Here is a 72,089-nt window from a genome sequence, read left to right on the forward strand (position 1 = left end):
CTATATTCCCTGTGTTGTACTATATATTCTTGTAGCTTATTTATTTTATACATAGTAGTTTTTACCTCTTAGTCTCCTACACTTACCTTGCCCCTGCCCGCTTCCCTCTCTCCACTGGTAACCACTAGTTTGTTCTCTATATCTGTGTATCTGTTTCTTTTCTGTTATATTCACTAGTTTGTTTTATTTTTTAGATTCCACATGTAAGTGATAATCATACAGTGTTTTTCTTTCTCTGTCTGACTTATTTCACTTAGCATAATGCCGTCCAAGTCCATCCATGTTGCTGCAAATGGCAAAATTTCATTCTTTTTTATGGCTGAGTAGTATATACACACCACATCTTCTTTATTCATTCATTTGTTGATGGACACTTAAGTGGCTTCCATGTCTTGGCAATTATAAATAATGCTGCTATAAACGTTAGGGTGCATGTATCCTTTTGAATTAGTGTTTTCTTTCTTTCTTTCTTTCTTTTCTTTTGGATAGATACCCAGGAGTGGAATTGCTGGATCATATAGTAGTGCTATTTTCAATTTTTTATAATGAAATTGTGTTTCAGGATGCTGTGAGCAATAAATAAGTCAATTAGTTTATTAAGGAATACAAAAGTTTACACATAACAAAATACCCTGAGATAGAACAGTTCTAGGGTTACTTAATTCAGCAGCTCAGTGACATTGATAAAAACCTAGGTTCTTTCTTCTTTCCGCCTTGTAATCTTTAGCACATCAGCTTAACTCCACCAGCAGTTGCAAAAGAATGCCAATTTCCAGGATCAAGGAAGACATGACAAGCTCCAGCAGAGAGAGTGCCTTTTCTTCCCGTATGTCTCTTTTTTTTTTTTTTTTTTGTACGGTACACGGGCCTCTCACCATTGTGGCCTCTCCCGTTGCGGAGCGCAGGCTCAGCGTCCATGGCTCACAGGCCTAGTCGCTCCGCGGCATGTGGGATCTTCCCAGACCGGGGCACGAACCCATGTCCCCTGCATCGGCAGGCGGACTCTCAACCACTGCGCCACCAGGGAAGCCCCCGTATGTCTCTTTTTAAGAGCACAGAAAGTCAAACTAGGGGTCTTCCAACAGGTCTTCTCTCATATATCATTGGACATACCTGAACCATATGCCCAATTCTAAATAGATTATTGGAACACATGGAAGTATCACGCCCAGCTGAGTCACTTGATACACTTCTGAACAAAATCAATAAGAGAGCTCAGCTCTAAAAGGGGGAGAAACAACAGGCTGCTCAGGGGCCAACTAACACTGTCTGCAACAGAATGGAAGCAATATCAATTGCTGAGGTACTTTACTCCTTTCTGTATTTTATTCCGTTGGCAAATTAAATCACACAGCTATCAGTTGATTTGTAAATTTTTTTTCCATTGTTTCTGACTATTACTTAGAACAAACTTGGGTCTGTACTGGGCCATTTTTAAATTCTGAAAGAATGTGCTAGATTTTTCACCTAAGGTAAATTTATTTCCTTCATCTTATTATTCATACTAACATAAGTTTTTAATATTTTCTCCACCTTCGAGTGGTGTTTTAATCAACTCTTTAATTGCTCTGTGCTTTATATCTCTCAAAAGTGGAAAGGCTAGATATAACTATTATTGATTCTATTTTACAGGATTCAAAAATATATGAATTTCTTAAGAAGAACATCACACATAAATGAAACCAGTAAAGATTGGGACTACAGATGGTCAGCTATAAAATAAAATGTAATATATGTATTTTTAAAGATTATACATTTGCTTCTACCTACCTAGCTATTCTATCTTCATCTTGGAACAAAAATACTAGTAAGAGATTATTTTTGATTTTCCTATACTTTAAAAAATTACCTCTGGTAATTCTTTTTTTTTTAATTTTTATTTTATATTGGACTATAGTTGATTTACAGTGTTGTGTTAGTTTCAGGTGTACAGCAAAGTGATTCAATTATACATATACATATATCTATTCTTTTTCAAATTCTTTTCCCATTTATGTTATTGCAGAATATTGAGCAGAGTTCCCTGTACTATATCCAGGGCTAAGGATAAGACCTAAATATATTTCCCTCTTAATGGTGGGGTATTTGAAACTATTACTCAAAGCAAAGAAGGAAGAAAGGAAGAGGGAGAGGAAGGAAGGAACAAAGAAGAGAAGGACTGATTAACTCATGGTAAATGCCATGTTGTACAACAGCAATTGATGATTATTATTATGATTAGTTTAGATAGGGTAGCAGAGGGAATAGCAGTAAAATAGAAGTGTTTTTGTTCCTTTTCAGTCGTGCCATCTAGGTTGCTCTCTACTCAGAATACTCCTGACATTGGTCCTATTTGAATCTTCCAGGTGGAATATTTTTTGTTTTCCAAGGCTCATACAGCCATCTACCCTCACTAAGTTTTTAAAGCACAGTATTTATTTTCCTTGGGTGGAAATGATTTTCAAATAAATTCCCAGAAGTATATGTAGTTTAACAACACAAAACCTACTGGAATAGATAACCAAAAATTATTTGATGAAGAAGATGACATAGAATTTATTGAGCACCTACTTCGATTCAGACACTGTATCTAGCACATTCTAATTTATGGTCTTATTTAAATTTTTATAGAAATGATCTTACCAATAAGGAAGCTGATTTAAGCAAGTCAGATCACTCAAATAAGGTAGTATATGGAACACCCTTAGGGTAAGGCCTATCTAACACATGCTCAGTAAATTCCATTATTGCCAATATATCTTTGCCCGGAGTCACACTACTGGTGTGAGATGAAGCCTTATTTCAAATCTAGGGCTCTTAGCCTGTGAAACATTTTTATAATTCCCATATTCTATAATGCAATTTTTTTTCTGAAATGTGCACCTCAATAGCAATTATTTCCTCTCCCTTTGGCATTCTACTCACCAAGTAGACTCACAATGACTACAAACTGAAGTCAAAGTAAAATATCTGCATAACAGCTCTTCAGTGTTAGTGTGACAAAGCCTGCAAACCCTGCTGGACTATATCAAAATGTGCTGAGACCAGTGGTTTCTCCAGCAGTAAAAGGAGTCAGTGTTCTCTAAGGGTTATACTGTTTCTTCCTGTACTTTTGTGTATCGGAGACTTCCCTGTAAATACCAAGTGAATATAAGACAACCTCAAAGTAATATTTAAACCACTAAACTGTTTCTACTGTTTAGCCAAAATCTTAGAAAATGATTGGCTGTTTACTTAAGCTGGTTTTGGATCATTATCTGTTCTGTTGAAGTGACTTTAATGGAAATACACAAGGACTCTGTCTCATTAATTTTCTAGGGCTCATCACTGATGCAATATTATTTCTTTAGAAACAAAACTTAACAATAACAACTGCAATTATAATAAAAATCCTATCCTAGCTTTTATGTTTGTTAAATCTCTAGGACACCAAGTCGCACCATCAGCTAGTATCTATACACTTGAAAGCTTATGACCTAAGAGTTAAAAAAAGAAAGTAGTAGAATCCATGCTCTCAAAGAGATTGTAATTTATCAGGAAAGCAATTCAATCCAACCAATATGCAAATGCTATAGACACAGTCATTGCTAATGTCATGATGCAGACTTGCGAAATTTTGGACTTTTGAGGATTGCAGTGTCCTGTGTATCATATTGACGAAGAAGGTATGGTTTCTCTAACGAGAGATGCACCTATACTTTTGGAAAGGGCAGTCATGAATAAAAGGAGAACAAAGTTAGAGCACGGATATGCCTGAAATGTAATTCCTATGAAGAGCTTAGCAGTTTTGTGGGCTTTTCTCTTGAATTTTGGGGACAGTCAAGTGAAGTGAATTTCTTTCCTTCTATGTTTTATTACCCATTATTTACCACTAACTCTTTGGAAAATCTAATAGATCAGCCTTCAGATGGGTGATGTTGAGGACAAAGGGATGGAGCAATACAGGGAAATGTGGTTTGGCCCACATTCACCTCTCTGTTGTTGCCTCTGTGTACAAAAGCAGCCAGCAACCTGTCTATGAGACCATCTAGAAGTAGCGGTTTTAGCTATTGTCCAGAATTAAGTGATTTGAGACCCAGGTGGCAACTGGGGGCCAAAGAAGAAGCATATGACATTGAGGTACAAGAGGGCAGCCTAGTAACAGAAAAGACCCACCTTCCCTTTGCCCAACATATGCTTGAGTGGCATTTCTCAAAATATGGTCACCAGGCTTCCCATGTCATGATAACCTGAGGATACTTTCTAATGAAGAATCCTAAACTTTGGAGCATATTTGTTGAATCAGAATCTCTGGTGATGGCACTAGGAATACACACTTGAACTCACAAATTGATTTTTATGCACACTAAAATTTGAGAAACACCAGGTTAGAGGATAGTGACCCTTGAGGGAGAGAGAAGGTGTTGCTCCTGGTTTTACTGCTTTAACATGTGTTGGCAGGGTGCTGCGTAGACACTTGACTGGGTCACATTTCCATATGATCAACACAGTGACAATCTTTGGTTTGGTTTCTGGCTGCATTAAAAAAATTCTCAGTGTTATCATGCTTCTTTGCTCCCCAGCCTTAGGTTTAACTAAAGCAGACCATCTTTAATTTTAGCACCATAGTTTAATCTGTACTTCCCTCTGTTTTTTAGAAGCACATATATAATTTTTTAAAACACATCTGCTTCATAGTATCTAATCACATCTTTTGCGTACACTGACTATGATTCCATCTTTAAAATTTTTCTCACACTCAAAAATATATGTGCATGTATGTAGGGTGTTGCCTTTCAGCCTTTATTCAGTTTAACTGAGTTGTTTAGTAATGAGCATTGCTCTAGGAATAGTTGACTGGTTATAATCTAGGACTTTAATGATCCTGCCCTGCCATCTGACATCAAATGGGACTTGGGAGTAATGCCGTTCAGGAGCTGGAAGTGATATCTGTGACAACACACAGTCAGATACGACTGACATCTATGGCAGGGTTGCTGTCATACCTGATCATCCACAGCTGACGTCACAGGTTCATAGAATTTTAGAACTCTAATGGGATCTAAGAGTTCATACAGCAGACAGAAATATTGTCACTTGATTAATTACGACTAGAACCCAATTATGCAGGTTTTTAATTTGATTTCAGTATTTTTAAAACCGGTCAGTGCATTTGAGGACAGTGTGCTTCATAAGTAGCAGTGTTATTGCAAAATTTAGGTTCAAATTCCTAGGAAAATATGGAGCTAACAATTTGATTTCCAGGTCCAGGATGATCTAAAACCTTAATCTTCTACAATATTTGTCAAAACTAAAAAGCTGTGATAATTCTTGAAAAGCAGTTAATATTCTGCAAGTGTGTCTGAAGAATAATCTGCGTGTGCAGTCATGTAAATTTTATCTTAAGTTGTTTTGAAAATGCATTAGCCTTTTCATCAAAAGTATTACTAGATTAGTAAAATGACTCCGTACATGTTAAGCATGCCTCTCAGAAGTCTAATCTCAAATAGAGTAACTGAGACTTATCTCATGTGATCCTATTTTATTTATGAGAAGTGGGTTCAGACAATAAATCATTAATTCATTTGAAAAAACCTTGAGTACCTACTATGTGTAAAATGTGGTACCAAACATTATGGTGGATCTAGTGATTTTTTTTTTTTAATAAAAGACATGGTTCTGTAGGGGAAACTAGCCTCTCCATCATTAACAGAACTTGTTCTGAGTGCTAAAAATTCAATTGACAAAAATGTAAATGGCAACTTCTTACTCACTTCAAAGTACCTCATACCCTTTTTATAAATCTTCAGTGTCCATATCCTTTGAACAAAGAGTATTCCTCAACTTTAGAAACATATGTTGGGCAAAAGGAGGTTGGGCCGTTTTCTGTTACTAGGCTGCCCTCCTGTACCTCGATGTCATATGCTTCTTCTTTGGCCCCCAGTTGCCAGCTGGGTCTCAAATCACTTAATTCTGGAAAATAGCTAAAACTGCTACTTCTGGATAGTCCCATAGACAGGTCGCTGGCTGCTTGCATATACAGAGGCAACAACAGAGAGGTGAATGTGGGCCAAACCACATTTCCCTGTATGTATATATATACTCACAGACAGGTATGTATGTGTATATGCATGAATTTACAACTTTGACCAAAGCAGAGTATGTTAAATATCATAAAAGATAATATGTTATGAATGTAAGGGGAAAAGATTACTGCTTACTTGGGAGAATATGAATATTCTAGATTTTTAGCATAAGTTTTAGGGCACTGAAATTAGTTTCAAACTGTTAGAATTCAACTATATTAATGGTGTTGATAAGGATTAGGTCCAGAAAAGGCTGTGAATTATTTCACTGTTGCTTTTCTATCTACCTCAGGGACCCAGTGCTTTCATGTTGCTTCTTCATTTCACTTGCAAAACCTTTTCCTGCACATGTATTTTTGTGTCAGTTGCTGTGCTGGGTCATAGGGAGAGACAAGAGACTGATGATGACAGTGTGGTGGCAGGGTTGGATAGGGGTACCACAGGGCAACATGGGAACCAGAGGAGAGGCATCTAGAGAGGATTGGCCTCTTAGGAGCACACAGCAATAGATTTTTTTGTGCCATGGACTTCTTTGGCAATCTGGTGAACTGGTAACTCTGGCAATATATGAGCCCCTTCATAGAAGAATACATTTAGATTTGTATAATAAAATATGTGGGAATTTGAGGGAATCAAGAATAATAAAATACAATTGTCAAAATATTTTTAAAAACACATTTGTGCTGCTTTATTAAAACATTAAATAACAAGATCTAGCAGCAGACATGACAACTACTATAATTTTGAAGTATAATGTGCATAAATAATATTTAGAGATAGGCAACTGTGATGTGATATAAAAATATCTGTCAGTTCTTTGGTTGGAAAATTAAAGGTACCGCTGATGCAACTGCTGTTGTTGCCAAAATTTGTCACTAAAGAAATGTTAAATTTCAATGAGATTTTCATGAAAGTAGAGGTGAAAATTTTTGCTCATCCAAGTTAATAAATTTCCTGAATTTTCTCTACTCAGTAATGCTTTTGGGGGGCCATAGGCCCCAGGTTAACAACCCTGCATTGAAGCTCAGAGTTAATGCAGTTTAGGAAGAAAAAGGAGCAAACGTTCGTTATACAGATGCCATAGATATCTAAGAGAGTGACTCACCATCCCTGAACACTCTAAAGGACCTTACTTCTTACTGCCGCCTTTATATTTAACAGCCTTGTTTCCTTTCAGTCAGAGGTCTGCTCTGTGTTAGGCTAGGAGCAGTAATCCCTGTTAGCTACTTATGTGTTATCAGAACTGATACAAATATTTTCATTCTAAACATTCCTTGCCATTCTTATTGAACTCCTGTTTCTATTTGGAAATTTCACCTGTAACAAGCTTGGGGGTTAGGAATTCTCATCAGATGAGCTAGGGAAAATTTTATGTACCTTCTTGTATGATGAATTAATAAGTCCATCTTTGGTTATCTCATTCTATATTCTTGAATTTGTCTATCACTTTTCTTTTTAAAAATTACTTAAGTATTCCAATCTTGTTTAAAAAAACATTATTCATATATAATATGAAAAACGAAGCATAAAATAAAATTAGTTATGCTACCAAAAGGAAAACTCTTCTTCCCTATGTCCCTACCACATGGAATAGCCAGTATTTGTTAGTTTTTTTGTGTATCCTTTCACAGTAGATACACAGGTTTTTTTTGTTTGTTTGTTTTTTCAGATTCTATAAGTACACATTTTACAACATCTTTATTGAGATATAATTTCTATGCCATGAAATTCAACATGAAATTCACTATAAAATATACAATTCACTGGTTTTTGTATATTCACAAAGTTGTGCAACCATCACCACAATTTGTTTTGAACATTTTTGTCACTCCAGGAAAAAACCCTATATCAACAGTCACTCCCCATTCCTCCCCATCCCCTCCCCTAGGCAACCCCTAATTAAACTATTTTCTGTCTCTATAGATTTGCCTATCCTTGGCTTTTCATATAAATGCAGTCATGTAATACGTAGTCTTTTGTGACTGTCTTCCTTCACTTAGCATAATGTTTTCAAGGTTCATCCATGTTGTAGCATGTATCAGTACTTTATTCCTTTTTATTGTCCAATAATATTCCATGGTATGAATATAATTGATGTATGGATATTATTAATATCCATTTTGTGTACCCATTTATGGACATTTGGGTTGCTTCCATTTTTTGTTTTTTTTTTTACATCTTTATTGGAGTATAATTGCTTTACAATGGTATGTCAGTTTCTGCTTTATAACAAAGTGAATCAGTTATACATATACATATGTTCCCATATCTCTTCCCTCTTGTGTCTCCCTCCCTCCCACCTTCCCTATCCCACCCCTCTAGGTGGTCACAAAGCACTGAGCTGATCTCCCTGTGCTATGCGGCTGCTTCCCACTAGCTATCTATTTTATGTTTGAAAGTGTATATATGTCCATGCCACTCTCTCACTTTGTCACAGCTTACTCTTCCCCCTCCTCATATCCTCAAGTCCATTCTCTAGTAGGTCTGTGTCTTTATTCCTGTCTTACCCCTAGGCTCTTTATGACATTTTTTTTTCTTAAATTCCATATATATATGTCAGCATACAGTATTTGTCTTTCTCTTTCTGACTTACTTCACTCTGTATGACAGACTCTAGGTCCATCCACCTCATTACAAATAGCTCAATTTCGTTTCGTTTTATGGCTGAGTAATATTCCGTTGTATATATGTGCCACATCTTCTTTATCCATTCATCCTATGCTGGACACTTCGGTTGTTTCCATCTCCTGGCTATTGTAAATAGAGCTGCAATGAAAATTTTGGTACATAACTCTTTTTGAATTATGGTTTTCTCAGGGTATATGCCCAGTAGTGGGATTGCTGGGTCATATGGTAGTTCTATTTGCAGTTTTTTAAGGAACCTCCATACTGTTCTCCATAGTGGCTATATCAATTCACATTCCCACCAGCAGCGCAAGAGTGTTCCCTTTTCTCCACACCCTCTCCAGCATTTATTGTTTCTAGATTTTTTGATGATGGCCATTCTGACTGGTGTGAGATGATATCTCATTGTAGTTTTGATTTGCATTTCTCTAATGATTAATGATGTTGAGCATTCTTTCATGTGTTTGTTGGCAGTCTGTATATCTTCTTTGGAGAAATGTCTATTTAGGTCTTCTGCCCATTTTTGGATTGGGTTGTTTCTTCTTTTGTTATTGAGCTGCATGAGCTGCTTGTAAATTTTGAAGATTAATCATTTGTCAGTTGCTTCATTTGCAAATACTTTCTCCCATTCTGAGGGTTGTCTTTTGGTCTTGTTTATGGTTTCCTTTGTTCTGCAAAAGCTTTGACGTTTTATTAGGTCCCATATGTTTATTTTTGTTTTCATTTCCATTTCTCTAGGAGGTGGGTCAAAAAGGATCTTGCTGTGATTTATGTCATAGAGTGTTCTGCCTGTGTTTTCCTCTAAGAGTTTGATAGTGTCTGGCCTTACATTTAGGTCTTTAATCCATTTTGAGTTTATTTTTGTGTAAGCTGTTAGGGAGTGATCTAATCTCATACTTTTACATGTACCTGTCCAGTTTTCCCAGCACCACTTATTGAAGAGGCTGTCCTTTCTCCACTGTACATTTCTGCCTCCTTTATCAAAGCTAAGTTGACCATATGTGCATGGGTTTATCTCTGGGCTTTCTATCCTGTTCAATTGATCTATATTTCTGTCTTTGTGCCAGTAACATACTGTCTTGATTACTGTAGCTCTGTAGTATAGTCTGAGGTCAGGGAGCCTGATTCCTCCAGCTCCCTTTTTCGTTCTCAAGATTGCTTTGACTGTTCCAGGTCTTTTGTGTTTCCATACGAATTGTGAAATTTTTTGTTCTAGTTCTGTGAAAAATGCCAGTGGTAGTTTGATAGGGATTGCATTGAATCTGTAGATTGCTTTGGGTAGTAGAGTCATTATCACAATATTGATTCTTCCAATCCAAGAACGTGGTATATCTCTCCATCTATTTGTATCATCTTTAATTTCTTTCATCAGTGTCTTATAATTTTCTGCATACAGGTCTTTTGTCTCCTTAGGTAGGATTATTCCTAGATATTTTATTCTTTTTGTTGCAATGGTAAATGGGAGTGTTTTCTTGATTTCATTTTCAGATTTTTCATCATTAGTGTATAGGAATGCCAGAGATTTCTGTGCATTAATTTTGTATCCTGCTACTTTACCAAATTCATTGATTAGCTCTAGTAGTTTTCTGGTAGCATCTTTAGGATTCTCTGTGTATAGTATCATTTCATCTGCAAACAGTGACAGCTTTATTTCTTCTTTTCTGATTTGGATTCCTTTTATTTCCTTTTCTTCTCTGATTGCTGAGGCTAAAACTTCCAAAACTATGTTGAATAAGAGTGGTGAGAGTGGGCAACCTTGTCTTGTTCCTGATATTAGTGGAAATGCTTTCAGTTTTTCACCATTGAGGACGACGTTCGCTGTGGGTTTGTCATATATGGCCTTTATCATGTTGAGGAAAGTTCCATCTATGCCTACTTTCTGGAGGGTTTTTGTCATAAATGGGTGTTGAATTTTGTCAAAAGCTTTTCCTGCATCTATTGAGATGGCCATATGGTTTTTCTCCTTCAATTTGTTAATATGGTGTATCACACTGATTGATTTGCATATATTGAAGAATCCTTGCATTCCTGGAAGAAATCCCACTTGATCATGGTAGATGATCCTTTTAATGTGCTGTTGGATTCTGTTTGCTAGTATTTTGTTGAGGATTTTTCCCTCTATGTTCATCAGTGATATTGGCCTGTAGTTTTCTTTCTTTGTGACATCCTTGTCTGGTTTGGGTATCAGGGTGACGGTGGCCTTGTAGAATGAGTTTGGGAGTGTTCCTCCCTCTGCTATATTTTGGAAGAGTTTGAGAAGGATAGGTGTTAGCTCTTCTCTAAATGTTTGAAAGAATTCGCCTGTGAAGCCACCTGGTCCTGGGCTTTTGTTTGTTGGAAGATTTTTAATCACAGTTTCAATTTCAGTGCTTGTGGTTGGTCTGTTCATATTTTCTATTTCTTCCTGATTCAGTCTTGGCAGGTTGTGCATGTCCAAGAATTTGTCCATTTCTTCCAGGTTGTCCATTTTATTGGCATAGAGTTGCTTGTAGTAATCTCTCACGATCTTTTGTATTTCTGCAGTGTCAGTTGTTACTTCTCCTTTTTCATTTCTAATTCTATTAATTTGAGTCTTCTCCCTTTTTTTCTTGATGAGTCTGGCTAATGGTTTATCAATTTTGTTTATCTTCTCAAAGAACCAGCTTTTAGTTTTATTGATCTTTGCTATCATTTCCTTCATTTCTTTTTTATTTATTTCTGATCTGATGATCTTTATGATTTCTTTCCTTCTGCTAACTTTGGGTTTTTTATGTTCTTCTTTCTCTAATTGCTTTAGGTGCAAGGTTAGGTTGTTTATTCGAGATGTTTCCTGTTTCTTAAGGTAGGATTGTGTTGCTATAAACTTCCCTCTTAAAACTGCTTTTGCTGCATCCCATAGGTTTTGGGTCGTCGTGTCTCCATTGTCATTTGTTTCTAGGTATTTTTTGATTTCCTCTTTGATTTATTCCGTGATCACTTCGTTATTAAGTAGTGTATTGTTTAGCCTCCATGTGTTTGTATTTTTTACAGATCTTTTCCTGTAATTGATATCTAGTTTCATAGTGTTGTGGTCGGAAAAGATACTTGATACAATTTCAATTTTCTTAAATTTACCAAGGCTTGATTTGTGACCCAAGATATGATCTATCCTGGAGAATGTTCCATGAGCACTTCAGAAAAATGTGTATTCTGTTGTTTTTGGATGGAATGTCCTATAAATATCAATTAAGTCCATCTTGTTTAATGTATCATTTAAAACTTGTGTTACCTGATTTATTTTCATTTTGGATGATCTGTCCATGGGTGAAAGTGGGGTGTTAAAGTCCCCTACTATGAATGTGTTACTGTTGATTCCCCCTTTTATGGCTGTTAGTATTTGCGTTATGTATTGTGGTGCTCCTATGTTGGGTGCATAAATATTTACAATTGTTATATCTTCTTCTTGGATCGATCCCTTGATCATTATGTAGTGTTCTTCTTTGTCTCTTCTAATAGTCTTTATTTTTAAGTCTATTTTGTCTGATATGAGAATCGCTACTCCAGCTTTCTTTTGGTTTCCATTTGCGGGGAATATCTTTTTCCATCCCCTCACTTTCAAGTCTGTATGTGTCTCTAGGTCTGCAGTGGGTCTCGTAGACAGCATATATATGGGTCTTATTTTTGTATCCATTCAGCCTGTCTGTGTCTTTTGGTGGGAGCATTTAATCCATTTACATGTAAGGTAATTATTGATATGTATGTTCCTATTCCCATTTTCTTAATTGTTTTGGGTTTGTTATTATAGGTCTTTTCCTTCTCTTGTGTTTTTTGCCTAGAGAAGATCCTTTAGCATTTGTTGTAAAGCTGGTTTCATGCTGCTGAACACTCTCAGCTTTTGTTTGTCTGTAAATGTTTTAATTTCTCCATCAAATCTGAATGAGATCCTTGCTGGGTAGAGTAATCTTGGCTGTAGTTTTTTCCCCTTCATCACTTTAAATATGTCCTGCCACTCCCTTCTGGCTTGCAGAGTTTCTGCTGAAAGATCAGCTGTTAACTTTATGGGGATTCCCTTGTGTGTTATTTGTTGTTTTTCCCTTGCTGCTTTTAATATGTTTTCTTTGTATTTAATTTTTGACAGTTTGATGAATATGTGTCTTGGCGTGTTTCTCCTTGGATTTATCCTGTATGGGACGCTCTGTGCTTCCTGGACTTGATTAACTATTTCCTTTCCCATATTAGGGAAGTTTTCAACTATAATCTCTTCAAATATTTTCTCAGTCCCTTTCTTTTTCTCTTCTTCTTCTGGAACCCATATAATTCGAAGGTTGGTGTGTTTAATATTGTCCCAGAGGTCTCTGAGACTGTCCTCAGTTCTTCTCATTCTTTTTTCTTTATTCTGCTCTGCAGTAGTTATTTCCACTATTTTATCTTCCAGGTCACTTATCCGTTTTTCTGCCTCAGTTATTCTGCTATTGATCCCTTCTACAGTATTTTTAATTTCATTTATTGTGTTGTTCATCATTGTTTGTTTCTTCTTTAGTTCTTCTAGGTCCTTGTTAAATTTTTGTTGCATTTTCTGTATTCTATTTCCAAGATTTTGGATCATCTTTACTATCATTATTCTGAATTCTTTTTCAGGTAGACTGCCTATTTCCTCTTCATTTGTTAGGTCTGGTAGGTTTTTATCTTGCTCCTTCATCCGCTGTGTGTTTTTCTGTCTTCTCATTTTGCTTATCTAACGGTGTTTGGGGTCTCGTTTTTGCAGGCTGCAGGTTCTTAGTTGCCGTTGTTTTTGGTGTCTGTCCCCAGTGGCTAAGTTTGGTTCAGTGGGTTGTGTAAGCTTCCTGGTGGAGGGGACTAGTGCCTGTGTTCTGGTCAATGAAGCTGTATCTTCTCTTTCTGGTGGGCACGTCCACGTCTGGTGGTGTGTTTGGGGGTATCTGTGGACTTACTATGATTTTAGGCAGCCTGTCTGCTAATGGGTGGGGTTGTGTTCCTGTCTTGCTAGTTGTTTGGCATAGGGTGTCCAGCACTGTAGCTTGCTGGTCGTTGAGTGAAGCTCAACGGTGCTGGTGTTGAGATGGAGATCTTTGGGAGATTTTTGCCGTTTGATATTACGTGGAGCTGGGAGGTCTCTTGTGGACCAATGTCCTGAAGTTGGCTCTCCCACCTCAGAGGCACAGCACTGACTCCTGGCTGCAGCACCAAGAGCCTTTCATCCACACGGCTCAGAATAAAAGGGAGAAAAAGTAGAAAGAGAGAAAGGAAGGAAGGAAGGAAGGAGGGAGGGAGGGAAGGAAGGAGGGAGGGAAGGAAGGAAGGAAGGAAGGAAGGAAGGAAGGAAGGAAGGAAGGGAGAGAAAGAAAGAAAGAAAGAGAAAAAGGAAGGAAGGAAGGAAGAGAGAGAAAGAAAGAAAGAAAGAGAAAGAAAGAGAGAAAGAGAAAGAAAGAAAGAAAGGGGATAGAGGAAAATAAAATAAAGTAAGGTAAAATAAAATAAAGTTATTAAAATAAAAAATAATTATTAAGAAAAAAAATTTTTTTAAGTAAAAAAAGGACGGATAGAACCCTAGGACAAATGGCGAAAGCAAAGGTATACAGACAAAAATCTCACACAGAAGCATACACATACACACTCACAAAAAAGAGGAAAAGGGGAAAAAATGATAAATCTTGCTCTCAAAGTCCACCTCCTCAGTTTGGGATGATTCATTGTCTATTCAGCTATTTCACAGATGCAGGGTACAAGTTGATTGTGGAGATTCAATCCGCTGCTCCTGAGGCTGCTAGGAGAGATTTCCCTTTCTCTTCTTTATTCGCACAGCTCCTGGGGTTCAACTTTGGATTTGGCCCTGCCTCTGCATGTAGGTCACTGGAGGGCGTCTGTTCTTCGCTCAGACAGGACGGGGTTAAAGGAGCCGCTGATTCGGGGGCTCTGGCTCACTCAGGCCAGGGGGAGGGAGGGGTAAGGAGTGCGGGGCGAGCCTGCGGCGGCAGAGGCCGGCGTGACGTTGCACCAGTCTGAGGCGTGCCGTGTGTTCTCCCGGGGATGTTGTCCCTGGATCCCAGGACGCTGGCAGTGGCGGGCTGCACAGGCTCCCCAGCAGGGAGGTATGCAGAGTCACCTGTGCTCGCACACAGGCTTCTTGGTGGTGGCAGCAGCGGCCTTAACGTCTCATGCCCACCTCTGGGGTCCACGCTGTTAGCCGCAGCTCATGCCCGTCTCTGGAGCTCCTTTAAGCAACGCTCCTAATCCCCTCTCCTCGTGCACCAGGAAACAAAGAGGGAAGAAAAAGGCTCTTGCCTCTTCGGCAGCTCCAGACCTTTTCCTGGACTCCCTCCCGGCTAGCTGTGGTGCACTAACCCCTTCAGGCTGTGTTCACACCACCAACGCCAGTCTTCTCCCGGCGCTCCGACCGAAGCCCGAGCCTCAGATCCCAGCCCCGCTGCCCCGGCGGGTGAGCAGACAAGCCTGCCGGGCTGGTGAGTGCCAGTCGGCCCTGATCCTCTGTGTGGGAATCTCTCCGCTTTGCTCTCTACACCCTTGTTGCTGCACTCTCCTCCGTGGCTTTGAAGCTCCCCACCTCCGCCACCCGCAGTCTCCGCCTGCGAAGGGGCTTCTAGTATGTGGAAACCTTTCCCCCCTCACGGCTCCCTCCCACTGGTGCAGGTCCCGTCCCTATTCTTTTGTCTCTGTTTTCCCTTTTTTCTTTTGCCCTACCCACGTACGTGGGGAGTTCCTTGCCTTTTGGGAGGTCTGAGGTCTTCTGCCAGCATTCAGTAGGTGTTCTGTAGGAGTTGTTCCACTTGTAGATGTATTTCTCATGTATCTGTGGGGAGGAAGGTGATCTCCGCGTCTTACTCTTCTGCCATCTTCCCCCTCTCTCCCACAGTTTTTTTTTTTTTTTAAATTAAGTATAATGTAGGTCTTTTTTAAAGTTTTTACATTCTTTTTTAAAATATTTATTTAATTAATTTATTTTTTGCTGCGTCAAGTCTTAGTTGTGGCACTTGGGGTCTTCATTGCGACGCCGGGCTTCTCTCTAGCTGTGGCATGAGTGTTTTCTCTCTAGTTGTGGTACGCGGGCTCCAGGACCCGTGGGCTCTGTAGTTGTGGTGCCAGGGGTCAAGAGCACATGGGCATTGTAGTTTGCGGCATGCGGGCTCTCTTGTTGAGGCACGTGAGCTCAGTAGTTGTGGCACACAGGCTTAGTTGCCCTGTGACATGTGGGATCTTAGTTCCCCAACAAGGGATCGAAGCTGTGTCCCCTGCGTTGGAAGGCAGATTCTTTGCCATTGGACTACCAGGGAAGTTCCTAGATACATAGTTTGTGTAAAATATATGATCATAATATATAGTCTGACAATTTAATAGACTAATTGCATTGTTCATTCATTGCATCCTAAATTAGATGTCTTGACATTTGTTTATTTTTTCAGAGTAAAGCCTTATGAAATTTTTGATTGATGTTTGAATTTGGAAAGTTCTTACATGATCATTGTTTGGCATACTTGAACATTTTCATCAGGACAAAATTGAGCCTGAGGCAAGGAAAAGAACTTTTGAGGATCATGTGGATTTAGAGATGTGACTTTCAGTAGAGGGGGAAGGGGTGATGAAATAGTTTGGAAGACAAGTTATTAATTTTCAAGAAGATAAAACTAAGGGAGTGGGGGCAAAGCAGCTGCTTCTGTACTTCAGCCACTGCTCTGAAATTTTGCACAGCAAAATGTCAGTGGAAAAAGGACAGTAGGTTGTCATTGGTTAGACAGGTTAGTTTTTTTTTTTTTTTTTCCGGTACACGGGCCTCTCACTGTTGTGGCCTCTCCCGTTGCAGAGCACAGGCTCCAGATGCGCAGGCTTAGCGGCCATGGCTCACGGGCCCAGCCGCTCTGCGGCATGTGGTATCCTCCCGAACCAGGGCACGAACCCGTGTCCCCTGCATCGGCAGGCGGACTCTCAACCACTGCGCCACCAGGGAAGCCCGACAGGTTAGATTTTTAATACCTCATCAGCCACAATATATTATCTCCTAGGTGCTTAGGTGTCTTCCTGATTTCCTTCACATGTTGCAGTTCTGCTCCAGTCAAAAAGTACCTAGAAAACAAAGACAGTCACACACACATACAGAGTCACCTTTCCCCTACTTACATTTAGCTATACCTCTGTTACTGATGTCCTTCAGCGAGCTGTGAAGGTTAGTGAACAGCCCTGACTACTTCATTACTGCTCAACCTTTATTTCAAGTGAAGCTAAAAAGATAATTTTAGAAAGCAAGAATGCATACTTTCAAGAATAGGTAGATGACCAAGCTGAAGTAAAAAGGACTGTGAAAAATGTTTAGTGAGTAATGTTATGCTCCCATGCTTTTGGAATTTAAACCACAATCACTTAGTAGGTGGCATTTAGCCCAGCTGATACCAGAAGCCTTGAAAACATGGCTCTCACTCAGAAAGCCACATACATGGGGCCGTGTTATTGTAGATCCCATTGACAGCTCTAGGCTTGGCAGCCATGGGAAATTTACTTGTCTTTCTTGTCACTAAGTGATTTCAACATACATTCTTTGGAAAGTAGAGAATGACCATCTATTGTGGGTAGGTAATGTCTGTTGTGTTTTTTGTTTTTTAACCTTCTGCTGCATTGGTTTGAATTTGCCACTAAATTACTTATATTGAAAAAAAAGCTACATTTTGACTTAACCAATTATCTACTTAGAAGCTTAATACGCAAATGTGTGCTAGGAAAGAAAGAGAATAAATTTTAAAATGTAGGGTGAAGGACTTCCCTGGTGGCACAGTGAGAATCCGCCTGCCAACGCGGGGCACACTGGTTCAATCCTTGGTCCGGGAAGATCCCACATGCTGCAGAGCAACTAGACCCGTGTACCACAACTACTGAGCCTGCGCTCTAGAGCCTGCAAGCCAAAATTACTGAGCCCACGTGCCACAACTACTGAAGCCCACATGCCTAGAGCCCGTGCTCCACAACAAGAGAAGCCAACACAATGAGATGCCCGCGCACAGCAATGAAGACCCAAAACAGCCAAAAATAATAAATAAATAAATAAATTTTTAAAAATATATAGGGTGAAAATTATGAAATTGAGGAAGGAAGAAAATTAGGTAAAGTTCTAGCTTGATTTTAGCATTACTGTTATACTCGGTAGTAAGTGAACTTTGTTGCTAGGTATCAGAGGAATTGGAGGGGATGACTTAGCCCTGTTTACTTTCCTACTGTGTTCCTTTATTATGCATGCATCCACCGTCTTTGTAGATTCACCTGTCTGATAACTAACATTACACTGTGACCGTCTGGAGTGAGGATGTTCTTTGGCTTTTCCATCAATACTGCCTTTACCATGCCTGGCACTTCTTTTTAAAAGAAATATGAAGGTAAAACAAATTCCTAAAGTGTAGTAGTTTTTCTTTGTGAGTTTTACACTTAAAGAGGCCAAAATGACTGTATTTGAGAATCATTAACTACTCTTAATATGTGTTAAGAATCATAGGCTTATGAGGAGAATGAGAGTGTTAGCAGTGGGGACTTGATCCTTCAAGTTTACCTCTGAGTACTCTGAAGTATTCCATCAAAATGCTCTTACTTTGGGATTAGTTATATTTGCTAAAAGACAAACATGTTCTCAATAAATATGATAAATATGTTTTAAAATTAGAGATTCTATGTTATTTGCATTTTATGGCCAGGAAGCAGTGATGCTCCAGTGCTGTGTGATCAATAATGAAATAATGTAGAAAAGGAACAATATAGCACTGCTCTGTTGCTGTCTTTTCTTTCTCTCTCTCTCTCCCTTTCCCTTCTTATCCTTACAAAGGTAACCACAGCCATGGGAACAAAAACATACATTTGACAATGACTAGGAATAGAAGGAATAAATATAACGGAATTTAGACTTCCGTTCCAGACTTTTCTTACTGTACAACCTTAGGCAATTCATATAATCTCTCTTAGCCTTACCATCCTCATTTGTAAAATGGAGATACTAAGCAATTCTGTTTTGATTACTTACGAGATTGTTGTGAGATTCAAACAGTGGGATATTTATAAGGGCTCAAAAAGCTGGAAATCACTAAATAAATATTGCTTTAAAATGGTTTCATGAATTTTGTTAGTCCCTTTTGTAAGAGATGTTTTTGATTTGTTTTGTTTTGTTTTTTAAATTTATTTATCTTTGTAGACATCAGTTTCTTATTAGTTATCCATTTTATACATATTAGTGTATATATGTCAATCCCAATCTCCCAATTCATCACCCCACCACCACCCCCGCCAGAGATTTTTTTAAATGAATAAATATTATCAATGATGTCAGATTCCTGTTGTATATAAGAACCATGGTGGGGATATTTTAGAAACTCTTCCAGAAATAGCATGTATTCATTCTAAGTATCTAAATTACTCTTGAGGAATGATTCATATGGAGTAAGAACTCAAATTAACAGACTTCAGTGTCTATAAAATGTAGTATCCTAGGAAACCCTATATTTACCATACTACGGAATTCAAAGTAAGAAAATTCTTAAACTCAGTTATGGTTTGAATTATATAGGCAGAATATTGAAATTTAGTTTTTGAGTCCTTTAAAAATTTGTTTATAAAGTTTATATAAAATTTTTTATAGAATGCTATTGAAATATAGACAATTAAACTTCTCAGAAACCCAAGAAGGTAGGATAGAAGGGCAATGGAGCAGAAACATTGAAGGTATTTCTGAATATGAGAGACATGTTAAAACAATGGCAAGAAAATTTAAGCTGAGGAAAGAAAAGAAAATGATAATACTAATAAGCACTACTACTACTAGTTCTTACTTTATGCTAAGCACTAAGTACTTGACATATATTAGTGCCTTTTTCTGCTCACAACTCTATGAGGTAGGTATCATTATTATTACCCTTTTTTATGGATGAAGAAACCGAGGCATTAAGAGGTTAAGTTGTCTGATGCCACACAAGTAGAAAGAGGTGAAGCTGGCATTCAAACTCAGGCAGCTTGGCTCCAAACCCCATTTGTTATGTGCCTCTTGATAAGAAGGGAGGACATTTGAATTAATTTACACCCCTAGCACTAGCTTTTGACAATCTACTTTAATCTTTTTCCAGTTGATAGCCAATAAATGCTATTTTATTGTTGCATTTATTAATATTTCCTTTATTGCTAGGGATTCTTAATACATTTCATATATTCATTATCCTTTTATATTTTGTCTTTTGTGGGCAGCATACTCACATTTCCACATATTTTTCTAAGGAAGCATTTAACTACTACTTTTTTTCAAATTTTTTTTTAGAGTCTTGTGTACAGGAGGGATAGTATTCCTTTTCTATATATTGTATTGCAAGTTTTTCCCCATATTTTGTTTATCTACATTTTATGACATTTTTTCTATAGAAAAGTTTTAAGCTTGTAGGTTAGCTATATGTATCAATATTTCCCTTATGATTTCTAGCCTTCATGTCATGCTTAGAATGACTTTCTCCATCTCAACACTGTATTGCTGTATCATTTATATCACTTAAAAGTATTTTTACAACTTTACTTTGTAATTATTCACATTTCTGGTATACTTAGAAACTTCACTGGTATAAAGAAAGGAGAAAAGGTCATTTCCTATATATATGTTTCTATACAACTTGTTCTTGACCTAGTACCATTTACTAAATAATCTATCTCTTTGCCACTAATTTAAAACGTTGCTTTGTGTGTGTGTGTGTGTGTGTGTGTGTGTTCGTTTCTGCTTTATAACAAAGTGAATCAGTTATACATATACATATGTTCCCATATCTCTTCCCTCTTGTGTCTCCCTCCCTCCCACCTTCCCTATCCCACTCCTCCAGGTGGTCACAAAGCACCGAGCTGATCTCCCTGTGCCATGCAGCTGCTTCCCACTAGCTATCTCTTTTACATTTGGTAGTGTATATATGTCCATGCCACTCTCTCACTTTGTCACAGCTTACCCTTCCCCCTCCTCATATCCTCAAGTCCATTCTCTAATAGGTCTGTGTCTTTATTCCTGTCTTACCGCTAGGTTCTTCATGACATTTTTTATCTTATATTCCATATATATGTGTTAGCATATGGTATTTGTCTTTCTCTTTCTGACTTACTTCACTCTCTATGACAGACTCTAGGTCCATCCACCTCATTACAAATAGCTCAATTTCGTTTTGTTTTATGGCTAATATTCCGTTGTATATATGTGCCACATCTTCTTTATCCATTCATCCTATGCTGGACACTTCGGTTGTTTCCATCTCCTGGCTATTGTAAATAGAGCTGCAGTGAACATTTTGGTACATGACTCTTTTTGAATTATGGTTTTCTCAGGGTATATGCCCAGTAGTGGGATTGCTGGGTCATATGGTAATTCTATTTGCAGTTTTTTAAGGAACCTCCATACTGTTCTCCATAGTGGCTGTACCAATTCACATTCCCACCAGCAGTGCAAGAGGGTTCCCTTTTCTCCACACCCTCTCCAGCATTTATTGTTTCTAGATTTTTTGATGATGGCCATTCTGACTGGTGTGAGATGATATCTCATTGTAGTTTTGATTTGCATTTCTCTAATGATTAATGATGTTGAGCATTCTTTCATGTGTTCGTTGGCAGTCTGTATATCTTCTTTGGAGAAATGTCTAGTTAGGTCTTCTGCCCATTTTTGGATTGGGTTGTTTGTTCTTTTGTTATTGAGCTGCATGAGCTGCTTGTAAATTTTGGAGATTAATCCTTTGTCAGTTGCTTCATTTGCAAATATTTTCTCCCATTCTGAGGGTTGTTTTTTGGTCTTGTTTATGGTTTCCTTGGCTGTGCAAAAGCTTTGAAGTTTCATTAGGTCCCATTTGTTTATTTTTGTTTTCATTTCCATTTCTCTAGGAGGTGGGTCAAAAAGGATCTTGCTGTGATTTATGTCATAGAGTGTTCTGCCTGTGTTTTCCTCTAAGAGTTTGATAGTTTCTGGCCTTACATTTAGGTCTTTAATCCATTTTGAGCTTATTTTTGTGTATGGTGTTAGGGAGTGATCTAACGTCATACTTTTACATGTACCTCTCCAGTTTTCCCAGCACCACTTATTGAAGAGGCTGTCCTTTCTCCATTGTACATTCCTGCCTCCTTTATCAAAGATAAGGTGACCATATGTGCATGGGTTTATCTCTGGGCTTTCTATCCTGTTCCATTGATCTATATTTCTGTTTTTGTGCCAGTACCATACTGTCTTGATTACTGTAGCTTTGTAGTATAGTCTGAAGTCAGGGAGCCTGATTCCTCCAGCTCCCTTTTTCGTTCTCAAGGTTGCTTTGGCTATTCGGGGTCTTTTGTGTTTCCGTACAAATTGTGAAATTTTTTGTTCTAGTTCTGTGAAAAATGCCAGTGGTAGTTTGATAGGGATTGCATTGAATCTGTAGATTGCTTTGGGTAGTAGAGTCATTTTCACAATGTTGATTCTTCCAATCCAAGAACATGGTATATCTCTCCATCTATTTGTATCATCTTTAATTTCTTTCATCAGTGTCTTATAATTTTCTGCATACAGGTCTTTTGTCTCCTTAGGTAGGTTTATTCCTAGATATTTTATTCTTTTTGTTGCAATGGTAAATGGTAGTGTTTTCTTGATTTCACTTTCAGATTTTTCATCATTAGTGTATAGGAATGCCAGAGATTTCTGTGCATTAATTTTGTATCCTGCTACTTTACCAAATTCATTGATTAGCTTTAGTAGTTTTCTGGTAGCATCTTTAGGATTCTCTGTGTATAGTATCATGTCATCTGCAAACAGTGACAGCTTTCCTTCTTCTTTTCCGATTTGGATTCCTTTTATTTCCTTTTCTTCTCTGATTGCTGTGGCTAAAACTTCCAAAACTATGTTGAATAAGAGTGGTGAGAGTGGGCAACCTTGTCGAGTTCCTCATCTTAGTGGAAATGCTTTCAGTTTTTCACCATTGAGGACGACGTTGGCTGTGGGTTTGTCATATATGACCTTTATTATGTTGAGGAAAGTTCCCTCTATGCTTACTTTCTGGAGAGTTTTTAAAATAAACGGGTGTTGAATTTTGTTAAAAAGCTTTCTCTGCATCTATTGAGTAAAACATTGCTTTTATCATAGAATGCAGTCTCACATATATTTAGGCATTTTAGCCTAGTAATTTCCATTGATCTACCTATTCTTATGCCTGAACTGCAGTGTTTTAATCACTACAACTGAGTATTGATTTTCTTCATGAAATGCTATCTCCACTTGACATCCATGGCGTTGCACACTCCTCGTTCTTTCTCCACTCTGGCTTCTGCTTTGCTGTCTCTGGTGTAAGTTACGCTTACTCTGCCTGCCCCTTAAATCCTGATGTTTCTTAGAACTCAGTCAATCACTTTCTTTTCTATCTGCACATTTTTCATGGGCACTCTTGTCTATTCCCAAATCTTCAACATTATCAAAAATGCATTGACAACTCTGAAATGCAAGTCTCTGGCTCAAAATTCTTTGCTGAGCATTAGACATATTCCCCAAGTGTCTGTCTACATGGATGTTTCACAATCATCTTAAATTCAAAATGTCAAGTATTCATTATCTCTTTTATGTCATTCACCCCAAACTTTCTTTTGTTGCCATATCCCTGATGCTATCTCATGACCAGTACTGCCGTCTACCCACTAGGCCCTAGTCACGCCCTCTTCATCACTGTTTTTTAGTTAATAAGCTTGTTATGCCAATAAGTACCACGTCCTCACTTTTACCTTTTGATAATGTCCCAATCCTTACTGTCAAGCCCTGTTTTGAGTTGCCATCATCTTTTTCATGGATCATTTCAGTAGCCTTGACCCTTTTCAGTATATCTTCCACATTGCTTCCAATCAGATCTTCCTAAAATGCAAATCTGATCATTTCACTTCATCTGCATAAACTCCTCACTGTTTTTCTCTATATTAAGATAGTCCAATTTCTAAATAGCCTTTAGAATGTCCTTCATGGTCTGGCCCTTGCATACTGCATCTCTTGCCAATGTTCCCCTTCTATTAATAATCTGGGAATACTGAACTTCTTTCTGATCTTCAAACATGTCCTGTTCTCTGTTGCCCAGGTCTCTGCATCCACCTCTCCTTCTGCTTGGAATACCCCTGGTCTTCTTCTCTTCCTAACTGCTGCTGTTGTTCCATCTGTCCTCAGCTGAGACCTAACTCCTCCAGGAAGCCCTCCTCAAACTCTCCAGTATATGCTTAGTACCAGCGGATGTGCTTCCATGACAGTCTGCGCTGCTCCATTTTAACACAATGTTTTGGAAATGCCAGGCTATTTTGTATAATAAACCAAATTGTAAAACACATAAAAGGAGGAATTTTATCTGATATATTCACCACTGTGTCCCTAGTACCCAGGAGAGTGCCTGGGCATTCAGTGTTCCCAAATATGTGTGGAAGAAAGAAACGAAAGAGAGAGGGAGGAGAGGGCGGGAGAAATATAATATTCACACAATGTCTTTCTCTTTCTCTCATGTACACACAATAAATACACAGGCATAATTCTACACAAACATATAAATATCGCCCACAAATTTCATACACAAAATATTGAAAGCAAATGCCACAAAGTGTTACTGGTTACTTGTGGTATTGTAAACAGATTTATTTTCTTCTTTAAAAGTTTCTATATTTTCTAATACAAAAAATAAGAAAATCTATCATTAGAAAAAGTTTTCCAAATAAGATGTACAATTATCTTGATTTTAACTCCTAAAGTGCATTAATGTTCTTGAGTAAAAGTATCTTGGTTTGCGTAGTACTCATTCATAGGATTGCTGTAACAAAATGCCACAAATTGGGTGAGGTAAATCTACAGATATTTATTCTCTTATGATTTTGGAGTCTAGAAGTCCAAAATCCAGGTGTTGGCAGGGCCATGCTCCCTCTGATTATTCAAAATCTTCCCTTCTTCTTCCTAGCTTCTCATGGTGGACAGCCATCCTTGATGTTCTTTAGCTTTTGCAATTACAGCACTCCAATCTCTGCTTCCATTGTCACGTGGCATTGTCCTCCTGTGTGTCTCTCTTGCCACTTCTTAAAAGGACACCAGTCACTTGGCTGCAGAATGACCTCATCTTAATTTAACTAATTATATGTTCAATGATTGTGATTCCAAATAAGGTCACATCACGAGGTACTGGAAGTTAGAACTTCAACATATCTTTTGGGGGAACACAGTTCAACTCATAACATATTATACATGCTTTTTTGTCTACTATTATATATGTAATGATGAATAATGAGGTTATCCACGTTCTACTTTTAAATTCCCAAGGAAACAGGCTGACTTATTACGATACATATGTAGTGGTTCATCAGTCACTAAGATGTAGAGTAGTATGTTCTTCCTATTACCATGTTCTTCTATTCTGTTACTGAGGAAAGAGTATTTCTTCCTTTTTCTATTTATTATATTTGCATAAGTTACAAATTGAGTTTTGTTGCCAGTAGCAGATCTGGCCATAGTGTTTTGTTTTTTCCATGGGGAAAAAGGGGGCAGCTAAGAAAGCCCCTGCTTTAAAGAGTGTTTTGCTCAAGCCTCACCACCAATTTCTACAATAGCTCATTGGTCAGAATGGTGTCACCTAGCCACCACTGTCTGCAAGGGAACTTGATTAATGAAGGAGGTTTAGCTGCGCACATCGCCAACTTCAACAGAATCAGAGTTCTGTTCCTAAGGAGGGATGGGAAAAGATATGGGGAAGAAGCTAGCTGTCTCTGCCATTACTCCCTTCACTCCCTCCACAAACTTGTTGACAGAGGATGGATGGATGGAAAAGGGATTTGGAAGGGAAGACATTCAACCTGTCTCTTTCCTTCCCCCCAGTCAACCCATCAAACACAGAAACTTATAAGCACTTGGTTAATCCCAGTGCTGGAGGTTTGTGTGATAGTTTGAGGAACAGAGTTATCTAATTAGGTCAGGTTTACTTTTGCAGATACTATAATTTAAATACGTGACAGTAAAGCTTAGGCACTGAAACAAGAACTTTAAACTTTAAGCGGAGTCTACACAAATGGTTTTCAAATGCTGATCTAGGTCTTTGGTTCAGGGACACTTTTATAGTCTATGGAAAAATAAGAATAATAAGAGTAATCTGGTGAGTTTTTCATTAGGTTACATTGATTCAGTTTAAAGAGCTGTCATTCATTCTGAAATTTTGTCCTTCTTACCCTTTCTGAGGAGAATTAAATGTCCTTTCTTACATAAAATGTTGGTAATAATAATAAATTGCAACTTTTTTCTTTTGCTGTTTGTTTGCTTACTCAGGGAAAAAAAAGTTCTGTGTTTTTTTTTAATTTTATATTTAAAATTTCCTGCCTCATGAAATCCAGAAATCTGAGAACCATAGGCAATTATTTACCTTGGTATATATTTGTTATATATTTTATATAAATGTCTGTAAGCATTTATATTTTAGTATTTATATTATCCTTTGTATGGACATATATACACTACCAAATGTAAAATAGATAGCCAGTGGGAAGCAGCCACATAGCACAGGGAGATCAGCTCAATGCTTTGTGACCTCCTAGAGGGGTGGGATGGGGAGTGTGGGAGGGAGATGCAAGAGGGAGGGGATATGGGGACATATATATACGTATAGCTGATTCACTTTGTTGTACAGCAGAAACTAACACACCATTGTAAAGCAATTATACTCCAATAAAGATGTTAAAAATATATACCCTTTGTCTTTAGATGAAAAGGTTTGAACACATAACCGTGGCTTTCTTGCATTCCATCTTTATCTTGTTGTCAGCTTAGATGCCTTCTAACGAGCATGGGGTTAAAGAATTGATGATGTGGTGAAGATTAAAACACATAGGGCAACCTGTTTTGGCTGGATAAAAGACTAACCACTTTATGTATATTACCATTTCTTCCTTATTGCCCCTCATGGTGGTGCATATAGTCCTTTCATCCCACAGTTAAAAGATCTGATATTCACAGACTTGCCAATGATTCACAGAAGATAAAGAAAAAGTCAGAATTCAAACACAGTTCTTTCTCCTTTAACAGACGAAGCTTTGAATCTATTGAGAGAAAACATTCTACTCCTTTAACTCCTATTAAAGGTGAAGATATTCCTTTATTCAACATAACCCTGACTTTGTAATTCCAGAAAAACTATTCCTGTGCCTAGTAATGAGAATATTTTCCCCTGCAGGGGTAGTCTTCTACAGAGGCCAAGCTATCCCACATATTTTTTTTCTAAATTGCTTGCTTATGAAGACTACAATGAATATATAACTAATATTTACTGTTGAGTTGTGGTTGCCTTTTTAAAATAAAGAAGTATACTAGCTTCACTGAAATTTTTAGAACGTGAACAGACATTTAGATCTTTCAATTCTCAAGCAGTCAAAATAACTAAAAGAATATAGACTTCTGATGAAAAAAAGAACTGGTTCTGGTTTAGTTTGGAACAGCAACAGGGAGGGTTGAGGATTTGGGCAGCTAGAGGCTTCATGACCCACCTAAAAAGGAAGGTGCTAGTAGTCCAAGAAGATTATTGTCCAGATGATTATTTTTCCCCAGATCCTTAGATTTTCAAGAGAAGTTTGGAATGTCACATTTCATGTGCAAGTTCTCCATTTTCAAAGGCTGGCTAATAGCTGAAATTTAAATATCTTATTGGTCAACACTAGATGGACCAGACACAAATCTCGGGGGAGAGTCAGTCCATGAGCTAATAGGTTGCAATGTCGGTCGGATTCAGGGGTTTTTTTCACATGCATGTGTAATCAGTATGATTATACACAAAATGATTAACCAATCACATCCTAAGCTATTATTCCAAAGGAAAAGGATGAAAGACAGCTTTGCAAGTGTGAAATTTCAGTTTGACTAAAACCAAATGAAACTCTTTCCCAGGAAAGAATTTTAAAACTAGTCTCAATGAGAAAGCATACAGATAAAGCAGACAAGATCCTTCAGTGAGAGAAACTGAGTTATAACTCCACTGTTTTCAGACTTTAAGAAGACTTAATAAACATGATAAAAATATCACTTTAGAATTAGTTGGAACCTGGGGCAGGAAAAGGGCATTCAGAACCCACTAGAATAACTAGAATATGCAGAGGCAATAGGAAGTGCTAGACACAGATGATTCCCATGTGACAAACACAGACTGTTTACTTAGCAAAATGGTTAAGGCTCATGAAGAGTTTCTTATTGAGGAGTTAGAGGAGACAACGTCACAATCCACTCTACAGGCTTTAGAAATCATTCTGACTTTCATATCAAATACCTTGTTAGTGCTTCCAAAGTGCCAGAAACTGTTCTGATAATCTGGGGATAGAATGAAAAGAAAGCTCCAACTCTCAGCTTACATTCTCCAATAGAGTCAATCAATCAATCAATCCATCATATTGTTTTGGATTGTGTTAGACACTCCACAGAGGATAGAAGAAATCAGATAGGATGATAAGGTGGGAGCATGGGCGCATGGCCCGTGGGGTTGGGGAAAGCCTCCTGAGCTCAGACCTCAATGGTGAGAGAGGTGAGCTCTGAGATGTGCAGCAAAATGATTCAGCAGGAAGCAGGAGCAACTGCAGAAGCTTTGAAGCAGGGATGGGCTTCACGGACTATCACTTGAGTGTGGATCTCTTTACAGAGTGTGGTTGCAATCACTTCCAACAGCACATTTTGTCCTTATTTAAAGATGCTGTGAATATGAACACCTACACTGTTAGAATTATGGTTTAGTTGCTCAGAGTGAGCAGAAGCAGTTAGGCAACCCCCTCGAGAGACATACACACACGCTCACACACACACACACATACACTACACTCCCCAGTACTTGCACCTAAAATGCTATTAATTTCTGTAAACGCATTTTTTAACATCTATCAAATCTCAACTCATTTAAGAAAGAATTGTATAGGATGCAAAATTCACTTCTCTCTCTTTCCTTTCTTTTTCTGTTTCTTGAATAAAAAGTCAGTTAGGTTGAAAATCAGTTTATGCATAATAAAAATGGAGTGGCTAAAAAAGGGGACATAAAGACATAGAATCAGTTCACTGTGTTCAGTGTTTCCTCTAATAAACTCTTCATGACTCTCCTTTTAATGCTGGCTAGCCTGAAACAAACTTTGAAACAGGATCTGGCTACTGCAGATGCATTTACAAGAAAACCCAGAGGCCTCAGAGGAGGCTGCACTTCATGGGGAAGGCAGGAAACATCTGTGAGTAGGGGAGAACTGTAGAGCTATGGTCAGATGGTCCTGCCAACTTTCCATGTTGTCTCATGCACCCCAGTCTGAGGAATATTCTTGAACACATAGCACACTGTAGGAGTAGAATATGGCCTGCAGTCAGCCCTCATAGCTGGTCCATGCCTAGAGTGAGCCTGTGTCCCATATCCCCTGTCCCACGTGGTTAAGTACCATGTATGACTGGCATTTCCTCTACCAATCTCTAAACCCCTTTGGAAACAAGATCCCCTTTGTATCTCCATATAGGAGTTTTTCTGGTTGTATTTCAGAAGACGAGATATTGTGTGAAGCACACAATTTGATTTCCCTGATCTCTTAGCCTCTTAGTTCTGGATAATTTTTTTCCTTTATGGCTACCTGTCTTAGAGTCCCCATATCCCCATATTTTTTCCTCCTTCTCCTGAAAGAAAAAATGTGTCCCTGGGAAAAGTCCTGATAAATTCATTTACACTAGGAAATAAACTTCCCTTTAAAATGTTCCTCTTGTTCTCCTCTCATGAAATTTTGCATTTTAGCTAGTCCAAGAAAGACTTTGGTGGAAGGAAGAAAAAAACAGTGCCTAGGACATTTCAATCTATATCTCTCAGGTACTTATGTATGCATGGAAAGTAAGTTTTATAGATTTGTTTGCATAACACCAGTTAAGCAAATGCAAATTCAATACACACATTATTAGAATTTAAGTATTTCCAGGGAATTCCCTGGCAGTCCAGTGGTTAAGACTCTGCACTCCCACTGCCAAGGGCCCGGGTTCCATCTCTGGTTGGGGAACTAAAATCCCACAGGCTGCATGGTGCCGCCAAATAATAATAAAATAAAATAAAATAAAATAAAATAAAATAAAATATTTCCAATTCAATCTCAGGTGCTTGAGTTTCAGGAAATATTATATACATTCACCCCAAACACTTCTTCTGTTTAGCTTATTTTTTTTTTAAACATCTTTATTGGAGTATAACTGCTTTACAATGGTGTGTTAGTTTCTGCTTTACAACAAAGTGAATCAGCTATACATATATCCCCATATCTCTTCCCTCTTGCATCTCCCTCCCTCCCACCCTCCCTATCCCCCCGCCCCAGGTGGTCACAAGGCACCCAGCTGATCTCCCTGTTTAGCTTTTCTGCTCCTCAGTGGAACTCCCTCAGTCTATCTTCCTTCCTCTTCCCTTCCTCTCCCCACTTCCTTTCCTTCTTTCCTCCCTTCCTTCTTTTCTTCCTTCCTTCCTTCCTCCCTCTCATATTTCTTGAGCATCTGCTATGTTCTAACACCACCCTAGATGCTGACAGTATAGATATGAATAAGGTGCAGGTGCAGGCTAGAGAAGGGTGCTGAAAAGTAATCAAATAAAATGAATTTAATAAGAATAGATTTGTCTTAGAAGTATGAAGAAAAGAACTCTGAGGATAAAGTAGATGACTCTGTTTAGGAGAGGCAACAATATTCTACAAAGAAAGGACTATTAGGTACAGCTCTTGAAAGATGACTAGAAAGTGCTACCTAGGAAACAGTGGAATAGCATTTCAGATAATAGGGAGAATGTGTGTAAAGGAATAGCAGCTTCGATAGCAATGGTAATGCCTGTGGAAAAGCATCTGGCCCCTGTGGTCAGAGGTAGTGTATTTGACATTGCGGTAGGAGACAAAGCTGGAAAATTAAAGTTAATTCATGTACTTAACTTGTCAGCAACAATCTTTGCACCCCTCCGATGTGCTGATTCCAAATAACTCATTTCAGTCCTGAGACAGACTGCATGGCCTCCTGGCTTTCTGCCCATTTCATTGGTTGGTCTTGCCCCGTTGTCCATTGGACCTCTAACTGTCGGTGCATCCAAGGCTCAGCCCTTCAACCCTTCTCCCCTGGTGTTTTCTGTTCTCTATTGCAAGAGGCTCCTTTGCAAAGTACCCAAGAGCTCTCTCACAGGCACCAAACTGCCAGGTTTCAATTCCCAAACTCTTCACCTGTTAGCTGACAGAGCTTTCTCCTCCTGTTGCCTCATCTGTGAAACAAAGATAGTAATAGGACTTATCTCAGAAGGTGGTTGGAGTCAAATAATTTAAGACTTGTGCAGAAAAGAGTCAACAGAGCAGTGTTGGCTGCTTATCTTTAGAAAGGCTTCTGATGAGGTTGGCCTTGGGCTGGCCTTTGGGGACTTGGATTTCAGGAGGATTCCTAACCACCTAACTGATAAGGGTGCCCTCACTGCACCTAAGCTGCTCATGAAAACAATATGGTTTCTGCTGAACACCAGCTTTCCCTCTTGGAGTCTGGAATTTGGGCAAGTGCCAGGCATAGGCTGCCTACGTGATCTGCCCCTAATAAAAATCCCGGGCACTGAGCCTTTCATAACCTTCGCTGTTTGACAATATTTCGCAGGGGTTACCACACTCATGGCTGGGGTAATGAAGCACGTCCTGTGTGACTCCACAGAGAGGACCTGGTTTCCCTTAGACTTCACCCCAGGTGCCTTTTCCTTTTCCTGATCTTGCTTTGTATCCTTCTGATGTAACAAATCACGGCTGTGATTATGACCATATGCTGAGCTCTGTGAGTCCTCCTAGCAAATCATAAAAGCTGGGGTGGCCTTGGGGACTGCCCAGCATAGCATGTAAAAACCACTTAGCTGAGTCTTAGACATACGGTAAGCATGTAATGAACACTAGCTATTTTTATTATGTACCCTTTTTCCTAAGGTGAGCCCCTCCTGGCTTTAAGGATCCCCTGTATGCTGATGATTATTAAGTTTATATCAGCAGTTTAACCCGGTCCCTAACTCAAGATTCATATATCAAACTTCCTGTGTAGTATCTTCATTTGAGTTTTTAATGGACATCTCAGACTGATCGTGCACAAAAAAGACTCTGGGTTTCTGCTCCAAAAACATCTGTGACCCCAATCAAGATGGTTAAAATCACTACCATTCATCCCATTGCTTGGAGTCCCCACTGTTTTGTCTTCACTCTCTACATCTAACCTATGAGTAAGCCTTGTTTGATTTACTTCCAAAAGGATGTCTCAAACCTTAAACAGTGGTCACCAACTCATCATTTTCTCTCCCTGACCCTTGGCAGGAACATCCTAGCCAGTCCCCCTGCCTTACCAGGGGGTAAGTCCATGCTTACCCCCTGTTGTCTACTTCTAGCAGAGCAGCTACTACTGTCTCTCTAAATCTGAAGTAGAGCCTATCTCTCTACTACTTAAACCCCTTTGACAGTTTCCCATGTTAATTAGAATGTGACCCAAACTTCATGCCATGAGCCATAAGGTCTGCACCATCTGGCTGCTGCACACCTCCCTGTTCCCTAGCGTGGTGCTTCCCTTGGCTCACTAAGGCCTCCTGTCTCTTCCTCCAACATGCCAAGCTCACTCCCCCTGAGCACCTCTGGATAGGGAGCTCTGTCTGCCTGGAGCACATTTACTCCAGATTTTCTCTTGGCTACCCCCTCTCATAAGTCACTCTCAGACCACCCTATTTAAAGTGACCACCACTCACTTATTTTCTAGTGACTCTTTTATTTTAATCAACTAGCACTACCATAGTTTTGCTTTATTTACTTTTTATTTTTAAAATGGTACCACAATCATTAAAATTAGCCTCTGATCTACCCCTCTGTCCTCCTTTTATTCCCCAGAAGCAACCCATTTGGAACCATTTCTGCTTTGCTTTCTTCTCATAGTAAGCTTTTTATTTCTAAATGATATATATTTCATCATTTATCAAATTTAGTCATATCTGTTTACTTCTCATGTTGAAAGATAGAACTTCCGTTTATTTGCATCGCTCTTAATTTTCCCTCATCCCTAACTCCCAAAGTCGATAATTTTATTATCATTTACTTCTTCTTATTGCTTTTAAACTTTGAATAATACACAAAATTTTCAATGCCCTCTTCCATCAACCTTAGACAGTATCTCCTTAGTCCCCACCATGAGAAATGATATTTGTGTTCCTGCTCTCCTCTCTATATCTACTAACCACCTCCCAATTTCTGTTATGCGAACAATTTTTCTTTTACATTATGAGGATTTATAACATTGAGATTCTATTCAGAAGTCATATTTTATTTTTTCTGTGTTGATGTATTTCTGTTTTAAAAACCAACTATGGAGGAAGTAAAAAAAAAGAAAGACTACAGATTCTTCTTTTTTTCCCCCTCTTCTTATCAAAATATGCTCCCTAAAAAGTATTTGATTACTCATTCAGACTAAAATGGAAATGACTGATTAAATCCATTATAAACATGAGGAATAAAGACTTATTGGCCGAATTTCAGGCTCAAATCATGTTTTGAGTTTCCAATCACTTATCTAAAGTTCTTGTATTCAGATTATTTTACAATTAATAAAATATTTTACAATCTTTTTGAACTTTAGAAGTTTTGCACACAGCATATATTCTAAATCACATAGCACTTTCAGCAGGGACTGAGGCAAAACCACGTAGTCAAAAAATTTCTTCAGTAAAATGTATGAATAATCATACTATGAAATATAAACAGAGACTATAAATATTTTTACATCACTTCAGTCTAGATTTTCTTGCTCAATGAGTATACACTCACTGTATACAAATTGTATACACTCATTGTATATCAAGTTTTTTTTTCAATTTTTAGAGTGTTTTGGTTGATGAAACTATAGATGTAGGATTGTGCAACAACATAAGTGACAGCTTATTAATTTGTAAACGTAACTTTGCACTTAGTTTCTCTGCTACTTGTTTTTACTCTTACATGACATGAATTTGCACCTTGCACTTTCATGTGATGCCACTGTAAACCCATTAGCTTTGGAAGAGCAAGTTAGTAAGATTGATTGTTCTATCCACCAACATTTTGTCTTCACAAAATTGAATTTATGTATATTACAGTGACATAACAACAGTGGGTTAAACAGGTGGGTTGCTAACTTATTGAGTTGATTGAGAACTAGTAAATTTCTTTAGGTTGAAATATAGGAACATGAACTTTACCTGCTTTTTCACATTTAATTTCTCCAGCTGAATTTGGTTGAATGGGAAATGCTTTGAAATCATATCAAAGGCTGTCCCTTCTTTACATTTCTGGAACATACTTTATGGTTAATCACTCAGGATTTAGAGTCAGAGATTATTCATTTAATCTCATTTCTACGCCTTGGGTAGACTTTGGGGAAATTATTTAAATTCTTCAAGACTCAATTCTCTTATTTGAAGAAAAAAACCCACACAGTGATGGTATTCATTTTATCTTGTGGGAGGCTATAAGGTAAAATTGAGACACAGCTTATAAAGTGTTTAGTGTAGTCTCTAGCAGGGGCTACATTTTATTTTTACTGTTTTAAACAGAACATCCTCTAAAGCTATTTGATGTATGTGTCTTCATGAAAAAGCAAGCAAGCAGCATAGATATTTATTTATTTATTTATTTATTTATTTGCGGTACGCGGGCCTCTCACTGTTGTGGCCTCTCCCATTGCGGAGCACAGGCTCCAGACGCGCAGGCTCAGCGGCCATGGCTCACGGGCCCAGCCGCTCCGCGGCATGTGGGATCTTCCCGGACCGGGGCACGAACCCGTGTCCCCTGCATCGGCAGGCGGACTCTCAACCACTGCGCCACCAGGGAAGCCCAGCATAGATATTTATGATACCACTCAGGAATTTATGTATAGTTGCCTACATTTGTTCCAAAATATTAATGTATTTTTGGCCATCCAAATCAGAATGTGAGTTCTAATGTGAATGAATATCATTGTGAGGGAGAATCTGAATTCTAACAGATAAAATGGTGAAAGTATAGGATAAATGTATCAGTTAGCTCTTGCTGCATACCAAGCCACCCCAAAACTTAGTGGCTTAAAAGAAAAGCTATTCATTTAGCTTATATTCTATTTGCCAGCAATTTGAGCTGTGCTCAGCCTTCTGGTTCTTCTGATCTCAGCGGGGCTCACTCATGTGACTGCAGTCAACTCTCAAGTTGGCTGGAGGCGAGCTGGTCTACAATGGCTTCGCTGGGATGGCACATCTTCGCTCCACTTTCTCTCCCATCACAGAACACACAAGCCTGGGCTTGTTGAAATGGCAGTTGAAAAAGAGTAAAAGTGAACAAGACCTCAAGAGGCTTTGATTCAGAACTGGCATAATGACATGTTACTGTCCAAAGCGCATCAAAATTTCAATCTAGGCTCAGTGGCAGAGAAATGAACTCTTCCTGTTAATGGGAAATGTTACAAAGTCACATTACAAAAAAATACGGATATAGGGACAGGGAAGATCTGAGGTTATTTTTGTTATCGATGTGAATATGTAAAATTTTGCTAAAATCCTTAAACACTGAATATTAACATCAGGAAAATTAAAATGATTCATGTGGTGCAAGGAAGAAAAATCAATGGTAAGAAAAATAATGATTGGTATGTGAAAAATATGAGAGTGAAAAACTGGAGATTAAAAATGACTGCATGTAATCTATAGTTCCCCTGTGTATTATTAAGAAGAAAGATTGAACAAAGACAATGATTTATCTAACCTGACTCTGCAGAAATGCAGTCCTCTGCATGTGTATGGGTAAAATTTCTGCACAGGAAAATGTTGTACCCAATTTAGTGGAATATGGAAAACCCAGATATTTTTACAAAAGGAATTCCTATTAATTTTCACTTTTGTAATTATGTAGACTAATGCATCCTAGTAAAGACATTAGAGGTTAACTAACATTTATCTTACATTATAAGTGTTTTAAAATTAAAATATTTTAATCTCATATTTGAAATTTGAAAATTTCTAAACAACAGCACAGCCTACCTAGTGATTGAGAGTGAAATTAAAATGTAACAAAAGAAAATATCCTTCTTTACTGTTGATTTAGCTGCATCTCTGAGCCTAGTTTCCCTATGATAACTTATTTTTGATACCAGACATGTTGGCATTTCCTAAATGAACAAGAAAATCTGTCTCTGATATGGGATTAATCCTTCTTAGAGATTCATAGAGGTAGACCCATCTGGGAAGGGAGTTTGCAAACTATTGAATACATTCCTGGTATATTTTCTGCTGTAGATAAACCAAATTTAGTGCTGAAAATTGATCTTGAATAGTGCTCGTGACTCTAGACCTGATATATATATTTAAGGCGGTGCAAAGGTCCAGAGAAAAAGCTTTATATGCTGGTTGCATTTCCTACTCAATTGTAGCTCCTCTCCTAATTTTAGTAAGATAGTTTGTTGTTTTAACTTTCCTTGGACAAACTCTAGAAAAAAACTCATGTAAAGAAACTTAAATTTTCATCTTCTCCTGCTATAAACTTGCTGCTTATAATTCTTCTTGGTTACATAGGCCAACTCTTCTCAGATATGCCCAGTTTAGTTTTTTCTTACCAGTCACCTCATTCATTCATTCATTCATCTATTCTCTTTATTAGGTTCATTATTTCTCAAATATTTTTAACTATTATGCTCCTTTAAAATATAAATATAAATGTTTAAAATATAAATTATATAATATATATGTGTAGATAAGATCACATAAGGAAGGACAATTTAGAAGGGCCCCCCTCCCCAAAGCCGGGGTTCAGACCTCATTGGAATAACGGTGGTTATAATCTACTGGATGGCAGGCAAGTTTGCTGAGTTGTCCAGGCCAGAACTGGTCCAGAGTTACCAGGAAAGCAGGAAACAGCCATCTGGGTACAGGCAGACAGATCTGCACATCTGTGGGTAGGCAGGCATGGAGAAAGTTTTAGCTGTTAGGAGCCTGACTGCTGGCAGTGGCATGTGGCCTGGCGAGCAATGTGGTTGTATCGGGAGGGCTGGAGGAAACAACCCTCCCAGCCCAGGAGAGCTGAGGCTGATGCGCAGGGGCTCAGAGGGAGACACTGGCATGCTGTTGCCAGCAACAGGCCTGACTCTGGCAGTGGTCACTGTGACCCAGCCTGGGCTGCAAGATGGCTGAGGGACTGTACACTCTGAATGTGCAGTTGGCGCAGAATGACACTGGATGTGAACACACACACACACACACACACACACACACACACTGATGGATTGTTACAGCAGGAGCAAAAAGGCAGCATTACAGAACAGGAAGAGAGGCCCCTTTCAATGTCCCTCAGCACCCTATACTGACAAAGCTGAACATCATGCTCATAGTACAGGAGAAATGATTGGAGTCCAGGTCATTATGGTGGAGCAGGTAGGAGGGAGTGAATGTGGAGCTGAGAGGCTGAGAATAAACTGAGAACTGGCCCAGGCTATTCCTTTCGCTACTCAGCTACCACCTACACTCTCACATGCACACTTCAACCCCTGTAAAACAATAAGACAAGGCTAAATGTACAACTAGACCATGCTGCAATAAGAAATAAACCCCTCTAATTCAGTGGTTTGTCAAAAATAAGATTTATTTCTTACTCATGTTTATCCTACTTTATGCAACACAACTCTCCTTCAAGTGGTGAATCAGGGACTTGGGTTGCTTCCTCTTAGAACTCCAAGACCCATGTGCTTTTTAATTTCTGATTATGGAGAGACACAGAGAAGGGTGGAGGGAGAAACATTCATTCTTAACCATTTTAGTGGAAGTGACCCAGCCCTACATCCCTCCATTTGATGTTCCATTGCAAGAATTTACCACATGACCACACCTAGAAGCCTTGGGACAGGGGAGATGTAGGAAATATCTCCATGTTTGGTGAGAACCAATGGTCTCTATCACAACTTGTCAGATATATAAACATAAATTATTTTTAATGCTTCATAATACAAAATAAATTGATCAAATAAATGAGTTAAGGACTGAGAGCCATGAACATAAACACCAGTTCTGGTGTTTTCACAACATGCAAATTTTGTTGTTTACCACAAGACAACAGAGTTGTTTTCTGAATTCTACTTGGGGCTTTTTAGTTCCCCTGAGCTGTTATTTATTGCAAATCATTTCTCAGGGGTGTGTCATTAAGTGAGGCTTACTCACTTGTATCCAAGAAAAAAGAAATAGGATTTGGCCTTTTCTACTTAAATAAGATGACAACAGGAAATAGTTTGTGTAATTTGCAAAAATAAAAAGAATGAATTTAAAATTTATTTATTTCAAACTGTTTTCTAATAAAGCCATTTGTAAGTAGAGAGATGCTAATAAGAGCCAAATTAAAATAAAATATAGGGCTTCCCTGGTGGCGCAGTGGTTGAGAGTCCTCCTGCCGATGCAGGGGACACGGGTTCGTGCCCCGGTCCGGGAAGATCCCACATGCCGCGGAGCCGCTGGGCCGGTGAGCCTGCGCGTCCGGAGCCTGTGCTCCGCAACGGGAGAGGCCACAAAAAAAAAAATTGATCTTAAAAATAAAATATAGAAAAATGCCTGCATGTTCTGAATTTGCTGTCCAGTTAACCCCAGAGTGAGCTTCACTACTGACTTTTGCCCCACAGAATCATCAGTTCATACTTTATAAACAAGGCTGAACATATTCAACAGACTTAGTGCTCAGTTGCAAAATACACAGACCCATGTTTTTACATCTCTGAAGTACCCAAGTTATAGTAGGAGAGCATCTAACAATATAAAAGTCAACAACATAAGTGAATCTAGAAAAATAACTAGGAATATATGCACTGAATGGCAATACTGCTTATAGAGATGGTAAAATTATGGGTGATATTTTTTCCCTTCTTGTAATTTTCTGTATTTTCAAAATGTATTTTTTATCATTTTATATATTACAATAAACATGCATAGCTTTATAGTTGGGAAAAAAAGATGATAAGGAGATCAGCCAAGATGGAAGAGTAGAAACCCTAAGTTCACCTCCTCTCATGAGAACACCAAAACTCCTATTTGCAGAACAACTATCAATGAAAAAGAGCAGAACATACCAGAAAAGATATACACTAACAACGAACTATCAGAAAGAGAAATTAAGGAAACAGTCCCATTTACCACTGCACCCAAAAGAATAAAATACCTAGGAATAAACTTACATAAGGAGGTGAAAACCAGTACTCAGAAAACTGGTGTTCACTGATGTTTTATCAGTGAAGACACCGATGAAAGAAATTGAAGCGACACAAACAGATGGAAAGATATACCATGTTCTTGGATGGGAAGAATTAATTATTGTGAAAATGACTATGCTACCCAAGGCAATCTACACATTCAATGCAATCCCTATCAAAATACCAATGGTATTTTTCACAGAACTAGATCAAATAATGTCAAAATTTGTATGGAAACACGAAAGACCCTGATTAGCCAAAACAATCTTGAGAAAGAAGAATAGAGCTGGAGGGATCATGCTCTGTGACTTCAGACTATATTACAAAGCTAAAGTTATCAAAACAGTATGGTACCAGCATAAAAACAGACACATATATCAATGGAACAGAAATCCCAGAAATAAACCTATGCACTTATGGTCAATTAATCTATGACAAAGAAGGCAAGAATATACAATGGAGAAAAGACTACTTCATTAAGTAGTGCTGGGAAAACTGGACAGCTACATGTAAAAGAATGAAGTTAGAACATTCTCTAACACCATATACAAAAATAAACTCAAAATGGATTAAAGACCTTCATGTAAGATGGGAAGCCATAAAACTCCTAGAGGAAAACACAGGCAGAACACTCTTTGACATAAGTTGTAGCAATATTTTTTGGTTCCATCTCCTAAAGCAAAGGAAATAAAAGCAAATGAACAAATGGGACCTAATTAAACTTAAAAACTCTTGCATAGCAATGGGAAGCCATCAACAAAACGAAAAGACAACCTACTGAATCGGAGAAAATATTTGCAAATATTATGACCAATAAGGGGTGAATATAAAACATATATAAACAACTCATACAATCAACATCAAAACAAACAAACAACCCAATTTTAGAAATGGGTAGAAGACCTGAATAGACATTTTTCCAAAAAGGATGTGCAGATGGCCAACAGAAAAGATTCTCAACATTGCTAATCATCGGGGAAATGCAAAGCAAACCACAATGAGATATCACCTCACACCTCTCAGAATGGCTATCATCACAAAGAACACAAATAACAAATGTTGGTAAGGATGTGGAGAAAAGGGAACCCTCCTACACTGTTGGTGGAAATGTAAATTGATGCAGCCACTGGAAAACAATATGGAGCTTTCTCAAAAAACTAAAAATAGAACTACCATATGACCCAACAACTCCACTCCTGGGTATATGCAGTAAATCCCCTACATACCAACCTTCAAGTTACGAACTTTCAAAGATGAGAACATGCATGCCAGCTGTTGTACTGTACTACTGTACTTTTCAAGGTACTGCACTGTAAGATTAAAATGTGTTCTTTATTTTTTGTTTGTTTTTATGTACATATTATTTATGTGAAAAGTATTATAAACCTATTACAGTACAGTACTATATAGCCGATTGTGTTAGTTGGGTACGTAGGCTAACTTTGTTGGACGAACAAATTGAACTTACAAGCGCTCTCAGAACAGAATTTGTTCATAATTTAATGTTCGAGTTAAATTACTCGTTCGTAATTTAACCCTCTGAACCCTAGATTTTTTCTCTATCTTATAATAATTACCACCACTACCCAGTGGGGCTGTTTTAACTATAACACGATGTGTTTTACCTCTAACTTGGATCAAGACACAAATGAAACTGATTCATTAAGTTAAATACAAGAACAAAAGTAAGAGTTTTTCCCTTCCTTGTTTTCAATCATCCTCTAGAAGTCCAGAATCCAATCCTCCATGGAAGGGAGTAATGTAGATACAGAAGTATACTTTGCTGGTGAAAAGTGGTAGGTAAATTAGGCTGGGATCTTTGGGGCAAAGTATAGAAAAACCTAAGGGCATCAGCTCTTCTGGACAGTCAGCTAGTACCATGTTGATGCAATCAAAGGGAAATCCTCAGTGGAAGCCACTAGAGAGGACGATTAATGTATTTCCTAGGTGCCAGTGGTATATGTACTCACACAGATGGAGTCTGGACAGTTTTGAACATGAATTCTGCTCCTACAGAGCTCCTTGTCACTGGCAATAGGTGGTGTGCCTTGGAGCAGAGGTTAGAGGTTCTTGAACGGTGGCTCATTTCCTTTCCACAAGCTTCTTCTGTATCTGGACCCCTTATCCTCATCTTGACCAACCTCCATTTCACTCTTTATACCTTAACATCTCTTCTATCTCTTTCCCTTTTTTTTTTTTTTTTTGTGGCAGTACGTGGGCCTCTCAATGTTGTGGCCTCCCCATTGCGGAGCACAAGCTCCGGACGCGCAGGCTCAGTGGCCATGGCTCACGGGCCCAGGCGCTCCGTGGCATGTGGGATCTTCCCGGACCGGGGCACGAACCTGTGTCCCCTGCATCGGTAGGTGGACTCTCAACCACTGCGCCACCAGGGAAGCCCTCCCTCTTTTATAGTCCCTGGATGGATAAATTCTCTCTTATTCATCAATTTTACTTATTTATATAGTATGAGTTTCTCACATTCTCTTGAGAGTTAGATGTTTAAAATCCAATAATCCTTGTCTATTTATTTCTGTGATCCCTCATGTCATACTTTTCATGAGTAGGGAACATGAAATGACTGACTCAGTGAGAAAGTGGCCAGAAAGTAGAAGGAACTATGGAGAATAGAAATCCTATCAATTAATATTTCAGAAGTACCTTACATTGTAATAATATGAGGAGGCAGTGAATGTGCCATGTTCAGCACACTGCTCACCACGTAGAAAGTCTCAATGTAATATCAGTTTCCTACTTTAAAAGATGATGTTTTGCAGAGTCTGTTCTAGTATCAAGACATTTGACTACATTCTGCCTGATGTCTTTGACCTCATACCTTGTATCTTTACTTAAGGATTTGCTTATTACCCTTTACCTAACCTACATGATTTTTTTTTTTTTTTTTTTTTTTTTTTTTTGCGGTACGCGGGCCTCTCACTGTTGTGGCCTCTCCGTTGCAGAGCACAGGCTCCGGACGCGCAGGCTCAGCGGCCATGGCTCACGGGCCCAGCCGCTCCGCGGCATGTGGGATCCTCCCGGACCGGGGCACGAACCCGTGTCCCCTGCATCGGCAGGCGGACTCTCAACCACTGTGCCACCAGGGAAGCCCTTTACATGATTTTTTTAATAGCAATTCTGAAATTGTATTCAATAGTCTATTGATTTTTTATATATATATACATTTTTAATTTTACTTTTGGCTGCATTGGGTCTTCGTTGCTGCATGCAGGCTTTCTCTAGTTGCGGTGAGCAGGGGATACTCTTCGCTGTGGTTCGTGGGCTTCTCATTGTAGTGGCTTCTCTTGTTGCAGAGCACAGGCTCTAGGTGCGCAGGCTTCAGTAGTTGTGGCTCGTGGGCTCTAGAGCACAGGCTCAGTAGTTGTGGCTCATGGGCTTCACTGTTCCACAGCATGTGGGATCTTCCCAGACCAGGGCTCGAACCCATGTCCCCTGCATTGGCAGGCGGATTCTTAACCACTGCGCCACCAGGGAAACCCACCCACATGATTTTTAACTAAATTTCACTTGCTAGCTTATCTTCAGTTTTCAAGTCAAACAAGATAAATAAATGCATTAATGCGTGAGCAGAATGTGGTGAGAAAATATGGACACTAATTGTTCTTACTAGTTTAGGTGGAGGATTATTTTGAGTTTATTGTCTGTGATGATACTGATCAGTAAGGCCACAATTATTTGAGAAATTCATTCAGTGTGGGAAGATTGATTCTAGAAAATAATGGACTGTGTAAATAGCAAATTTAGAGTTAGAGATTTGGCAACATAATTTTAAAATTATCACAAATAAATAAACCAATAAGGTTTTTTGTTTCCCATAGGGTGTGCATTTATCAGTGTGAAGAACTATGTACTGTGGATGTGATAAAAATTATGACAGGATCATTGAAACTGACTGTTGTAGTGTTTAACATTTGCAAAGTGTTATTTCCCAGAGGAAGGAGGGTTATTCTGATTTTTAGGGTCTGGAGTTGCTGGTTACCTCTAACTGAAAGCAAAATTATATAATTTCACTGAACATCTGTAAAATGAGATTAGAGCATCAATCTCCTCATAGTTTTTTTTTTTTTTTTTTTGAGAATCAAATGAGATAATCCGCTAAAAACTTGGGCACAACAGTTGGCACATTTATTTGTGGTGTTTAGACCATTTATCTTTAATGTGGTTATTGACATGGTTGTTTACATCTATTGTCTTTCTTTTGTTTTCTGTTTCATCTCTTATTTGTCCCATTATTCTCTTATTCTGCCTTCTTATTGATTAGTTCAGTATTTTTCATGACTTTTTTCTTTTATGTAGGTTTATTAGCTGTAACTTTTTGTTTCACTATTTTAGTGGCTGCTTTAGCATTTATAGTATACATCTTTAACTTATCAGTTTACTTCAAGTGGTCTTTTACCACTTATCATGTGGAATAAGAGCCTTACTACAGTATACTTGTATGTCTTTTAGACTCTGTTCCAGTGCTTTGTTCCATTTCATTTTTACATATAACTCTACAATATGTTGTCTCTTTGTTTTTAACAGTTATCTTTTAAACCGATTTAAATAATGAGGAAAATTTCGTTATATTTACCCATTTAATTATTTTCAGTACTCTTAATTCCTTTATGTAGATTTGAATTTTTGTCTATTATAATTTTCCTTCAGCTTGAGGACTTCCTTTAACATTTCTTGTAGGTGTCATCTGCTTGTGATAAATACTTCCCATTTTTTATGTATGAAAAAGTCTTTAGGGCTTCCCTGGTGGGACAGTGGTTGAGAGTCCGCCTGCCAATGCAGGGGACACGGGTTTGTGCCCCGGTCCGGGAATATCCCACATGCCGTGGAGTGGCTGGGCCCGTGAGCCATGGCTGCTGAGCCTGCGCATCTGGAGCCTGTGCTCTGCAGCGGGAGAGGCCACAATAGTGAGAGGCCTGCGTACAGCAAAAAACAAAACAAAACAAAAAGTCTTTAGTTCTTCTTCAAGTATGAAAAATATTTTTATTCAATCTAGGTTTTACTTTACATGCTTTAAATATGTTATTCCATTGTCTTCTTGTTTGTATTGTTTCTGATGAGAAATGTACAATTATACTTATGTTTTTCCTCTGTACATAATGTTTCTTTTTCTCTAATTGCTTTTAAGATTTTCTATGATTCGTTTTGAGAAATTGACTATGATGTGCTACAGTGTAATTATCTTGATGTTTCTTTTTTTGGAGTTTATCGAGCTTCTTGTGTCTGTGGATTTGTAGTTTTCCTCAAATTTGGAAAATATTTAGCTATTCTTCTTTAAATACTTTTCTGATCACCTTCTCTCTTTCCTCCTCATGGACTCCAATTGCACATATGTTAGGCTGTTGCAGTTATCCCACAGCTCATTTCTTTCAGTTCTTTTTTTCTCTGTGTTTCATTCTGGATAGTTGCTATGTCTTCTATTTCACCATTCTTTTCTTCTACGATGTCTAATCTTCCAGTAATTCTACTCATTGTATTTTTTGACTCACATAATTTTAATCTCTAAATTTTTGATTTTGGTCTTTTTTTGTACCTTACTTGTGTCTACTTTTCAACATGTGAAATTTAGAGTGAATCACTGTCTCAATGTGCTTGTTTTTAATTTTAGCATCTCTATTGGTTCTGGCTCACTTCAATTGTTTGATTTTTCTCCTTATTATGGGTTACATTTTCTTGCTTCTTTGCATGCCTGATAACTTTTAATTGGATGCCAATTATTGTGAATTTCATCTTTTTGGGTTCTGAATATTTCTATATTTCTATGTATGCTTCAGTTTTTTCTGGACTTTAAGTAACTTGTAAAGACTTTAATCCTTTTTGGTCGTGCCCTTAAGATTTGGTAGGCAAGACCGAAGTCATGTGTAGTGGAAGTCTGATTTGTTCCCAATGCCAATGAATTATGGCGTTTTCTAGTCTGGCTTGTGGGAATGGGCATTATTTCCAGCTCACTGTCAGTGCTGGGTACGGCTCCCTCAAAACCTTTTGGGTGATTCTTTCTTGAGCCTCAGGTAGTTTAATCACCTACAAGCACTAATAATATCTCTGCTGAACACTCAAGGGAGTCCTTCTGCCTGTCTCTAGAGTTCTTCCTGTGCGGTTCTCTCCTTTTCAGTACTCTCTCATGAGAACCCAGGCTCCCTCAGTCACCTGAGACTTTCAGCTCTGACTCCTCAACTCATGCTATATGCTGGGCCCTGCCTCAGTTTCCCTCCCCTGTGTTGCAGCCTGGAAACTCTCTAGGTGCAGTAAGGAGGGACAGTGGTAGAGCTGAACTCATTTGTTGGTCATCTCTCAGGGAATACTGTCTCATGAGGCCTGATGTCCAATATCTTGGAAACCATTGTTTTCATAAATATCTGTGTATTTTTATTGTTTCAGGTGGAAGGGTTACTCTATCTTGGCCAAAGTAGAAATTATTATGTGGCATTTCTGATTTTAAATAGCAATATTTCATAGTGAAATTCAATTGTGTCTATTTTTATTATTTTACAACTTTCATTCTTACTAAAAGTAGATGATTTTATTCTAATGTATGTGAGAGAACAATCACATATACGCATTTGTAGAAATGCTATCAACCACTATCTATCTATCATCTATCCATCTATCATTATAGCTAACTTCAGCATAAGGCTGTAGGTAAGGAAACATTGGTCATCAACAATCAAACATTAAGTATTAGAGCAACTTTATTAAATCATGTTAAAGAAATGAGAAGGAAAAAATTTTAAATAACATTTAAAATATTTTTAGAGTCAGTAAGCATGACCTTCTTATTCTTTTATGATGCATTTTAGTTAAAGTGATAAAATTTGTATGTAGGTCTTCCTTGCTTTTGTAAAAACATACAATGTAATCTAATGTAAAGAGTATCATAATCAGATTTTTCATCTGGTTTCTTCTTTTAATTTGTTAAAACAATATTTTATGCTGTTTTAAATTTTATTTTTGAACATATAGGCAAAACTAAGGAAAAGGCTGTTATAAGTTGATGTTGGAGAAATAGATGTAACTACTACTTATTGCCTGGTCATATTTCAGTGAGGAGAACAGATGTTATTTTGCATTTGAGGAATACAGACAGTATTGACTATGGCATTCAGCCTCTGCAGGATCTGAGCACTAACTAAAGAAAGAAGTGCCATAAGGTCAATGGAGAAGACATTGTAGTTGGAAACAGATATTAGTGAGCATGAAGCTTTGTTTATGCTCCTACCCCAGCTCCTTAAATTATGGTCTGACCCAAGAATAACCAGAATTATGGTGCTCAAAGTGTCTTTATAATAGATTTTACTGAATAGATATTTATCAATTTATAAATGGGCTAAACATACAAAAAAGTTAATTTGTAAGGAGTTGCTTTTCAGATTAGAAAACAATTTTTATATAAACAAATATTTTAAACACAGGCATCCCTCAGAGATATTGAAGGTTCCGTTCCAGACCACCACAATAAAGCAAGTGTTGCAGTAAATCAGGTGAATTTTTTGGTTCCCCAGTGCACATAAACATTATGTTTACACTATACTGTAGTTTATTAAGTGTGCAATATCATTATATCTAAAAAAACCAAAGTATATACCTTAATTAAAAAATACTTTATTGCTAAAAAATGCTAATCATCTCCTGAGCTTTCAGTGAGTTGTAGCAACATCAAAGATCACTGATCACAGATCACCACAACAAATATAATAATAACAAAAAAGTTTGAAATATTGCCAGAATTACCAAAATGTGATACAGAGACAGAAAGTGAACAAATACTGTTGGAAATATGGCATCAATAGACTTTTTAAATCCAGGGTTGCCTCAAGCCTTCAATTTGTAAAAAACACAATATCTGCAAAGCTTAATAAGGCAAAAAACAATAAAACAAGGTATGCTTATAATAATTTCCTCAATATTGACCTCAAAAAGATAACAATCATATATATATTTAATACATACAGTCAATGGAAATATTTTAAATACATGTAGCCACAATTCCTAATGCCATTTTTATTAAAAAATGCACTTCAATAACAACTTAGGATACCAGGATTTTCTCTTTCTTCATAATTCTATTAGAACATTAAGAACTACTGTAGTTCTTAGGGTAGGGGGACATTACATGGGAGATAGCCACTTTGGGGGAATTACTCACTTATTAAATGGATGAATATTCTAAAGAAATATGTATTTGCATAAGATAAAGTATCTTTATTAGTTACCTACTTCCCAAAAGTTCCGAATTGAATAAAACAGACATAAATCAGGGATGCCCAGCAGGAAACTTTCCCTTCTCCTTCGTAGGCTAAATTTTCTTAAATGGGATCTTTGTTTATAAGTTGTTTAATGTGAACAGATGGATTGAAAAAGTGTCTTTGATTAGTTCGTGAAAAAAATAGGGATAATGATGATGATGAATATCACTGACTTGTAAATCCAATGTGAATAGATCAATATTTTCTTCTCTTTTCAAAGGTCTTACATCATTTGACATAGCTAATAAGACCTATGTTGTTGCATTTGTTAGTTTTTAAGTCACTTTCATATACAGGTGTCTCATTTGATCTTCAAAGCCCAATGCTTAAGAAATGGAAAGTTGATTATCATATGTATTCTATTATTTATAAATAGCACAAAATATATCCACTGGAAATTCACTTAGTTACTAAGTGTTCAAGGTATCAGCAATATGAAATTGTAGCAATTCCAGTTTATTTTGTCACAGACATCCGATTACTTAATATATTAAAATGCACTGAGCCTTAAAGACCTATCTAACTCTTTAGAGCTTGCGCAATACATTATTGTCTGTGGTTTATTTATTCTGCCATATTTATTTAACAAAATGCACAGCAGTGAAGCTTTTTAAGGCCTCCTTTAAAATGAAATAGTTTCACAAGTCCCAAATATAAAATAAGATTATGGATTATAATGGCAATAATAGCTTCTGCTTCTTCCTCTCTGCTTTCTTTAGTAACTGAAAACTTGAACTTTCAAGGCAGCTTAAGAATAGATTTACTATTCTATTTTTAATATATTTTTTCATACAGTGTTTCTTAGAACTCATTTTGCAATGCATTTGTTCCATTTTTTTTCTTTTTTAACCCTTTTTTCTTTATGCTTGCATTCAATTTCAGTGGATATTATTTATCACCATTTCAGTACTCTTTATAAAGGATTTGTCACCCAGATGCCTGCTCCTTTCAACAACAAAACAACCTCAGTAAACCTCAGTGCATGTCCTGACCTAACAGCTGAAAAATCACGCTGGAATTAAGGCCATAGTTCTGGTTCTTTAATCTAATCGGATGTCTAGTTTATATATAAATTCTGAATAAATAAAATCGACCTGCAAACAGACAAGCTTAAAGATATTAAACCCAAGCCTTCTAACTGATAGACAAGCTGGAGAGAAATGCTATGGTGTGTAAGTTCCTCTCTTTTGTGTAAAAATGTTATCTGTCCAGGCAAGCCTCTTAGGCTAAGTGTAATTAAAATCAATGGATGGAAAAGCATAAGCATTTTAAAAATGCAACTTTAAAAAATGGCAGTGGGGAAAACTTTGACTATTTGTACTTCCGGAGGTGAAGCAAAACGGTTGGGAGATTCTGCAATTTCCGCAAGCAAGCAAGAGGTAAAACTGCACACCCCTAGTTAAATTCTACCCTGACTCGCCAAAGCAAGGCTTGATAATTGCTCCACTGAGAACAGCGCAGGGTTGAATGTGCTCGTGATGTGTTTTATTGTGATTTGCATTTTTCTGCATAGTAATTCATTGGCTTTAATAAAACATTGATTTACATGCTGTTACAAAGTACATCATCTTTCAGGCTTTAAATTAAGCATATCAGCAGTGCGTGTGTTGGTGGGAGCGGGGGTGGGGTATACATTAGCTTGATTCTCTGCGCTAGGGAAAAAGTCATTTCTCCCCCATCTGGCCTCTTTATTTTATTTATTTATTATTATTTTTCCTGCGGTACGCGGGCCTCTCAGTGCTGTGGCCTTTCCGGTTGCGGAGCACAGGCTCCGGACGCGGAGGCTCAGCGGCCATGGCTCACGGGCACAGCCGCAAGCGGCCTGTGGGATCCTCCCGGACCAGGGCACGAACCCGTGTCCCCTGCCTCGGCAGGCAGACTCTCAACCACTGCGCCACCAGGGAAGCCCTGGGCTCTTTAAATGCAAAGCGTTAGTTGAGTATTTTTTTGTTCATGAGTAGTTTGTCACTCTAATTTCTGTTAAATTTCTTAAGACCTGACACATTTACATGGCTGTTAGATAATGTTTAGCACTTTTCATCTTCAAAGTGCTTTATAAATATTAAATAATCAAAGCTGCCAGAACACCCATGAGGCAGAGAAATATTGGGTTGTTGTTGTTTTATCTTACTTGGTTTACCTTATGGGGAATTTGTCATATGGCTGAATGTTAATTTTTTTTAACCAGTTTTAGGTAGCTTCTCTCTACTAATAGTAAAGAATTGCACCCTTTCTGGGGTCTGAACATGGAAGCCTGTGATTCATTATTTACCACATGTAGCCTTGAAAAGTTATTTGAATTTGTACACCTGTCTATTTTTTTTTCCTTAGATGTAAACCTCATTGCAATAAAGACCATCATTTATACTTTTTTTTCTTTTACACGGTAGCTAATCTAATACTGTTTTCATTTACTCATTTGTGCATTCCAAAAACATTTAATGAGTGCCCACTCTCTTCTAGGCATTGTATTAAACACTGAGAACATAAAGTTAATGAACACCTAAATTCTACTCTTTGGGAGGATATGGTAAGATTGAAGTAAGAAAAGTACTGCACACTCAGAAGAGTTGAGAACATTAGATGAAGGAACTATTTAGCAAACACTTAAGACACAGGGTTAAGAGACCTAAGCAGCACTGGTGAAGACCCAGGGACTAACAGCAGTGGGAAGATACTGCCTACCCTAAGGAGAGGAAGGATAAGAGCTGAAGCTATGGAATAGGATCCATCTAACAAGGGATGTGATGTTAGAGAATGAAACCATTCCCAGGACTATGGACAAGTAAGGAGGGAGTCAGGGAAAGAAGTACACCTAACTCTCCATCTTGCCACCTTCCTGTGTCCTACCAAAGCCTGGTGAAAGCTAACTGGAAACAAGAGGTAAAGGGAGCCTGGGTAGCATGGTCCATGGAGGTGACAACATACATCGCAGGACATAGAAGGGATGGAAGGTGTACAGAGGTTAACAGACAGTATCCAACACAAGAATCTTATGAGATAAGGATTGAGCTAGGCAAACATATATGATTTTACATGTGTATATGTACATATATATATATATATGGAAAAAAGCACAAATACATTTCTGTGTGTGTCAGAAGTGGAAAACAGTGTTCTGTCTGCAGACATTAGGAAAGCATTTCAGAGAATGTGAGCTTTTATCTAAGCCTAAAGGCTGCTACTTTGATTGAATTACTAGGACTGTGAAACCTTAACATTGTTTTGCTGGTTTGAAAAGGTACAAATGATAGAACAACTGCCCTTGTACTCTGTGGTATGCATTAGATTTTATTTGACTAGTCTTTCAGATGTTTAACATCATTGAAGATTGGCAGTTGATCCAGATAACTTCTATTCTGACCACTTATTAAGCTGTTGATTTAAAAACAAATCAATACAGTCAATTAAAATCACTCGGAATGTTCTCTTTTTTAAAAACCATTTATTTTTTTCTCTTCCTTTAATATTCTAGCATAACACAGAGGAAATTTAGCATGGCAGTGAATGTGCTATAACTGCTTCCCCAGGAGTATCATCTAAGGTCCAACATCTACACTTGGTGCGTTCCTATCTCATTTTCATTTCTTTCAATTAAAAGCCCAATAAATAGATAAAAGATGGCTAGTTTTATTTAAATAATAAGTTTCTATAAAAAGCACTGATTTCTGTATATTTCTCAATCATATAACCCTTTGAAATCCATCCAGATCTTGATTATCACAAATATCTTTTTTCTTTATGTAAATTGGTTTTAATTTCTTTATTTTCTCCAGAAGCAGAAATAAGAAAGAAATTGATTTCTCAGATTTTCTCCCTTATTATCATCCCTGAATTCATTTTCTCAGTATATTGGTACAACTGATTCTTTTTAGCGAGTGTGTTATGGTGAATAAATATGTACAAAGGGAAACAAATTCAGGCAGATCTATGGTTCCAAGCGCTCCCTCAGCTGTGTGTGTGAATCTGCCTCACTCCTTCCCCAAATTTGTTTCCAAGAGCTTTACTTCATATTGGAACTTGGTTTTCTGTTGGGTAGCAAGGAAGTGTCTCCAAAATAGTGATTACAGTTTGAACTACTGACCTTCCTATGCACTTTTTTCCCCCTCAGTTCTGGTGATGTTCTTTTTCAGGGTTTCATGGGGGAGAATCTGTGTAACAATTTCCTGTGCGAGGCATGAAGGCAAAGACAAAAAACAAGTGGAGATGTAGTTCTAGCAATTATCTTATCTTGCATCATGTCTAGATTGAACATTGCTGGGTGTCATGAGAGTATTATTGGAGGCAATCATATTTATGGTGTTTGTTTGAAGGTATATTTGAAGGTATATTTTGAATGACTCAGATACCTATTTTACTATTACACTCAGCCGCTGTTTCTAACCATTTTGTGCTTAGGATTGTTAAATGCAAAGATGAGCTTCCCAGTCAAAAGAGTGAATTTATTAGTCCCATCAGATGGCATAGTCCATAAATCTTGAAAAATGCAAATATTCAAGATACAATTTAACATGGTGTGGACTATCTTTTTACTGCTCAATAGTAGATCATGGAATCTGAGGCAAACTTAAAGATTCATTATGAAAAACATTGTTGCAAGTAAATGACACTAGCTAGGGAGTAATAAATGCACGTAATTACCATTCATCACTATACAAAAGGGATACCATATGAGAAGTAAGCATCTCTCCCACACTCCCCTGATCCCTCTCCCCAAGTGTAAGCATTATTCTCAGTTTCCTTCATAACTTTTAAGAAAAGAATGCAAATACCTACATAATTTTTATAGTAAATGGGGTTTTATTAAACTTGTGCATATTTTTATTGTACTTTTTCCTTTTATTTATTTTGGAGATACATCAGTATATGCATATATCATCATTCATTTAACCATTCTTCAAATGATGGCCATGTCCCCTTATTCCCAAAGTTATGGCTAATAAAGCAATGTAAAAATAAACATATATTGTGTGTATGTATATACAGGTGTGTATTTATGTGTGTGTATCTATATGTATATATGTATGTATAGTATGTATATATGTAAACTTTTACCATTATACACACATAAAGTAAATCATTAGAGTGAAAATGCTGAGTCAAATGAAATATCCATTTTACATTTTGACGGCTATTGCTAAATTGCCCTGCAAAAATATTATAATTTATTCTACCACAAACAATGCATACAAATACTTATTCCCTCCATAAAGTCTTGTTATTATCAAACTTACAAATTGCCAGTCAAGAAAGTGAAAATAGTATCTTGCATTTATTTCAGTTTGCATTTGCTTAATTTCAGTGACTTGATATTATTCATTCACAAGGAAATATGAATGATGTGTCTTATCATAAATCTCAGAGTTAAAATTTTGATTTGATATTACTAAACCTTAGATGAGGAGAAAGTACTCTCTGGCTGTTTTCAGAAACTACAGAAAAAAAAAATTACTTTTCTAAGCCATTCCAGTGGAAATATGTGCAGTTGTGTAAAACACAGTGATAAAGAACAAGAATAATGTAGAATTGAGAATCCAGAGTTCAGATCCCACTTACTAGCTATGTGACCCTAGGCAAGTCACTAAATTTTCCTTATTTGTAAATGACGTGAGAATGAACTTAGAGTGTTGTTATGAGTAACAAATGAAATGATGGGCGAGAAAGATATTTGTATGCTACAGTGCTCTTCAGTTCGTTATTATTACAAAGAAATAAATTATTAAATGGGAACCTAGTACTTTAGAAAAAAATACAGTTGGCAGGGTGGGGTGTCTACCCCTGGGTGATGGTGGTCAGGATAGCTGTTTTTAAAATTTTTATTTATCTTCATTTTATCTTTTAATTTAATTTTTATTTTATATTAGAATATGGTTGATTTACAATGTTGTGTTAGTTTCGGGTGTACAGCAAAGTGATTCAGTTGTACATATACATATATCCATTCTTTTTCAGGTTCTTTTCCTATATAGATTATTACAGAATACTGAGTAGAGTTCCCTGTGCTATACAGTAGGTCCTTGTTGATTATCTATTTTATATATAGTAGTGTGTATATTTTAATACCAAACTCCTAATCTATCCCTCCCTGCCACATTTCCCCTTTGGTAACCATAAGTTTGTTTTAGAGGTCTGTGAGTCTGTTTCTGTTTTGGAAATAAGTTCATTTGTATCTTTTTTTTTTTTTTAGATTCCACATATATGTGATAGCATATGATATTTGTCTTTCTCTGTCTGACTTACTTCACTTCGTATGATAATCTCTAGGTCCGTGCATGTTGCTGCAAATGGCATTATTTCATTCTTTTTTATGACTGAGTAATATCTCATTGTATATATGTACTACATCTTCTTTATCCATTCATCTGTTGATGGACATTTAGGTCGCTTCCATGTCTTGGCTATTGTAAATAGTGCTGCAGTGAACATTGGGGTGAGTGTATCTTTTCGAATTATGTTTTCTCTGGATATATGCCCAGTAGTGGGATTGCAGGATCATATGGTAGCTCTATTTTTAGTTTTTTAAGGAACCTCCATACTGTTCTCCATAGTGGTTCTATCAACTTACAGTACCACCAGCAGTGCAAGAGGGTTCCCTTTCCTCCACACTCTCCAGCATTTATTGTTTGTAGACTTTTTGATGATGGCCAGGAATAGCTCTTGCCTAGTAAATCTCAAGGGGTACCCAGTCTGATTGAACTGGCGAGGTGCATCAATAGGTCTTCCCTTGCTCTTTCATGGTCCTGCATACAGAAAGTTACTCTACAGGATGGGTTTGTTTGAAACACTGAAAGGTTAAAACAACCGCTAGCAGCCTGGAATGGTAACGTCCACTTGCAAAGAGAGTAATAGTTTATTTTGTAGAATGCCCTGTCCCTTTTCAGGTTTTCCTTTTGGAAACAGTTCTTTTTACTAATAGGGGAAATTAAACATTTCTCTAGTCACATAATCAGGTTTACATATACCCAGTCAAACTTGTCTTTCCTAAACCTGACACTTAGTGACTTTTATCCTCTTACTCCTCGTTCCTTACTCTTTAATATTTTAAAATCAAAAAACAAGGTTGAAAACATTTTTATTGATTTGGATTTTCTGAGTATTATTATTACTATTTAATTTTGGGAATCTAGACAACTACTAGACTCTTCTGTTGTCAATTATTACTCATCATTTTGTTGGTTTAGTTTTGTTCCAAGTTTAGTTGCCAAAGGAACATCTAGCACTGGTGCATTTACCTTCAGACAATAAACTTAGTTTCAAACCTTATAACCTTAGCTGAAGTGATTGTATTTCTTAAATTACGTTAGGCTCCCCTGAAGCAGGTTAATTGAACTGCTGTTTACTGTTTTGTCAAGATTTATCCCCTTGTATAAATCTACTTGTGTCAGCTCTGTAGCACATTGATCTGAAAGAAAACTACCTGCTCCTAGAAAAACCCTAAACAAGGCTCAGTAATTAAATAGAACGTAGAGACCGACTCATCCCAGCGCTGATTTGAGAGGAAAAGTGTCCTCCTGTGGTTAGAAAGTTTCTGAATTGTGTTTTTTGTTTGGGAGATTGGTTGTTAGATAGAGACAAAGGTCCTTGAGAAATCTTTCTTTCATCTGGTAGAGAGCAATGAGTTGGAGAGGAGTGAGCACTATAATTGTAATAAATGGTTTGTATATGGAGGCTCAAAATCTAGGCTGCCTTTTGTTGTGAGGGTGACATTTGCTTTTGTGCTATTATTCGACCAGTTCTAAGAACAAGTTAATACATATATATGTGATAATTTATTATATGACTTATTACTTGTACATAATTATAAAATTATATAGTTTGTAAAATTTTAGCAACCGTAGCTAGAGTTTGTCTTAAACACTGGTTTAAAATAAAATCTTAATAAGTTATTTGGGGATAAAATAGAGTTCTTAGGCTGGTTTGATAGAGGGCAAACTTAAAAAAAATAAAGCTGGTGCACAAATTGAACAGTGTTTTGTGGATAAAAGATATAAAATGGAGGGTAGAAGAGAGTGAACAGAATTGCAGGAGGTTTGGGCCTGGGAAACAAAGGTGGGTATTAAGAAATTCCCACTCAATAAAAGTTAGCCACTGTTTTATGACTACAAAGGAATTCATGATCTTGTTATTCCCATCACCAAATTGTATAGCTCATTGCAATTTTGGAGTTTGGAGGAGAGAGAGGTCATTTAGAGTTGGAGTAGACCAAAAAGATTTTGTGGAGAAATTTTCACTGGATGTATGGGGAAATTAGGTGGGACTTAACTAGGAAGAAAGGTGAGTTAAATTAATCATGGAAGCAAGGAACAATAAAACTGGTGTCAGAGACAGAAGGACAGGAGCACTGGGATGGGAAATTGCAAGGATATGTTAGAGTTTGACTGTGGAGGCCTGGCTTCCAGGTCAAAGTAGATTGAGCTTAATCCTACCGACCATATGTGTCTTCCAAGTCTTATTAACAGGGATCTGAACAACTACTGGCTTTTCTAATCACCTTAGTAACGAATGTTTAGAACACAACTAGGAAGTCTTCACTTACCTTTCAAGATACAGGGTTGAGTTCATTTTCCTTAGAGATTTTATAACCCTGTTGGGAGCTCTGGGAGCGCTCACATTTTATAATTAATTGGTTACTATGCTCTCTCCACTACTAGTCTGGGAGACCCTGGGGAGGGGGCAGATCTGTGTCCTACGAAACTGTTGTAGTTCCAACACCTAACAGAGCGAGAGGCAAACAGTAAGCACTTATTGAATATAAATTAGATGAATGGATAAATCAATGGTGAGATGTTGAGTACTTCTCATTTTTAAGGCATCATGTAAGATTTGTGGGGAAATATGTAATTATTATTTTTGATATCTGCCTATAAGGAATTTAAACTTTAGTTTGGCAGCTAGAACTTGGTTACAAAAGTAATTAGTCATTTTTGATAGTTTATACTTTCTGCTTCCCTTTTCTCTGATTGATCACCTACCTTTAACCTTTATATGCCTCTATCACTGTGTCTTCTAAGGTTACTAAATGACCTCCTATTTGTCAAATCCAGTGTTTGAATTTTCTTAATCTGCTTGATCTCTATCTAGCACTGAGCACTAGAGAATCCAATCTTTTGAAATTCTCTTTTGCATTTTGGTACCAAGACACTGAACTGGATTCTGACATCTCCTTCCCTCCACCACTATGCTAGTCATGCAGCCTCCATCATCAGCATGTTCAGTGTTCCTACCTGATGTGTCATGTGCTTCCCTGTCTCTTCTTTTCTACACTGTATGTCCTTCAGAGTGTTTCCTAGGCTAATACCTCTGTTCATGATATAACTTGTATGTGTAAACTCTATTTCTGTCACTGAGTATCATCACTTGAATACCACATCATCCTCTCAAATTCAGTGTTTTCAAGACTAAACATTGTGTTTCCCCTTAATCCCCTATCTCTTATTCTGACACGGTACCAGGAGTTTCCTTGTCATCCAACCTTGAAACTTGGTACACATTTTCTCCTCTTCCTTACTTTTTCTATTCAACCTTTGGCTCTTATGGCAAAGATACATAGATTCTTTTTCCTTGCCACAGTAACTGCCAAGGCACTGGTTTCCCTGCAACCAGGTTTTGCCTTCTTGAGTCCATGTTCTATGTTGAATTGAGCCTCATAAACTATCCACATTAGCCCAACTTCAGAATCCTTCTATGATGGTTATTGCTTGCAGTCTGCCTCGCCAAGCCTAGAGTTTGAGGCCCTGTGTACGATGTGAATGACAGAGTTCTCCAGCTATTTCACCCCCTCACAAACCCAATGATTTAGTGACAATGTACTGGTCAACGTGCCTGATTTGGTGCATTTGCTTGCACCGTTCCCTTTTCTAGAATGAGTTGAAGCTCAAAAATTACCTGAACTCTGGCCTCATACTGAAGTCCAGTTAAAGTCTAAGGATCTCCCTAAAGCTTCCTGCATAGTAGTGTTTTCCAAAGTGTGGGGGACATAATTTTAAGTGGTGCATTAAAAGAAAGGCATCAAAAGAACATGAATTATTTAGTTAAAAAAGTTATTCCCTTTTCTGTTTCCTTCACTCTTTCTGACTTTATCAAGGAGAAGACCTCAATTTGGTTAAACAAATTTTGGTTTTTAACATCACTCTAACATTTCATAATTTTTCTTTTAATCAGTGAAAAAGCAGGGAGATAACTCAGTGCATTTGGCAGTCACCATTATCTAGTTAGAAATAAATAACGTTATTTTGTTTAGGTTTGTTTGTTACCTTTCATTTATGGTAAAAATACTGGTGTTTCTTTAGGATGATAATATTAATTTAAATAATATTTAAATGTAACATTAATTAATAGTTAAACAATCACCCGATTTTAATATTTAAATATGATTTAAATATTTAAATCATGTTTCACTTACATACACAGAAAAATATCAGGTAAATAATAATATATGTAGCAATTATTAAGAGGGAAATTAAAGAAGGTGGGACATAGGAGTGCCCAGAAATTATAAAAACTGCACATGAATGACTGCAATCTGGGGAACTCTCAATTACCATTTTAGCCTACAAATTTTTTTTTCATTTTTAAACTGTGAAATTTTAGTCACTCTTCTAAGTTTTTCTGTATTAACTAATGGAATTCTTTCAAGAATCCTATGTAAGATACTATTGTTTTCTCTATTTTACAGACAAGGAAATGGAAGACATAATTTGCCCAGCTTCTCTCAAGTGGCAAAGCTGTAGAGACAGGTTTTGAACCCAAGTCTTTAGCCGCCAGAACCTGTTCTTTTAGCTACCTCAGGAGAAGCACATCAATCTTTGATGTGATAATAACAAGTAAGATCTTTTGTGTTTACTATCGTTCGTCTGTCTCTTTCACCCAGAGGGAAAATTTTTATTCAGACCTGAAGTCCAGCTCTGTAGAAACCTCCTATAAGTAATTGTATTTAGAATTGATTTCCATCTCTACAAATGACTTGAAAAACTTTTTTTTCCAACAGTTTAGTTCTTAAAACTCAGGGAGTACTCAGTACTACAGGTTTAATAACAAGTAGGAAAACACGTCTCTGCATGAATAACTTTTATAGTTTGTTCATTAGAAAGTCCAGGAGCATGATGACCAAGCACAATTTGCATCTGCTTCCTCAGCAGACTGCCCGGTAGATGAACAGCCCTGGGCAGTTCAAGTGAAATATTCAGTAACTAAACAGGGAGTAGTATGAAAGCAAATTATATACACTGGAGAAATGCATCACAGAAAATGTTATGGTTAGACTTGATATTAGAAAGGATCACCCTTACATTTGCCTTTTCAATTCTCGAAAAAAAAAACTGAAAGGGCACTTTTCTGAAGAACTGCAATACCCTAATTTTATAATTATTGGAAATCATATTTTGATGTAAGGATTTTATAATAACCAGATATATTTCCAGCATCTAGGTATTTAAAATATAACACAGAAATTTGCTCATAAACACTCAATATTTGCTTTTTAAACCCACTTAATATAACTAAAGTTGCTGTATTTCTTTCATAATTCTACTGTCTACTAATTATTGGTCTAACACAGGAGTAGGCAAACTATGACCTGCATTTCGAACCTGGATATGGCCTCTTTTTATGTGGCTCACAAGCTAAGAATGATTTTCACATTTTTAGGGGTTAAAAAGAAAAGAAGAAAAGAATTATATGACAATGACTGTATGTAGCCCATAAATCCTAAAATATTTACTGTATAGCCTTTTACAGAAAAGTTTGCCAACCACTGATCTATCTTCTTTGTTCTTCTATAATGTGCCTCCAGCTTTTATTTTGCTATGAATTTATTTCCTTTTTCTTAAATATCTCTGATTGAATTCTGGTCTGGTAGTACTTCATCTTTCAGTTTACAATATGTGATTCTGGTGCTGTAATATAGTCAGTCAGTTAAAGTCATCTCATATTTTACCTAACCTAGGGTTTGTTATGCTGGAAACCTGCACTTTAGGAAATGCACTTGAGCAACCATCTCCAAGGATGTCTATTTAAACCAGGATATCAGAACTTAGCCTGATACTGATTGGGGTGGGGCGATGGTCATTGGGGCATAGTGTATTGCCTGTGGGAGGAATGTAAGTCACTGAAGCCAGGGGGCAGACAGTGTTATATCTAGAATCTAAAGGTGGCCTGCCTACAAACCATGCCTCCTGGTATTTATACACCTGTAGAGTCCCCTTCCACACTGAATTTGAGTTTGCCTTTGGTACTTAACAGAATGCAGCACAAGTGACACCATATTACTTCCAAGCCAAGTCATAAGTCTTGTAGCTTCTGGCTTGTTCTCTTGGAATGCTTGCTCTTTGAATGCTTCCTCTCAAAATCCAAAAAAATTAGCTAAGAATCTCAGGCCACGTAGAAAAGACACATGTAGACATTCAGCCCCAGCTGAGCTCCTACACAAAAGCCAGCATCAATCACCAATCATTTGAGTAAGCTATGCTGAATACCTAATCTCAGACTATCAGGTGATTCCAGAACCAGCTGCCATTTGTTTGCAATCATTTGAGAGATCCCAAGCAACAAGCACCCAACTGAGCTTCTACCACCATGAAGGGTAATAATAAATTATTTCAAACCATTAAGTTTTGAAGTGATGTGTCCTGCAGCAATAGATAAATGGAACAGCATGTTCCAGTAATTCTTTGAGTATGTCCTTATTTACAGGCTTATCTTGTTCTTTCCTGTGGCATGCCTGGGATCAACCATTTCCCCAAGAAACGCTAATTTCTATTAGTGGAGAATGATATTTAAAACTAAGATATGGATGTTAGATGATCTCCTTGTTATAATAGGTCTCTACTTTGAGGTCCTCTCAGGGGCCAGTACTAAAATATACAATATACGTTATTTATTTTATCTATTATCTAACCATGTATTCACAATGAAAATTTTCAATTCTAAAACAACCACACAGATTATTGTAACCATTCCCTTTAACATATTTGTACCTCTTATTGCTGTCAATATACTTACTTATTTGATCAATCTCTCTTAATTCATACCAACTTTATAATGAGGGAGCCCTTTCTTCCCTCAGTGTAGATGCCCTCCTTACCCTACTCAAGTTTTAACTCCAAACCCAGCAAAGACACTAATGCTACACCCATCTACTATATGAGCTCCAACCTTTATTGCCCATCTAATGACTTTTGACAAAATGAGAAAGGGAAGAAGGGAGGAAGGAAGGGAAGGAGGGAGGGAGGAAGGAGGGAAGGAAGGAGAGAAAAAGGATATGTTTTAATAGTGATTTTTGAGGAGAAAATCTGGCACATGTTGACTTATTTTGAGATTGGAGTATGAAGAGAGCAGTGTAAAATTGGCCAAGAGGATATCTCAAAAATCAGGCAGAGCTGATGTGAGAAAATGGAGAAAAAACATTTTGAAGAGAAATTTGAGCTTAAGAGCTGAATAGGTACAGGAATTTATACAGAAAAATAAGTAAAAGTTGATTTCTAAGTACAAGACTTTTATTTTGTTGGCATGTAGAGAGTAGGGCAAAGAAGATATGTTCATGTGAGTGTTCTTGGGGCTAAATAACCTATTAAACATATTGCTGCATAACTTTGCAACTGTAGATTTGTAATGCAAATATGGAAAATTAAGTCAAATTTTCATGTGGTTATAGTCAACAAGAAGAACCAATGGAATAATGTCTAATTTAATAATACATTGCAAACTCAGGTATAGTAACTATGCTCAACCCTTAAATATAACACTATGGCTTAGTGTTTTACATGTAAAACAGGCTCAGAAAAAAGATGAATTCAGCACTGGCCACATCACAAGTTCATGCAGTAACTAAAAGCAAAGCATTTCTCAAATGATTTTTTTAGCTTGCAAACAGATTGCACTCTCTTGTTAGAAATCTGTGTTATGAAGCTCTAATAGGTTATGCCATAGTAAATTCTTATTCTTCTGTCAGTCAATGATAGAAAAAGAAGCCTGATTTGAAGAATTGAAATTGATTTACAATGAAAAAGAAATTCTTATTTTTTCCCTTTGAGCTACAATTTCTCTTTTCTCTCTCAGTGAACTGTAAGTAAAAGTAAGACCTTGTCATCCATCAGTCACTCACACCCTCTGAAAATCTACTGTTTCAGTCCCAGCCCTGTGATGACTTGGAAACTGGTCATTAACTTATTTAGTACTAGTCAGCTGAGCCCACATTCCACACTCTCATTTTCTCTAGAATAGAAACAATTACTGTTCTCAATCTTATTCATCCACATCTTCCATATATGATCTGTCTCAATTTTTCAGAAACCAGTTATTTTATCTATTATTCACAATATGGTTTTCAACATCCACTATTCTCACTAACCATGGACAAATAGTTTTCTGCATTTCCAGATTTTAACAGGTAAATATTTTCTTCATGGAGAAAAAATCTATCTTTTAATCTGCTCTATAATTTATGGACATACACTATTTTTTAAAAATACAAAACAAAACCAAACAAACCAAAACAGACATTCAGCAGGCTGGATGCTCAAAAGTTATCTAATTTATTCAAAGGCAACTTGTTGCATATTTCTTTAAAAACAAATATTAGCATTATTAAAGAAGTAATTATTTATAAGAAGTAATTAGATTGTAATAAGTCAAGGATGCTTGTTGTAATATTTAGGGAACCCAGGAAAAGAATGCATAGCTAACAACTTAATAGAAAGTTTAAAAAATGGAATTTTTGATAATAGTAATATGTGATCAATCTAAAAGATGAACAAGAAGAGAGAAAAGAGAACATAAAATATAATAGGTCAAATAGAAAATATCATTTAGATGATGGAGAGAAAAATGGCTAACGATTTGGGAAACTGTAAATATATATACAGTTTATACACACAAATATATAATTGAAATAAAAGTGAATTCTATAAAACCTATAATTTTCAATGAAGAAATTAACTCATGAAATATGAAGAAATTATGAGTGGATATTTATATAACCTAAGAGGTAGGGATAACGTTTTTCATTTGTAAGATTAATGACTGAATCTCTAATGAGAAAGTGTTAGAATTGACCATGTGTTTAAAACATCTTCACACCAAATTGAAGTACATAAACAAACAAAAATAAAATAGACAAATAGGAAAATGATGCCAAAAGATTATATTTCTTGATACATAGAATGTTCTTAGACAATAGTAAAAAACATTCATATAATGTTTCTTTGCAGTAACTGTAGCTTTGTACCATCAGATTTAGAAAATCATAGAGCTGAGAGAAATTAAATATAAATCTTCATTTTATAAAAAAAAAAAAAAACATGCGAGCACTCCAGTAGAAAAATGGGAAAGATCATCAACAGGCAATTCAAATGAATACCATTAGATAAATTATAAAATATGTTACCTCAAGAGAAATCAAAGAAATATTACTTTAAAACTCATTTTAAATTATTATACTGGAAAATGTTAATGCAATAATGTGTCGGAGAATGGACATTTTCATATGCAACTATCACACTGTAAGTTTGTATAACTCTAGAGGATATGATGGAGCCAAAAGTTTAATGCATTTCTTTATACTTCAAAATTCCATTTTTAGGAATATTCCCTCCTAGGCAAGTCACTCGATAAGTGTAAAAATTATAAGTATATAACAACATGACTTTAACAATTTTGTAAGTAATAAGAAAAAAGATACTTTAAAAAAATTTTATTGCAGTATAGTTGATTTACGATGTTGTGTTACTTTCTGCTGTACAGCAAAGTGAATGAGTTACACATACACATATATCAACTCTTTTTTAGATTCTTTTCCCATATAGGTCATTACAGAGTACTGACTAGAGTTCCCTGTGCTATACAGTAGGTCCTTATTAGTTATCTATTTTATATGTAGTAGTGTGTATATGCCAATCCAAATCTCCCAATTTATCCCCCCCTCCTTTCCGCCCCAGTAACCATAGATTGTTTTCTACACCTGTGACTCTATTTCTATTTTGCAGGTAAGTTCATTTGTACCATAGAAAAAAGATACTTACAATAAAAAATTATTGTTAACTTTATTTCACCTCATGCAGTCATAGGTCCTTCAAGAACATGTGAAAGGGTAGTCTTCGTACATATACTTTCGATAATGGAAATTTCTTAGGGTCAAAAAATATCCTCAGATAATATTTTATTAATTTTTATTGGAGTATGGTTGCTTTACAATGTTGTGTTAGCCTCCACTGCACAACAAAATGAACCAGCCATACACATACAGATATCCCCTCCATTTTGGACTGCCCTCCCATTTAGGTTACCACACTGCATTAGGTACAGTTCCCTGTGGTATTCAGTATGTTCCCATCAGTTGTCTATTTTATACATAGTATCAATAATGTATATGTGTCGGACTTCCCTGGAGGCGCAGTGGTTGAGAGTCCGCCTGCCAATGCAGGGGACACGGGTTCGTGCCCTGGTCCGGGAAGATCCCACATGCCACGGAGCGGCTGGGCCCGTGAGCCATGGCCGCTGAACCTGCGCGTCCGAAGCCTGTGCTCCGCAACGGGAGAGGGCACAGCAGTGAGAGGCCCACGTACCACAAAAAATAAAATAAAATAAAATAAAAATAATGTATATGTGTCAATCCCAGTCTCCCAATTCCTCCCCACCACCCCTTTCCTCCTTGGTATCCGTTAAGTTTGTTCTCTATGTCTGTGTCTCTATTTTTGCTTTGCATATAAGATCATCTATACCATTTTTCTAGATGCCACATATATGCGTTATTATATGATAGTTGCTTTTTCCTTTTTGACTTACTTCACTATGTATGACACTCTCTAGGTCCATCCACGTTTCTACAAATGACCCCATTTCATTCCTTTTTATGGCTGAGTAATATTCCATTGTATATATATACCACATCTTTTTTATCCATTCCTCTGACAGTTGACATTTAGGTTGCTTCCATGTCCTGGCTGTTGTAAATAGTGCTGCTATGAACATTGGGGGGTGTGTGTTCTTTGAATTATGGTTTTCCCTGGGTATGTGCCTAGTAATGGGATTGTTGGGTCATATGGTAGTTCTATTTTTAGTTTCTTAAGGAACCTTCATACTGTTTTCCATAGTGGCTATATCAATTTATATCACCAAAAGTGTATGACGGTTCCCTTTTCTCCACACTCTCCAGCAGTTATTGTTTGTAGATTTTTTGATGATGGCCATTCTGACCAGTGTGAGGTGATACCTCATTGTAGTTTTGATTTGCTTTTTTCTAATAATTAGTGATGTTGAGAATCTTTTCATGTGTTTGTTGGCCACCTGTTTGTCTTCACTGGAGAAATGTCTATTTAGGTCTTCCGCCCATTTTTTGATTGAGTTGTTTGTTTTTTTGATATTGAGCTGCATGAGCTGCTTGTAAATTTTGGAGATGAATCCTTTGTCAGTTGCTTCATTTACAAATATTTTCTCCCATTCTGAGGGTTGTCTTTTTGTCTTGTTTATGGTTTCCTTTGCTGTGCAAAAACTTTTAAGTTTCATTAGGTCCCATTTGTTTATTTTTGTTTTAATTTTCATTACTCTAGGAAGTGAGCCAAAAAATGGTGCTGTGATGTGTGTCAAAGAGTGTTCTGCCTATGTTTTCATCTAAGAGTTTTATAGTGTCTATTCTTACATTTAGGTCTTTAATCTATTTTGAGTTTATTTTTGTGTATGGTATTAGGAAGTATTCTAATTTCATTCTTTTACATGTAGCTGTCCAGTTTTACAAGCACCACTTATTGAAGAGGCTTTCTTTTCTCCATTGTGTATTTTTGCCTCCTTTATGAAAGATAAGGTGACCATAGGTGTGTGGGTTTATCTCTGGGCTTTCTATCCTGTTCCATTGATCTATATTTCTGTTTTTGGGCCAGTACCATATTGTCTTAATTACTGTGGCTTTGCAGTATATTCTGAAGTCAGGGAGCCTGGTTCCTCCAGCTCCATTTTCAGAAAATTTTTTATCCAAATTTTTATGTACTCCTCTAGCTGCCAACATTCCCATACGGACTTGCTGTCAATATACACTAAAAGGTATGAACAGTGCAATGTGAAAAGCCCCTGACGTAATTTCAAATATATGAACTTCATTAAATTGTTCTGGTTCTTTATTGAATTTTTCTTTCAGCCTTAGTGTCTGAGATTGATTTCAAGCAAATGCAGCAACAAATCAAATGTTCTTCCTTGGGAATAGATGAATGTTTTGCTGCTTGTCAATCTCTAAGTTCCATTACCATTTCTTTCTCTTTGTGTGGAGTTTTGATTGTCTGTTTGTTTGTTTTAGACATTTTATGTCTATCATTTACAGTTCTGGTACCCTGAGTATTCCAAAATAATTTAATACTGAAGATGGACTCTGAATTTGGGGATGCCAGTTTCCCCACAATCAATAAGGCAGCATACCTGATTAGAAGCACCATCATATATCACAATCCTACCAGATAGTCTGATCTGCTACAAAGGTTGTCTGAGGTTGCTGGTGGTAGAACTTGGGATAAGTCACTTGAAGATTCTCCCTGGTCTTCACTGTCTTATTGTAAGATGATGAATTTGATTGCAGTAGATGGCTTTTGTAAATGATCTCTTTCAGTTCAAAATTAGTGCAGTGCTCTTAATCCCATACCTCTGCCTTGCCCCTTCCCCCTCCCTATCCCCACTGGTAAACCACTAGTTTGTTTTCTATATCTGTGAGTCTGCTTCTGTTTTGCTATATACATTTGTTTTATTTTTTAGATTCCACATATAATTGATATCATACAGTATCTTGTTTGTCTATATTTGAGAAATGTCCTATTTTGTTATTCTTAGAATACTTCCCACCACAGAAGCCAGCTACTGGTTTTCCTCATCTCCCTTGCAGCTATGAACAGGCATGTGTACTGGATGTTGCTAATCACATCACTGAAGCTAGAGGCTTATAAAATAAAGGTCTACGTCGAACTTATTAGGTAAGGGTTATGGTAAAGGTAGAAGCTACATTTAATTTCCAGTGGTAATTAAGGAAGCTTCACTGTGACTTCCTGCAACATTCCTGAATGTTTTATCTTCAAGAATTTTTTGATCCTTCCATAGATTATTTTATTTTTATTAAATGATCTTTTCCACTTAAATTAGCCAGCTTTTTTCTACTGCTTACAACCAAGAACTTTCACTGAAACATTAGCACCTAGTAGTAGTCTTCAAATGGTGGTGGTGGTAGTTAATAATAGTTATAGTAGAAACTGTCATATTATATTAAAATATGAATGGCTAAATGTTGATCATTGTTGGAGCTGGACGATGAGTATACAGAAGTTTATTACACTATTCTCTCTTCTTTTATGTATATTTGAAATTTTCTGTGATAACTTAAAAAACACAAATATATGCATGACAGACACATGTGATGACAGTTGGAAATTGATTCTTAACAGATGCTTTACAGTTTATTTTTAAAACTGTATGAAAGATATCTGCAAGAATTGGCAGTTCCAAATATGAGGCTATATTCAGCTTTATTTTTTGTTTAATATTGTGAATATCTACTTGGCCCACCTGGAGGATGCAATCACAAATGATATGAGGGGTTGATGAGAGACTTGAATTCATTATCCCATCTTAATATATTAACCAGCGATAAGTTTTGTGTTTCAAATTTTGATCATGTAGTTTCTTCAAAGAATCATATTTTATATTAAAATGTGGTGAAGCAGGGTGCAAAATAAAATTACAAGTAATTTTTAAAAAATTGTCTTAGTAATAGATACTGCTAATAAAATTATGTTTTTGTCAAATGATCTGCTTTGAAGTATAATACTGTGTCAATCAATGTCTTTTTTAACTTTTAAAGGTTGCATTTAATTATTGTAAAATATTAAAATAACCAATGTCAGGGATATTCTTGGTAATTGACATTAGACATATATGCATATCTAGAGATATTATTAATGCAAATAAGATGTTTTCTTTAACTTACTAAAATGCATAGCCAGAAAAAATAATATCTTTTCATGGTTAATACTTTATTTTCTTTTAAAATTTTATGCCATTGTACCTTATTATAATTACATTTCAATGTTATATTCTAAATTCTATCTCTTAGCACACTAACATGAGTATTTACTCAGTGTTATCAAAATCTTTGCAGTGACTGCCTCATCACTCTTGTGTCATCATAACCTAGTTCAATTAAGGATTCTTGCATGAGAAAAAATAATATTTTTTAATATTTCAAGGTACAATTTGTCTATATAATCATGAAGTGGAAGAGAATAAATCTAAATCAATAACCGAATAGAAAAACAATTTTGTATTGCACTGTAAAGTGTTATTATCATATTTCATGAGTGTATTGTTCTAAAACAAGACTCCTTAAGCCCTTTGTAGATAGTAGCATAGCCCGAAGCTGAGGCCCAATATCAACGTCTAATTAACAAATGGAAATCAACTGGGTGAGAGTTACTCCTTTTGCATACCCTAATAATACCCTAATATTGACAACAGATTCAGCTGAATCTATACATCTACAAATTTGTTGAGAACTGTGAAATCATAAAAATTTCTTCAAATTTATGATTATGAGCTTCAGTCTTTATATACATAGAGATTTGTAAATTTGTGTTATTCGGTATAAAATAACCTTTAATAGCCTCTAGAACCTTTAATATAAATTGTATCAAGAGAGTATCTTTGTTTAGGATTTTATTATTTTAACTCCATACTAGTTTTGCTTCCTAAATGCCACTCGAATTCTGTCTCACATATCTAGTGTTAATGTTTTAGTATAGGTTCTTATCTTTTTCCTTGACCAACACAGATTCCATGTAGCCAGTTTTCCTAATTATTATCTATCCTCTTTCAATTCCTCTTCAGTCACCATAGTTTATTGATTCTAAGTACACAATTTTTCATATTTAAATTTCTTTGAAATTAGAATACTTCTTACAATCACTGTCAGCCAGATGGCAGTCATGATGAGGTTATTAGTGTCTTCGCCCAAACATCAAGTGTCCCAGTATTATAACCTGCATGAATGTCAGCGACTTAAAAACAAACAAACCTAGAATAATGGTAGAACAACATTCCTAAAGAGAAAGTCAAAAGTAGTCTAGCTTTATATGACTGCACACCTAACTTTCAAGCACTAATGGCTTTCAGTTCTTCATCAGTTCTTTAAGAAATGTTGTATTACCAACATTCTTGATGGAACAGAGGAAGATTTAGAATGTAAAATCACAGATATTGACCACTCTGAGTTGAAAATGACTCAGTATTTCATATGAATACATTCTAGTTATGAAGAAGTTTTGAAAATACCTTAGCCATTTTATTTCCATTGTAATATCCTTTCTAAACATATGCACGAAAGTTATAACTAATAAAAATCAATGTTTAATTCTAAAAATAGCTCTTTCAGCAACTATAAAATAATAAAGTGATCAGTAAGCATTGTTTCATAGTTTAATTAGTGTTTTTTTATTTTCAGTGTACCTTAAAACCTTTGTCGTCTTTGTTCAGTAATTCAGTAATTACCTTGTGTCACCTTTCTAATTAAAAAAATAGCCATCAACATCTCCCTCTTGCCTATGAAATACAGTCACAACTCATTAGCATGATGGGGCCTGCTTTAGGTTGGGTTATCTAGAAGTAGAGACCAAAACAGAGTTCTTGCACAATTAATTTGCTGAAGCGATGCTTCCAGGTGAAACCTGTGATTGTCTGGGAAACAGAATGGGCAGAAGAAATATCAAGGTAAGAATGTGTGCTCAGCTGAAGTCTATGTGAGGTCTCTGTAAAAATATGTGTTCAGCTGACCCTATGAAGAGCCTGTGGTGGTGGTTCTGTGCTGTGTCAATGTAGTTAAGTTGGAACTATATTCCTAGAATCTCTTTCTCATTATGGTTTTGGGTTTATGGTTAGCCACAAGAGAAATATGCATGAGATCTGTAGGGCAGAAGTGAAGCAATAGCCATTGTACTCTGAAGGTCGGTGAAGGGCACCGGGTGCTGGTGCAGATTGCTCCCGCTGTTGATGAGCTGGCTCTCCTGCTTGGCCGGACGCAGCAGCTGGGGGTTCACAGCCGCTCCAGCTCCCATTTGATCTCCTACAGTTTCTCTAAGTCCTGGGCCAGCTGAGTATGCAGCTCCATGGTGTGGGTCTCCAGCTTCACCTACAGGTCAGCTATACCATCATGGTTGGAGGCTGTGGGAAACAGACATGCATTTCAGTTTGTGCCTGTTGGTTCTAGTCTGCCTTCATGAGTTCTACTTTGCTCTTTTTCTGTTCCACTGTATGTCCATCTTTTCTTGCTAACTGCCCTTCTGACTTTTGGCAACTTCACCTATACCATGAGATGCAGAGGCCACAGTCTTCTACAGACTCTTTCACCATTGCTCATATTTGCATAGGTTTACACTGTCCTACAATTTACCATCTATGTAATTCATCTCCTCATTTCCTGATACTTCATATGGGCCCTGATTCTGACCATAGTTAGTCTTTTGTCTATTTTCCTAACAACCATCCCTTTCTTTTCAGGTTCTAGGGTTTGTTTGTTTCTTTGTTTTAATTTTACTGGAGGATAGTTGCTTTACAATGTTATGTTAGTTTCTTGCTGTATAGCAAAGTGAATCAGTCATATGTATACATATATCCCCTCTTTTTAAAATTTCCTTCCCATTTAGATCACTGCAGAGCACTGAGTAGAGTTCCCTGTGCTAGGCAGTAGGTTCGCATTAGTTATCTATTTTACACATAGTAGTGTATATATGTCAGTCCCAATATCCCAATTCTTCCCACCTCCCCTTCCCGCCTTGGTAATCATAAGTTTTGTGCTCTACATCAGTGATTCTATTTCTGCTTTGCAAATAGGTCCATCTGTACCATTTTTCTAGATTCCACATATAAGTGATATTTTACAATATTTGTTTTTCTCTTTTTGACTTACTTCACTCTGTGACAGACTCTAAGTCCATGCACCTCACTACAGATAACTCAATTTCATTTCTTTTTATGGCTGGGTAATATTGCATTGTATGTATGTGCCACATCTTCTTTATCCATTCATCTGCTGATGGACACTTAGGTTGCTTCCATGCCCTGGCTATTGTATTATAAATAGTGCTGCAATGAACATTGGGGTGCATGCATCCTTTCGAATTATGGTTTTCTCCAGATATATGCCTAGGAGTGGGATTGCTGGGTCATATACACAGCAAAGGAAACCATAAAAAACGTGAAAAGACAACCCTCAGAATGGGAGAAAATATTTGCAAATGAAGCAACTGACAAAGGATTAATTTCCAAAATTTACAAACAGCTCATGCAGTTCAATATCAAAAAAACAACCCAATCAAAAAATGGGCAGAAGACCTAAATAGACATTTCTCCACAGAAGACATACAGATGGCCAACAAAACACATGAAATCACTAATTATTAGAGAAGTGCAAATCAAAACTACAATGAGGTATCACCTCACGCCAGTCAGAATGGCCATCATCAAAACTTCTACAAACAATAAATGCTGGAGAGAGTATGGAGAAAAGGGAAGCCTCCTACACTGTTGGTGGGAATGTAAATTGATACAGCCACTATGGAGAACAGTATGGAGGTTCCTTAGAAACTAAAAATAGAGGTACCATATGACCCAGCAATCCCATTCCTAGGCATATATCCAGAGAAAACCATTCCTTTTTATACTCCAGACTAGACAGATTTTCTTCTCTTTCTGTCTGGAAAGCTACTGTGCAACCTAATAGATTATCCTCCAATGTGCCTTCCTCTGAGCTATCACATCACTCTGAACATGCCTTCAGTATAGCAACTATCAATATTTTATTTTCATTACAGCTACATCTTTGGTTTTTAGGTTATTTAGTAACTTGAGGTTTGCTGTTATTCAAAGTAGATGGAGTTTGGGACTTCCCTGGTGGTTCAGTGGGTAAGACTGAGTGCTCCCAGTGCAGGGGGCTGGGGTTCTAACCCTGGTCAGGGAACTAGAACCCACATGCATGCCGCAACTAAAGATCACACATGCTGCAACTAAGCATTCCGCAACAACGATCCTGAGTGCTGCAACTAAGACCTGGCGCAACCAAAATAAATAAATATATTTTTTAAAAGTAGATGGAGTTATCACTGAAAGCTTAAATTGCTTTGTACTGTACCTTGGGTAATTGAAATTAGAATGCTAGCAGTATTACATTTTTAAATCTTAATATTTATAATGTATGTGTACATTAAGAGGATTCTAATTCAGCTTTGCATGAGTTACCATATTCTTATGGACAAAGACAGGGCAAATGAGAATTAGGGACATGTGGACCAAAGTTCCTGTAAGATTTCTTTTTTGCTTTGTTTCTCAGTTTTTGTTTTTGTTTAATTTTTATCACCCCTCCAAATGAATAGCTCAACAGAAAAACTGCTTGAATTTATGTGTGCTCACAAAAAAAATCCATGTGAGGTTCATTTTCTCTCCTATACTCTTCTGACAAGCAGTTCTACTTTCACTACTGTTTTCACATACTGTATTATTAAAGCTACTAAAAGAAAGATAAGTAGAAAAAAAAGTAAAAACATATTTTAAAACTAAAATTCTTCTGATAATTATGAAGAGTTTGCAAATTTCAAGAAATTGTGAGAGTTTTAAGACCAGACTGGAATTACATGTACTATAATTTATAAAACCTGAATTTGGAACTGGGGAGATGCTTGGGATATGGAAGGCCTATGTAATTCAAACAGGACAGTGGTTAATGAACAAAATAGATTGAAGCACACATGTGTAGAACCTGAAGATTTTTCCCCAGAGAATATTGTCAGGAGAGAAAAAAAAAAAAAACAATGAAAGATATGAACAAGGAAAGGACTGAAAAAATAACCCAAAGGAAGAAAGACCTCAGAAAGCTACACATAACATGCTGAAGATTAAAGAACTCAAATTTTAAGTTGTTCTCATTTGATAGAGATAGTGAATATTTTTAAGTAATTAATGCTAGCTGTTGTAACAAAAAAT

Source organism: Orcinus orca, chromosome 5 (assembly GCF_937001465.1).
Source record: "Orcinus orca chromosome 5, mOrcOrc1.1, whole genome shotgun sequence".
NCBI classification, from domain to species: Eukaryota; Metazoa; Chordata; class Mammalia; order Artiodactyla; family Delphinidae; genus Orcinus; species Orcinus orca.